Here is a 71,683-nt window from a genome sequence, read left to right as displayed (position 1 = left end):
TTGGTTACCTGCACAAGCCCATATGCAGGCTAGTACTGTCCTCAAAGCAAGCCCAGCCTGCATCCCACAATTCGGCCAAATCCTGTGTATCCAGATATGCACCCTCCCTCCCACCCGCACCCGCTCTACAGCCCAAGACTCAGTATGACCACTTACGTAGGAAACCAATCACATGCATAACATCCTATTCAGACGAACCAAAGAACATCTAACTCCATAGGCTTATGCAGGTTAAGGCTACGCTGTATAACCCCTAATACAATGCAACCCCAAGTGACAAAGGTAACAGTAACCAAAATCAGCAAAACAACAAAACTCCCAAAAGAACATTCATCAGCAACTAACCTGAGGGTTCAGCAGGTTGCTGGATGTAACAGAACCAACAATAGATCTATTAAGACCATAGATGTTCCGGTGCTCAAATGACACAGTTCCTCCAGGTTGTATGGATGCCTAAAAGAAAATAGCCATAAGATCTGAGGTTCATGACAGATAACAAACAAGATGTACTTTATCGAAATAGTGTAGCCTAGCAATTATATACAGTGGAGGAGTTGCACCTATGGCAACTACGGACTATGGCCCTAGGTGCAGCACAAAAACACCTATAGAAATATCATCTAACTTCAAGATAAGTTCAAAGAATTCTACAATCTAGTCTGAGACACATGAATCCAAGCCCTAGGTGTGGTAAAATCCTAGATCCACCCTCCTTATATAGAAAGGTTCCAGGAGGAACAGATGATTCCAAATAAATAGGTACATTACCAAAGTTGGTCGCCCTTCACGCCCAGGTACAATACTCCATTCTGTGCTTACTTCAGATGACTTGGGTTCCAGTTCCTTGAGCTTAATTTCAACTACTATGCCCCCTTCCTTTGTCTCATCAGGACGTGGATTAACTTCTATATTAGGAAAACAAAGCAAGTGAATTTATATTCTTCAGAGCCTGTTTCCCTGCTCCAATGTTAAAGATGTGGCCAGGTCGAAGCTGTAAAAGATTAGTAGTCACAGATTAACAACTGAAGTCACAAACATGCTAGGAGAAAATTCATGTCAGGACAATGACTATTTAGTAAAAATATATAGAGAGCAAGGTATTTGTGTGGCACGTCAAACATCATCATAGAGAGCACAAGACCAGAAGAATCACACTGTAATGGCATAACACTGAGTGCAAGTACGTTTGCATGCTACATAATATTTTAATTATTGATCCAAATATCCTAGTGCGCAACTCATCACTGAGGTTACATTGATGAAAATAAAATGTCACAGGCGTTACCATATGCTAATCAATGTAATATCTTTAGCGATTGGTTGTAACAGGTATACCTGTTGAGGCAGCTCTCGGTCTATGATCGGAAGCTGGGTATTTCCCTCAACAATATTTCCAAGCTTATCCTGGAACTGGTACTCCACCTTGGTGATATCACCCTCAACCACCTCACACACAACCTCATTGGTGTTAAGGTTTCCAAAGTTAACCACCTGTGCGCACACAAAACCCTCGTTGTAGGTACCATTTCTGGACATGGTCCCTGATCTTCTGCAGCATCCTGGCGCTCACCTTCTCCTGCTTCTTCATCATTCCCAGCACCTCTCCACTGCACATTTTCTGGCAAGATGCAGGGCTTGGCACCCCGTACACGCTGCTGGTAATCACGTTCCTGCTTGCGGAGGTAATCCATTTTCTCCCTCTCAGTCATGTCCTGGTCGAAGTCAACCTGCCCTGACTGTGACATAAGCCCCACATTGATGCACTTGAACTGCTTTGCGGCACTCCACACACTCTCCACAAAGGAGACTGTGAGCCCAATTGTGTTATCCGGCTTGGGCTTCACCTCCAGATCAACCCGCTCAAACATGCCACAGGAGACGAGTGTCTCGAGCTCCTTCAGCAGCTGCGACTTGGTGTACACGCCACCAGGCTGCAGTGTCACCATTTCGAAGAAGGAATCCTCCGGCCCTGTGTAGGCGCCACCGCCGCCGGCTGCCCGGTCAAAGAACTTGAGCTCAGACAGCTTGTACCTCTTCAGCCCGCTCAGCTTCGTGAGCGGCACCGTCATGTTGATGGGGAGCCCGTGCGCGTCCCAATCCCCCGAGGACTTGTCGTCCGCGTGCGCCGCGCCGACGGAGAACAGCCGGGACCAGAAGTCTCCACCCCCTCCGCCACCGGCACCACCACCCCCCGCGCCCCATCCACCCCCTCCACCACCGCCGCCGAAGAGACCCCCAGCGCCGCCTCCGAACCCCCCAAACGAGCCGAGGAGGAAAGCCGCGCCCGACTGAGGCGATGAAGAAGGCAGCGCCGGTCTTAGCGGCCTCAGAGAAGACGGTAAATATCGCGGGGAGCTCGATTCCTGGGCTCGGCGGGGACCGGGTCGCTGCCGGGCTGCGCGCCAGGCCGAGGCGGCGGCGCGTATGGCGGAGGAGGAGGAGCCTCCCCGTGGTAGGACGGGCGGCGGGTTCGTACCTGGCGGGCGAGATGGATAAGGCTTGCCCCGCGTGAGGGCTGCCCCCAGCCGCGCGGGACCGCGGCGGCGGGTACGGAAGAGGACCGCCTCCCGCCGTGGCCGCGGGGGCCCGCTGGCGGGGAACGCAGGGTGATGCCTTGGGAGGTTAGCGCCATTGCGACCGCGGATGCGGTGAAGGGTAGGTGTCGGCGAGGGGGAGAAAGGGCGGAGGACGAGGAGGGGCACACGGGGAAGGGAGGGCCGGAGGGGTGTCTTCCTCGCCTCCCTTGGGTAAGGGTTTGGGTCTCTCCTATCTTTTGCACCCCCACCGTTTTTCGAGTTTTCTGTTGAGGGTTTAGCTGCGGTGGGCCGTGGGCGCGGCGGCGTGGATACCTCACACGGCGGCCCGTGATAGCGTGTTGCGACTTGCGAAAGCGCTGCGGTTTGAACGCTCAAGACTCAGATGGGCCTTTTTTTTTCCTTTTCCCTTTTTCTTTCTTTTCTGATGCTGTTTTTGGTGCTTTTATTATTATTTTTTGAAGCAAAGCGCATTTCATTACTCATCTGTCACAGAGATCTCGCTGGACATCAGAGCCTCAAGCTCTTGAGGTACATTGTCCCAAACAGATTGAGAACCGCTGGGCAGATTACAACCAAGAACAAGCAAATTCGTGTGCAACACCGATTACAAGAACGAGGGCAAGCATGTAGACTACTCCCAACTGATTCAGAAGCTAGCAGGAGTTTGATCTCCATGATTACACCGCCCAGCGAGGAGAGCTGTATTCATCTCCCTCGAATCCATCTTCACCTGTACGTCATCAAGTCTGTCGGGTATCGATATTAGAGATATCCAAAACAAGGAAGTTAGCGCTCACACTGACTTCTTCGGATAGCTCGAGACGTATTAAAAGGTCTCGCCCGACCCTAAGGCCGTGGGCTCCATCTCGCCCGACCTCGAGGACGCGGGCTCTGTCTCGCCTGACCCTTTGGGTGTGGGATCCATCTCGTCCGACGCTAAAGACGTGGGTTCCGTCTTGCCCAAGGCCGCGGGCTCCGTCTCGCTCGACCTCGAGGCCGCAGGCTCCATCTTGCCCGACCTCAAGACCGCGGGCTCCGTCTCGCCTGACTTCAAGGACGCGGTTTTCATCTCGCCCAAGGCCACGGACTCCGTCTCGTCCGACCTCGAGGACATGGATTCCGTCTCGTCCGACGGGGACCCATACCACCGCCAATCAATTCTGGTCCAAGCGTATGGGCCTGGGTCAAAACTCTGACGCCAGGGAAGGGGCCGGCACGGCTCGATGTAACCCGTGGCCATGACGGGCCATACCTAGGAATTCACATCAAGAACAGTGTTGGACGTGCCGGTATTGTTCTGCCTAATATTCGTACGGACGCAGATAGGCGCGTCAGTTCACCACGACGTCTGCCGAGACGAAGTGGAACGCCATAACCGAAAGATGATGCCTGCACATGGCGCCAGTGATGAACAGGGCCGTGATATGGAGCCGTCCCTGCTAACATCTACAGGATCGACAGGACCCGTATAAATGAGAAGAAGGACCCGACAACCCTGGAAGCCTTCTTCTCTCTCTCCACTCCGTCGGCCTCGACGTTATCAGTGAGACGCTTGAGGAGCTGCAGCTGCACACACCGGAGGCCCATACCCCCAGGAGCGACCAGCTCCTCGGCTTCGATTACCGGAGGCCAGAGCGCCAGCTCAGCGCCTTCCTAGGACCCCAATCGTCTCGGGAGGACCTGCGCCGCCTCACCTTCTCATTCGCCAACGTCATGACGCAGCTTGTCGGAGGAGAGCCGCTCTCCCCGGATTACCTCATCCGAAGCGCCCCGACAACGCTCCTATTCGGTCTGCATAACGCCTTAGAGACCGTTGGCCACCTTATGGCGCAGCGCATGTGAAAGGACCTAGGATGCCGCCTAGAGGAGGTGAATAGGCGTTTCTGAAAATTAACACCTTTAAATATGGAAACAATTAGAAAAAGGAGTTTCCAAAATGGAAACTCCAAATTAAGAGTAATATCACACCTCACAAGTTAGCCACAAAATAAACAAGGTATAAAGAATATATCTAGAAGCTACAACCTTACAACACAAAGTTAGAACAGAGATCAAATAATATTCAGCCCTGAGCTCTAATATCGGACGTGTTCGGTATACAAGATTTCTGTAGATCAGCCCCAAACTTGCTCCTTTTGATTTCTATCTTCAAACCAAACTACAGGCACCTACAGAGATGATAATATACATAGAGAACCTGCACAAGAGCTAGAGCAACACAAATATCAAATGAAATACGAATTGAGACGCAATATTTGTTTTACCGAAGTTCGGACTCGTTCGAGTCCTACTCTCCGTTGAGGGGGCTACGGCGACCCAGCGAAGGTCAACCCTAGAGGATACCACGAAGGTCACTCTAGCCAGAGTCTTTTCCAACTCATTTTCCTCTTTCCACTAGTTGATTCTGAGGCGGCGAAATCGACCGTTACAAACTTTCTAAGGCACACCACAATCTCTCAGGTGCTCTCCGATGATGCCTAACCGTCTAGGACCGAAGAGTCTAAGAGTAACAAATGTGAATCATGAGATTGACAATATGCACAAGTGCTCAAGTGGTTGGATTGCTCTCTCTTTGAATTTCACTCAATCCATAATTTGATTTGGCAAATTTGATCAAACACTCACTAAGAGAGTTGGGAGAGTTGGCAAAGCTAAAAAACATGTTAGAGGATCAGTAGAATCAGCAACCTCCAAAGGTGGAGGCTTGGGGGTATTTATAGCCCTCTTGAAAAAACTAGTCGTTTTATAGCCGTTGCCATACCGGACACGTGCATACCGGACACGTCCGGTATGACTTACACTGCGCCGACGGTAACTAAGTTACAGTGACAATATGAGGCGTCGGAACTCCCGATGAATGTCGAAACTCTCAACTCACATCAGAACTCCCGACCCTCAGCATATTTTGAAAACTAGGTAACTGAGTTGAAGTTTGTGAGGTGTCGGAACTCCCAACCCTCAAGGCATTTTGAAAAATAGCCGTTGGCCTCTATTCGTCCATACCGTACACATCCCAGTATGAATACCGGACACGTCCGGTATGACCAGGATAGTGAACCTCTGAGTCAGTTAAGCATGAAACGTCGGAAGTCCCGACCTATGCCAGAACTCCCGACCGTCGAAACTTCCGACCCACATCGGAACTCATGATGAACCAACCCAAGAATAATAAGAATTTTATCCTAGCTAGGCACATACCGGACATGTCCGGTGTTAGACCAGCAAAAACAGATTAGGTCTTTTATCTCTCAGACACTCAAAACTCACATAGGTTGGCTTGAGTACTTATGAAATATTATCTATCAACATGATGCATCCTCTTAATAGTACGACATTCCTATTAACTTAAATTTAAAAGTATAACGAATTTAAACCTTTTGAGTTGATCTCTTTCAACCGAAGCCATGTATTCCAATCTTCATCAAGTGAGGGTGCCAACATGTTGATATTGATCTTTTCACTTGAGCATAGCCATCTTGAGCACATGGCTTGATTCTATTCATCAAATTTGAGTAATCCCAAATGTATCAAGTCACTTCCATCAAACACTTCAATAGTGATTTGATCCTTCATATTAACATGACCATCATAGCTTGATTAGTACCTCAACTAAATACAAGTACTTCCTTCTTCACCCTAGCTAGGTTCTTCGACCGCTAAGCCATCGCTTGCCCTTCACCCTTGCTTAGTACCTCGAAGCATTTCCTTGCTATCTTCACCATCTCAAGCCAAAGTCACATCTTGTGTTGAATCAACCATTCATTTGTATTGTTAACTTTTTTATTTCAATTTAGTAAGCTTCAAATATAAGACCATTCCATATGTAATCCCTCATGTCTTATTAATTAATTCTTACGAGCTTGCTTTCACACAGCACATGGAAATCTCACAATAAATAAGCCTTTACATGAATTCCATTTGCATTGTTGTCTTGTGCTTGAACTAGATTATTTATATGACAACATATCATTTTGGCTTTCATTAAGTACCTGTGAGATAACCTATTACATGTTCACACTTAGCAAACGAGTTAGACATTTAATCATGTTGTCATTCAATCATCCAAAACTCACTCAAGGGCTAGATGCACTTTCAATCTTCTTCTTTTTGGTGATTGATGATAACTTGATTAAAACTTATAAAAGAATATAAACATTTAAGATTTTTGGTTCAATGATTTATGAGAGGTTCCCCCTTAATATATGCTTATGATTAGAATTCACAAAATGACCTCAAATGTCAATTGCACATACTAAAACATTTAGGAGACTCTTCCTAAATCATTGCATCCGTGGGGTGTATGTGTGTGTGATAAGTAAAACCGTGATGCATATAATAAGATATATCACACAAGAATAAATATAAAGACATCACATCAAATATTTTCATTCTAGCATGCATAGTCCTTATGAAAATAAATATAACACATGTATGTCACACATAGCACTCATTATATATTTTCTCAAGTCCACAAGCCATTAATATAATATAAATAAAGATCATGTCTCAAGAGATACATAGATAAAGCATAAGTGAGTCTTATCTCTCACATGATACAATCTGGCTCAAAAGATTACATTAATGAAGCTCAGAAATTAAAAAGAGTCTCAAGAAACTATAGCATGCAGTACATATCTTCAGGTACAAAGATAAGCAAATGAAACTATCCTAAAACTTTAATTAGTCTCTCTCCCCCTTTGTCATCTATCACCACAAAGGTCCATCAATGACATACTAAGGATAAAGGGGTTGCAAGCTGTCTCTAAAAGCTATGATCACTCATCATCATCTTCATCTCTACCAGCATCCTCATCATCTGAGCATGTAGCTTCGGCTGGACGAGAACCACCCACACTAGATGGGTCATAGAAACTACCCATGAGGTCACTCCACCAGTCTGAAGCATACTCATCTACAGCACTGGGACATGGCTAAGAGTGAGTAGGCACCTGAGCTTATAGTGGTAAAGGGTCAGGGTGCTCTAGAGCCTGCTGCTGCTGTTGTCGCTGAAGGAACTTAGCACACTCTGTGTCATACTTGTCCTGCTACTGCTCCTCAGTCTCAGGCTCACTAGCTGCCTCATCTGATAGTGGAGACCTAGAAGGATCAAGCTCAAGTCTAGAAGCAATCTATTTCAAAGTCTGAGTATCCTTCCTCCTAGACTCCCTCTCCTTCTGCTGACAGGTCCGTATGTCCTTGCACATCCCAAAGATAGCACTAAACATCTTGCGAATAGAAGAAGGAGGACTACGACAACGTGAAGAAGAATGTGAAGGAGCATGTGGTAGAGGAGGAGCTCGTCCAGCTGCTGCACCACCTGTAGGTGAATCTACCTCTAGTGCTGCTGCTCCTCCTCCTAGTTCTGCTGGAGATACCCCAATCTCTGTCAAGTCATCTACAATCTCTAGGACTTTATGCTTCTTGTCATACTCAAATGTGTGTCTTGTGACCTTCTCAATCATAAACATGATGTAAGGTGTAAATCCATAGCCCTTGAGGGGCCTCTCTCCCACACTCCTAATCTCTAACCAAATAAAGTCAAACACACTGAATGGCTGAGCATCAGGTGCCATCCTATGGAGCAGGTTTCTAGAATAATCTACAATGTTGCCCTTGTCTCCACCCTTACCATCAATAGTCTTCCTGAACATCCTGTCTAAGTATCTATAAGTAGGGTAAAGACCTAGAACCTTCCTCACTACTCCTCTCTCACCTCCTAGTGGATACATGTAGGCGAGCTGCTCAGGAGGTAACACCTGCTCGGTGTGGATCATGTCTCTTTGGAGGTCCTCCTCTGAGAAGCCAAGAAAAGTTGCAAAGGCGTCATAGTCAACAATGTACCACTGGCCTTCAAGCATGCAATGCATACACCTTGGCTCCTCTTCCACAAATAGAGTGGCATAAAACTATGCAATGACTTCAGAGTTCCAATCATGCATAAACTCCATGAGCGTGTATACACCTATGTGTTGACAAGTGGCAATAGCATAGTCAATGGAGGACTTTTGTAGCTCTCTGACATGTTTCCAATCTATCCACTAAGACTTGACTACCATAGGATTCCTAGCAAGTATCACACTAGTATAATAATCCAGATGGAACATAGTGTGAAAGCGATGATTGTACTAAATCCTAGGTAAACCCCTAGGATCAATCCTCCTCTAATCTCTTGCTCTCATAGCCATACCCTTTCCTTTGTAGTTGACTCTGACAACATAGTTGGGTAAAATAGGAGCATGTACTTCAAGAAGGCCATAGTCCATGCCCTAACCCATGTGGTACACTAGAGGTGCCTGCTGCTCCTCCTTTATCTCCTCAGAGCTATCACCATCATCTGACTCTCTGTCTGAGTCTCTATCAGTGCTCTTCCTTTTCATGTGCTCAAGTCTGTAATCCTCAGTTTCATCACCAGAAGAGGGGCTGCTATCACCATCACCACCCTCTCTGTACTGTGGAGCACCCCTAGTGGCTCTAAAGGGTCTCCTGCTACTGCCCTGCTTCTGCTGACTAAATCTAGGATGCATTTCTTGTCTTGCCTTCTTGTGTTTCTCCAAAGCTAGATCATGCCTATGCTTAGACCTAGGCTCCTATCTCCCGCTCATAGCTGCTGTCCTGTATCCAAAGATTTGCAAAGAATTTTAGATATATGCCCAAAAGATAGCTTATTTTAGTTGAAACATAGAAATAAGAGTAATTATCCTATGCTTTGTAATCACCTCAACAAACTAGGTCAAAAAGATTCACAAAACACAATAGACAATTAAACTTAGTCCTAAGAATCAACCACTGAGAAGATTGAAACAAGGGAGCAAAATCTGCTCTGATGTCGAGCAAACAGCAACCCTAACCAGGGTCCTTCATTCAATCTTCAACCAATCCAATCCAAACTTTGGGCATTACTTCTAGATAGATAATGTAGCATCTCTATCGAAGGAATTCCAAAATCATGCCCTAACCGCTTAGATTGGATGAGGTCTAGGATTAGGGTACCTTGTGAGAGTGAATGAAGATACAATTGAAAATCTAAGTCCCGGAGTCTTCAGTCTTGATGCAAATCTTCTCCGATCCAATCTCCCTCTCTTCCTTTTCATGGTGGAATCACTTGATCGCAATATGGTGGAACAGAGGTGGCGGCGTCGGCTTAGAGGAGAGAAAAGAGAGATAGAGGATCAGGGCCAAAGGGGTACCGGCCATTTTTATAGCCCCGCTCATACCGAACACGTCCGGTAGGCATACCGGACACGTCCGGTATTTGTGGGCTGGCTGATCTTTTTCCAAATTTCATTTACTTAATTCCAATCCCCTTCTATATCATTTTTGATCTAAAAACATGTATGTCCTTGATCCAAAGAAGGTGTAAATACTTTTTTTATCCAAATGCCATGAGTAGCACTTCTCTTTTCCAAATATTTGGCATATAGATTTTGATCACTTTAGAGAGAGATTGTGAGACATAGTAGATTGTGGACTTAAGAAAGCCATGTCATGTGTAATTAGCCAATCAAACAATCAAGGAGAGCTATAATTATCACATGACAAGGCTAGGTCACAAAGACCAAGATTCAAATAGTTTTTCAAATTCACACCACCTACACATGCTAGTAATGAGTTTTGAAAAATATCTGTCCTATGTCACACAAATGCACATTCTAATATATAAAAGGCCTTAGATGCACTTACAATGCATGTATGTAAAAACATACCTTTGACTTGAGCCCACAAGAATACCACTAAGAAGATACATAGCATGATAATCTTTATGTTGACCTTAATTGCCAAATAATCATGCTAGATATAAAATCACTCTCTCTTCCAAAGGACTACAAAGAGTGCTAGATAAATTTATTAGTCCACAAGGTGCAAAATAGAAACTGAGCTCCCCCTAAATAAGTGCTTTAAGTAATTTAAATGACTTTTAACTAGCACTTTATTCTATTATGAATTTGGGAGTCAATTTTCTATTTTGAACCACAACCAAATAATTTCCATATTTAAATTTGAGTTTAAGAGATGCTCACAATCCACTTAGTTTTGATAAACCACAAGCTTCTGAGTATATTAAAGAAATATGAAAATATATGGATCAAAGACTTAGTTGTAATCCTATCAGTGTTCTAGTTCCTGCAATACCGGATATGTCTGGTAGGTATATCAGACACATCCAGAATACGCAGAATAGAAACACTTACTTTCTGTCCCTGTCCATACCAGACACGTCCGATAGATGCAGGACAGAAGCAAATAACCCGCTGCTTGTGATTCTTCATTTTAGCGATAGTATTAATTTTATGCCCTGCATCTCAACAAATAAATTGCTCCACTAGAGAGCCATTAAAGCATCATATGGCGAAATAAAATACTTTTCAATTAGCCACTTTTAATATTTCACAAATATGCCTATTTGTGAACTATTGAACACAAAACGAACAAGGTGGCTATCCTATAAGGTTTAGGTACTTGTTACCTATGGTGAGGATAAAATATATGATATATTCATTGAATTATCTTTAGGTCAACCATATAAGAGATTATGATAAGAATTGGTTAATAGATTGAGTGAATATTATCAAATTGCTTGCTCAACCACCCCGAAGCTTTCATCTCATCACCAAGTACCTACATTATTAACCTAAGCACACTTTAGTACCCAACTCTTGTTGGGTCCTTTTTAGTTAGTCAACAAGTGCTTAGGCACCCAAATGGCTTTAGCACTAGTTTATGGTGAACACATCACCTTGCTAGTGCTAACTTCATTTGTGGTCTTTCTAAGCTTATCATTATAAACAAATGTGTTCGGCTTAGGAGCATTACCATTTGGGCATTCATAGCTTAGATGCCCCTTTCTTCTGCAAGCATAGCATTTGCGGCATTTGTTTGCTCTATGCTTGTTTTGCTTGTATGGACATCTATCAACCTTGTGGCCCATCTCATTGCATCTATAACATCTTCTTATTGCAACTTGGGCTTCCTTTCTTGCCTCTTTGTACATTGGGTATTTCTTGGTAGGATGCCCCAATTTCTTGCTCATGAGACAAGCGCATTGTCCATCACTTTTTTTTGGTTGGCCAACTTGTTTGAGGCCTTTTGTTCGACCACTTCATACTTGTCGGACCAACTCTTATGTCGACACATTGCCCACTCATGTTCATATAATCCACAACCATAGCATAACCTTTTTCCATATTTCTTGCTCTTGGTTGTGTTGGCCTTACTTGAAATGTGATTCTTTTGTTGGGCTTTGGAGGAAGCAAGGTTTGAGCCCTTCTCAAGCTTCTTCACCATGTTATCACGGTTATCTTAAGAAGGTTGTGCTTTCTCCCTACCCTTCAACTGAATCATATCTTTCTTTAACCTTTTCATCTCTTCTTTGAGCTCTATGTTTTCTATAAGATTTAGCTTAATCGAAGATTGGCTTGCTTGAGGAGCACACTCATTAATACAAGAAATATTTAATTGAGATGGTGTACTAGTGAGTGAATGTGTGAGAGGCTGAGAAAATTTTACTGATGTGATCACAACCTCATGAGCTACCTCAAGCATGATGCTTGATTCTACTACTTTCTCATGAGAGCACTTTAGATGAATATAGTTTGCTTGTAGCACATTATACTTGCTTGATAGTTCATCTAGCCTTTCCTTGAGCTCAAAGTTTTCCTTCTCTAGTTGTGAAACACTAGAAGAGGAGTTAGTAATTAAAGCATGCTCAATTGATAATTTTTCATACCTTTCACTTAGAGCCTTTAGTTCTTCCATCTTGGAGATGAGAAACAATTCTTACTTTTGAAGTGATTACTCTTGCTTCTCAATCTCTTCTTCAAGCTCATCATTCTTTTCAACTATCTTCATGATGATAAACTTGTCTTTGCGGTTGAGATGATCAAGGTTGTAGTTGTCTTCAACTTCAACATCACTCTCATCTTGATCATCTACTTGTGCTTTCTCCTTTTCTTGATCTTTCTTGTTACTCTTTTTCTTGCTTTTCTTGGCCATGAGACACAAGTGATGAGTATCATGAGATACTGAGGTTGACTCATCACTTGGTCGCCATCGGGCTTGAGCATCATTGCAAACAACTGCTTGCTGTTCTGCTGTCTTGGCCATACCGAACACGTTCGGTAGGCATACCGGACACGTCTGGTATGTGCTGGTAGACAACAAGTCATGCGCTGCTTGCACTTCTTGCTCCCGCTCGGTGCTCTTGAGGTCTTGTGAGGCTTCTTCGCTGCATGAAGACACAATGGACGTACTTTCCATTGACTCGATCTCAAGTGCATCATCACATTTGGATTTTCCATATAAATCAAAAAGTCTAGGCAAAATGAGATGAGCACTCTCCAGAGGTGGTTGTCCATTGAAGATTGCTTCATCTTGAACCTCTACACTTAATGTACTCAAAATGACATTAATAGCTTTAGCATTGAGTTGCACACATATCTCTTCCCGTTTTGACAAATTTTTGTAGTTGCTCCAATCAACTATAGGAAGAGTTATACTTGCATCCACAATATGCTCAACAAGAGGACTAATATCCCTAAAAGCATTAAGTACATGAATTGACTAAGGTAGAAAGTTTGAACCATCATTTTGGAGAAGTATCAGCTCCAACTCGATAGGCGTCGATATCCTTTTCTCACGGCGGTGAAGCTTTAGGTGAGAACTCCGCTCTGATACCAATTGAAAGGACCTACGATGTCACCTAGAGGGGGGGTGAATAGGCATTTCTAAAAATTAACACCTTTAAATGCGGAAATAATTAGAAAATGGAAACTCCAAATTAAGAGTAATACCACCCCTCATAAGTTAGCCACAGAGTAAACAAGGTATAAAGAATATATCTAGAAGCTACAACCCTACAACACAAAGTTAGAACATAGATCAAATAATATTTAGCCCAGAGCTCTAATACCGGATGTGTCCGATATGAATACCGAACGTGTCCGGTATACACGATTTCTGCAGATTAGCCCCAAACTTGCTCCTTTCGATTTCTATCTTCAAACCAAACTGCAGGCACCTACAGAGATGACAATATACATAGAGAATCTACACAAGAGCTGGAGCAACACAAATATCAAATAAAATGTGAATTGAGACACGATATTTGTTTTACTGAAGTTCGGACTCGTTCGAGTCCTACTCTCTGTTGAGGGGGCTGTAGGCGACCTAGCGAAGGTCAGCCCTAGAGGGTACCACAAAGGTCACTCTAGTTGAAGTCTTTTCTAACTCATTTTCCTCTTTCCACTAGTTGATTCTGAGGCAGCGGAATCGACCATTACAAACTTTTCAAGGCACACCATAGTCTCTCAGGTGCTCTCCGGCGATGCCTAACCATCTAGGACCGAAGAGTCCAAGAGTAACAAATGTGAATTATGAGATTGACAATATCACAAGTGCTCAAGTGGTTGAATTACTCTCTTTTTGAATTTCACTCAACCCACAATTTGATTTGACAAATTTGATCAAACACTCACTAAGAGAGGGTTGGGAGAGTTGGCAAAGCTCAAAAATGTGCTACAGGATCAGCAGAATTAGTAGCCTCCAAAGGTGGAGGCTTGGGGGTATTTATAGCCCCCTTAGAAAAACTAGCCGTTTTATAGCTGTTGCCATACTAGACGCATCCGGTATGCATATCGAACAGTCTGATATGACTTACGTTGCGCCAATGGTAACTAAGTTATAGTGACAATGTAAGGCATCGGAACTCCCGATGAATGTCGGAACTCTCGACCCTCAGCATATTTTGAAAACTAGGTAACTGGGTTGAAGTTTGTGAGGTGTCAAAACTCCCGATGCATGTTGGAACTTCCGACTGTCAGAACTCCCAACTCACATCGGAACTCCCGACCCTCAAGGCATTTTGAAAACTAGTCGTTGGCCTCTGGTCGTCCATATCGGGCACATCTGGTATGAATACCGAACATGTTTGGTATGACTAGGATAGTGAACCTCTGAGTCAGTTAAGCGTGAAACATTAGAACTCCTGACCTATGTCGGAACTCCTGACCATCGAAACTTCCAACCCACATCGGAACTCTCGACGAACCAACACGCGAACAATAAGAATTTTATCCTGGCTAGGCACATACTGGACACGTCCGGTATCAATACCGAACATGTCCGGTATTGCCAGACCAGCAAAAATAGATTAGGTCTTTTGTCTCTCAAACACCCAAAACTCACATGGGTTGGCTTGAGCACTTATGAAACATTATCTATCAACATGATGCATCCCTCTTAATAGTACGTCATTCCCATTAACTTAAATTTAAAAGTATAACAAATTTAAACCTTTTGAGTTGATATCTTTCAACCAAAGCCATGTATTCTAATCTTCATCAAGTAAGGGTGCCAACATGTTGATATTGATCTTTTCACTTAAGCATAGCCATCTTGAGCACGTGACTTGATTCCATTCATCAAATTTGAGTAATCCCGAATGTATCAAGTCACTTCCATCAAACACTTTAATAGTGGTTTGATCCTTCACATTAACATGACCACCATAGCTTGATTAGTACCTCAACTAAATACAAGTACTTTCTTCTTCACCCTAGCTAGGTTCTTCGGCCACCAAGCCGTTGCTTGCCCTTCACCCTTGCTTAGTACCTCGAAGCCTTTCCTTGCTATCTTCACCATCTCAAGCCATCAAGTCACATCTTGTATTGAATCAACCATTCATTTGTATTGTTATCTTTTTCATTTCAATTTAGCAAGCTTCAAATATGTGATCATTCCATATGCAATCCCTCGTGTCTTATTAATTAATTCTTACGAGCTTGCTTTCACACAGTACATGGAAATCCCACAATAAATAAGCCTTTGCATGAATTTCATTTGCATTGTTGTCTTATGCTTGAACTAGATTGTTTATACAACAACACATTATTTTGTCTTTTATTAAGTACCTGTGAGATAACCTATTACCTGTCCATACTTAGCAAATAGGTTAGACCTTTAATCATCCAAAACCCACTCAAGGGCTAGATACACTTTCAGCATGCCCCCATCCCCTATGAACGATAAGTTCATGGGGATGACCGAATACATCATAGAATCTTTCCATGACCTTCTCATAGAAGAATCGAAGTCGCCCTCCGACTCTGACTCCAGCAAGGGGAGCTATCATCACTCACGAGAATGTTTTATAGAAGGTACCCATGAGGGATACATCGAAAGCATCCACGAGTGAGGGCTACCCCAACAGACAACATCGATGATGAGGTCGAGGGGGATGCAGGGGCCCACCTCGCCTGTGGGTAGAGCAACTAAGGATGTGGCACCAAGAGCTGGAAGTAGCATGACTCTAGCTCGAGCAGGAATGCATGGAGCTCGAGCGAGAGATCGAGCACCACGAAGACGGTGGGCCTGCGTGCGCCGTGGCCCTCGATGTGAACCGAAGGATCATCAAGGACGACGAAGCCCTCCCACACTTCACCCGGGCAAGCTAGAACATCGCATCCACGATGGCCTTGCTCCGAGGGCTTTCGAAGCCCCCCCGACACCCGAGGATCGTCGGCCCCATCAAAAGATTCGCACGCTACTCGAGCATGCGGCGGTGCAGTAGGCCGAGAGCTCGCTGTCCCGACGACATGAGCTTGACACTAGCCAGCACATGCCCATAGAGCGACCCAATAGGGATGTGTCAGTCCACTAGGCGCAGTGAGGTGGTAGGCCACGTGTCGTGGCCCCTTGTGCATGAGCATCTCACCCTCCACCGTTACGCACGCAACACCCTAGATGCCCACAGGCATGCCCATGGCGATGAGAGGGAGGAGGCTAGCCATGGCTATCACCCTCATCATGGCAGACGCTATGATAGGGGCAAGGACCAAAGCCCAAGCCCTGACTTGTCGAGACCTTAGTCCTTTGGCCTACACATCCTCAACGTCGTCTTCCCACCGTGGTACCGACCGCCAATGAACATCCCAAAATACCCCATGGAAACAAACTCCGGGCTATGGCTAGAGGATTATTTGCTTGCTTGCCAAGCTGGTAGAGTGGATAGTGACAATTTTATTATCCGCAACCTTCTATTTTCTTGGCCAATTCGACGCGAACGTGGTTGGAACACCTTTCGCCCAACTGAATCCAAAGTTGGGCGGACCTAAAAAAGATCTTCGTGGGAAACTTTTAGGGCACATACACGCGTCCTAGGAACCCTTGGAATCTCAAGAACCACCGATAGAAGTCCGAGGAAACTCTTCGTGGGTACATCCGACGCTTCTCCCATCAGTGCAATGAGCTGCCCAACGTCACCAATGCCGACATCATAGGAGATTTCCTGTCTAGGATCATCTGCGAGTCCTTGGTTCACAAGTTAGGATGTAAGGGCCTGTGAACCACCAAGGAGCTCCTCGACATCGCTACTAGCCATGCCTCGAGCGAGGAGGCGGTCAGGGTGATTTTTGACCACCCCAAGGGCAAGGCAAAGCGGGACAAGGATGCCGACGAAGGCACCTCCAACCATCCCAACAAGAAGAAGAACAAGCAGTGGCATGAGGGCTCGCTTGTGGCCACTACCGCCTGCCCTAGGCTCAAGGGCTAACCAGCCAGTGGCTCTATCCGACCCCAAAGTCATAGAGCTTGATGAGGATCTAGTGATAGTGCTCGACCCTCTAGCCGACCGAAGGACGTCTTACCTCGACTACCTCCTCCGTGAGGTGCTACCGACGAACAAATCAAAGGTTCGGTAGCTCACGCGTCACGCCAAGTCCTTTGTCGTTATTGAGGACGAGCTTTATAGGCGAAGCCACACCAGGATCCTACAACGCTACATCCCCATTGAACAAGGAAAACAGTTGCTGAGTGATATCCACGGTGGGGTCTACGGGCACCATGCGCACCTAGGACCCTGGTCAGAAACGTGTTCCGATAAGGCTTCTACTAGCGGACCACAGTAGCTGACGCTAAACTGATTGTGCGCATCTGTGAAGGGTGTCAATACTATGCTCGATAGACCGGACCAAGCAATCCAAACGATCCCCATTATGTGGCCATTTGTGGTTTGGGGGCTTGATCTGGTCGGACCTCTCAAGAGGGCGTCTAGGGGCTATACGCACTTGCTTGTCGCCGTAGACAAGTTTATAAAGTGGATAGAGGCTCGACCGATCTCCGTGATCAAGTCTGAGCAAGCCGTGTTGTTCTTCCTTGGCGCACCCCCGCACGAACAAGCAGGTCGAGCGCGCGAACGGCATGGTCCTACAAGGCCTCAAGCCTAGGATCTTTAACCGGTTGAACAAGTTTGGTATACAATGGGTCGTGGAGCTTCCCACGGTGCTCTGGAGCCTAAGGATGACCCCCAACCAGGCCACCGACTACATGCCATTCTTCATGGTCTATGGTTTGAGGCTATCCTCCCTCCCGACCTCGATTATGGAGCGTCGAGGGCCAGGGCATACAACAAACAGGGAGTTGAGGCGTCCCTTGAGGATGCCATGGACCAGCTAGATGAAGCACACGACGTTGCTCTCCTCTACTCGGCTAAGTACCAGCAAGAGTTGCACCGGTACCACAGCCGTCGAGTGCGGGGTCAGGCCTTCAACATCGGGGACCTGGTGCTCTGCCTCGCCTAGAGCAACAAGAACCGCCATAAAATCACTCTCCACCATGGGAGAGACCATACATCATCGCGAAGGTGCTCCGACCAGGCACCTATAAGCTCAAGACCATCGACAGCGAAGTCTTTGTCAATGCCTAGAACATCGAACATCTATGTCACTTTTACCCTTAATCTACGCATGCTTTCTCTTATCGGTTTCGCTATCGACTCCTCGATCTTTAGTGACACCCGACCCTAGCAACAACAAGGGGTCGGGCCTCACTTGGGGGGCTGATAAGAGCATATCTATCTGGTAGACATTCTCTATGCCCGACCCTTCTCACATTAAAATCTAGAAGCAAGGGTTGCAGAAACAAACGCTGAATAAAACTGATCGGACCACAAGAAACCTATGCCCCAGCGGCCACGACGTTTTTGCTCACCAGCGTGATCAGAGTTTTTTGCCCACACCCTGAGCTTTTTAGCCTTAACTATGAAAAGAGTCTGAATGCATTAAAGAGTATATCTATCCGGTAGACATTCTCTTTGCCTAACCCTTTCTCACGTTAAGATCTATAAGCAAGGGTTGCAGAAACAAACGCTGAGTAAAACTGGCCGAACCACAAGAAATCTATGCCTCAGCTACTACGACATTTTTGCTCACCAGCGTGATCATAGTTTTTTGCCTGCACCCTGAGCTTTTTAGCCTTAACTACGGAAAGAGGCAGAACACATTAAAGTGTATATCTATTTAGTAGACATTCTCTATGCTCAACCCTTTCTCACGTTAAGATCTAGAAGCAAGGGTTGCGAAAACAAACACTGAGTAAAACTGGTCGGACTGCAAAAAACCTACACTCTAGCAGCTACGGTGTTTTTGCTCACCGGCATGATTAGAGTTTTTTCACCCGCACCCCAAGCTTTATAGCCTTAACGACGAAAAGGGTCGAAATACATTAACCTTCTTATATAAAAAGGGGAGAAGAACTAAAAATTTGTTTGGCCATAACAAAATTTAAGAGCTTGTCCACTTATTACAAGTTCACGATTTGATTTATCTACCTAACTAATTTCTTGGGGGGATGATCTCATCCTCTATCTCGGTAGGTAAGCCCTATGCCAGAGGGGCCACCTCCTTCTCGATGTCGTCTAGCTCGGCATCGATATAGATAGGTGCAAGAACTGTCATAGGTAAGGAGAGATAGAGAGCTAAAAACGCTCCTATGGCCCATTCAGGCCTAGGGGTTCGAAGGTTGGCCCTTCGATGGGTTCACAGCCACTCTAGGATGCCCTTAGAGTGAGGGGTGGAAGGGGATGGCCCACTAGCGGCCAGTACCCGGGCGCATGAGCGCCGTGGGCATCCTGACCCACGTTCGAGTCTTGGTCGGTTCCTAGTCTATGGTTTTTCCTTAAAGAAAGGCAATGAGCCCTTGGGACCGATCGAACGGACCCGAGAACTATATGGATTGGCCGTTGAGAATCTAGAGTCGGTCACCAGCTGACCCATGTTGGACCCCCATGAATGGGAAGCCAGGGCCCCACTCGGACTAGCTCGTTAACAGCTCACCGAGCACCATGTTTTGTCCATCGAGAAAAAACATGGCATGGCTCAGTCCCTCCGTTTTATCAAAAAACGCTTGAGGGATGATGATCATAAAGACAAGCTGACCCCTCAACCGGACCCCTGCAATGCGCGGGGGCTCTAGGAAAGTTGGACTCGCAAGGAGACCGAACGCGCGGTCGCAGTACGACGGCGGACCGATCGGATCCTAGGGGACCGGAATAAAAAAAATCTTTCCGACCTCCTGAATCCTACGGTTACATGCCCCCAAGAAGGCCGATCGTGACAAAAGGAAATCACCATCCTACCAGGCCCTCAGAGTCCTCCCGTCCTAGAAAAGCCTCCAAATGAGTATTCTACTCCTCCGTAGGCTCGGGGCTACTATCGGGTATCAATATTAGGGATACCCAAAGTAAGAAAGTTAGCACCCACACTGACCTTCCCGGATGGCTCGAGACGTAATAAAAGGTCTCGCTGGACCCCAAGGCCACAGGCTCTGTCTCGCCCGACCTCGAGGCCATGGGCTCCGTCTCGCTCGACCCCAAGGACGCGGGCTCCATCTCGCCCAAGGCCACAGGCTCCGTCTCGCCTGACCTCGAGGCCGCAGGCTCTGTCTTGCCCAACCTCGAGGCCACAGGCTCCGTCTCTCGCGACCTCAAGGACATGGTTTCTGTCTCTTCCAAGGTCGTGGGCTCCGTCTCGCTCGACCTCGAGGACGCATGTTCCGTCTCATCCAACAGGGACCCATACCACCGCCAACCACTCCAGGTTCGAGCGTATGGGCCTGGGTCAAAACTCTGACGTCAAGGAAGAGACTGACATGCCTTGATGTAACCCATGGCCACGACGGGCCATACCTGGGGATTCACATCAAGAATAATGTCTGGCATGCCAGTGCTGTTCTCCCTAATCCTCGTACGGACGCTGACAGGCGCGTCAGTTCACCACAACGTCCGCCAGGACAGAGTGGAACGTCATGACCGACAGATGACGCCTGCGTATGGCGCCAGTGACGAACATGGCCGCGACATGGAGCCGTCCCTGTTGATATCTATAGGATCGGTGGGACCCGCATGAAGGAGAAGAAGGACCCGGCAACCTTGGAGGCCTTCTTCTCTCTCGTTCTTCTCATTTTCCTCCTCTGTAACCCGTGTTTTCCCTTCGCCTATAAAACGGGAAGTAGGGCGCCCCATGGAAAGGGGGGATCTTTGACATAAGAGCATGACATGAGCACACAGCTGAGCGGCAAGCGAGCTCTCAGCACCCGTTCACTCCTTCCACCAGAGACTTGGGATCCTCTCCCTCTGTCGCCTGTTTGTAACCTCTACTGCAAACCAAGTGCCGGTAACATGAGCAGCAGCGAACTAGACGTAGGGACGTTCCGCCCGAACCAGTATAAACCCTTGTGTCCTCCAACCACACCGTCCGAGCCAGATGCGCAAATATAAATTTACTCGTCGGTGGTCCGAAAACACCGACAAAATCTTATGCTGACATTCCCATACATGCTGCTGCCTTCAGGCTAGCTGCGCAACCAAGCAATTTCACATGGAAGGCCGACTGCAAACAGAGGCGGAACCAACAATTTTGATTAAGGGGAGCCGGACAAATATGATCGCATTTTTTAGTGTGATAAAATATACATAATTATATATTTCAACAACTTTTTTAAAACTTTTACACTATTTATAACCCGAATTATAATATTTTAATAAAAAACGAGTGAAAATTGATGTTTTTTGGTACTATAAATTCAAATATCTATATAGGTACTACATAAAATCTATTGTGTCTTTGGCTGCAAATGTTCCTCTCTCCCAGCCCCAGCCTTCAGCACCGTGCGGTGCTCATCTCTGATAACGAAGCCCCACACACCATCTCTGCTGGCTTCAAAGTAGACTGACGAGAATCCGACAGTTTACCGTTGCCCGGTTTCTGCCACTTCAGCACCTGACGAGAATCAGACAACGGTGGACTGACTGAACTTGTGTTTGGTTGATTACCAGAACCAGCTGCAAAACCCTGCTCTTTGCTGATTCCGTGACTTGGAAGAAATTTTCAGTGTGTGCATCCGGGGTGGGCATACGTGTGGTGCACAGCACAGTACAGAAACGGCTGGCTTCCGTACTATTGCTATTTACTGAAAGTCTGGAACACAATTCTTGTATTTTTGCATTAAAAAACGTTTCAGCTTCTTTATACACTTAGTACTATAACATGGACAACGAAATGGATCGAACGTGTATACGTTAAATCCTCTAAAAAGAACGGTGTACATACATATATACGAGTTGTCATGGAAAGCCGTGTGCAACGATGCGGGTAGTGCTGACATGGCTACCAGCTCTCCGCCGGCTCTAGGTAGTGCTGCAGCGACTGCACCCTCTTCTTGCTCCGCAGCTTTCGGAACGCGCCCAGCTCGATCTGCCGGATCCGCTCCCGGCTCACCCCCATGAGCTGCCCGATGTCGTGCAGGGTCCTGGGCCGCCCGCCCTCGATGCCGAACCGGTACCGCATCACCAGCTTCTCGCGCGGGCTCAGGCTTTCCAGCACCGTGTTCACGTCCTTCTTCATCAGCCACCGGTGCAGCACCTCCTCGGCCGTCTCGGCGCTCGTGTCCGGCATGATCTCCTGCCAGGTCGACGAAGCGAAGCGGAGGCCGTTAGATTCAGGCGCCATTATTATTGTCATGCTGTATGTTCCACCGTAGCGTTTACATGAGAAGGACGTCAATGACGAACAAACCTGGTATGTGACGTCCGTGCACCCGACCTTGCTCGTGAAGGACACACTGTATTTTGGGAGGCTCATGGCTGTCTCCACCCGCCGGATTGGCATGCCAGTGTCCACCGCAATCTCTTCGTTGCTGGGTAGCCGTTTCAACTCACGACGGAGTCGCCGGCAGCATTCCTTCACTCGGGAATTTGCTTCAGCCATATGTGCCTACATAACAGAGAAACAAATGTTTTAGGTACAAAAAATTACAACATCGAAATTGAGCTCACGTAACGCCAGGTAAAAGAATGCAGCATTAGAATGTTGGTACCATCATCGTCATCACCACCGCTGCCTTCACCGATACGTAGACAGCAATATCAAGAAATTCAAATGGTGAAAGTACAGGGAGGAAGGATAACATACCGGCAGGCGAATTATCTGGGTTTGTTCTAAAACAGACTTGCGTATTGCTTGTTTGATCCACCAATGAGAGTAAGTGGAGAATCTAAAACCCTTCGAAGCATCAAACTTTTCTGCGCCTCTTATCAGGCCTTGCATCCCTTCCTGCCAAGAAGACAACGAAATGAGAATGTGTAATATAATTAAAGCAATAATCTTATTTCTCTAGGAGCACACATGTACAACACCTGAATTAGATCAGAAAACTCCATTCCAGGGCCTTCATGTTCTTTTGCGATTGAGATTACAAGTCGCACGTTAGATTTCACCATCCTGTTCTTGCAGTAAACCCCGTAATTCAGGCGTCTCCGCAGAGTGTTCTCATCAGTTCCAGCTGCTGCCGCCCACTGGGAAAATGTTGGTTCACCGCCATTATATTGCACAACCTCCTTTTGGATGGCTTCCAGTTTCAGGAGGTCCTGCATACATTCATTGTGACATGCATGATAAGTTTAACGTGATGGTACGTAGCAATAGGATAACGGTAGCTAGCAGAAACACCTGACGAAAATGGTGAGTTGGTTGATGAATGGTGATGGTTGATGCCGCCAAGGGGAAGAGCACACTAAATTATGGCTATATAAATTTGCAATTTTGCATCAAACACAAGAATAAATTTCACAAGCTATCATGCGTGTAATGTGCAGTTTTTTTATGATCTAAGTTGAACAGAGCTGTGCTGCAACATTGTGCATTTCACTATCTTCGCTACTTAGCACAGGGCGTACAGATAATATTGCAACCTTTCAATAATCTAAGAGTGAAATGCATCATGAGTCCGCAAACTTTTCCCACATTCTCATCTGGTCCATAAACTCAAAGTGATCATCTGGTCCTTTTAACTTTTTAAGTGGTTCGTTTGAAGTTAGAATTCAAGTCCATGATGGGAACTAAAGTAAACTTGAAATGCATCTTTTTTTTAAAAAAAAAAGAAAGTGACAGGAACTCTGCCTGGCTATATAAAGTTGAAGGAGCATCATTCTGAGAATTCATAGACCCGGATGAGAATGTGAGAAAAGTTTAGGGAGACGCGATGCATTTTACTCAATAATCTACTACTGATATGTCTCCGCATAGCACCACAAATCACAAATAAGTTTTAATTGCGAGTCATCATACCTGAATGCCTTCTGAGAACTCGACTTCCTGTTCAGCCGTCAGAAGCCTGGGGCCGGTCATCTTATAGAAGCACCCGAGAGGAGTCTGGCAACCCTTCAGCCGCTTCTTCCTCGTGGAGGACGCTCCAACAGCATTCCTGCTGCTGCTGAAACACTTAGCCGCCTTCATCGCTGCCCTCACTCTCCGAGCCCTTCTCTCGGACCGCCGCGCCGACTTCACCGCTACTGCTATGCTATGCCCGTCATCATCGTCATCCTCAGATTCGTCGCTAAAGATGCTGCTGAACTCATCGCCCTCCAACAATTCGAGCCCGGCGCGCCTCGCCTCCAACCCCACCTCGGTGCGGAGGACCTCTCTTGACAGGAAGCTGTCCCCCGTGTCATCGCGCCGCGTTAAGTCCGCCGGGTGATCCTTTTGCGCCATTCGGGCGACTTCGGCCGCCGCTCGAGCCAGAGCGACGGCTTCCGCGGCCGCAGCCTCCACCATGGCCTCCTTGTTGAGAAGCGCCTCACCGAAACATCCCTGAGACGAACAATTTAGAAATTTGCCAGTCCAGCCCGTATTGAAATTTGCAGTTACAGGCTTACAGCTGAGTCAGACGGACGAGATGGAGAAAGACATTACCGGAAGGGTTCGGTGAGGAGAAGGCAGCGGCTCGACGGATAAGCACTCGAGGCGCTCTGCATCGACGACTGCTGTGGAGGAGAAAGAGCAGTTTATCCGACTGGGGCGGGAGCCTGCGCCGCCGGAGGGCTCCTTGAACACCGCCGCACGGGTGGAAGGGGGCCACTTGAACTGCGGAGGAGCGAGGAACGCCATCGACGGCAGTTCGCAGGCGGTTCTCAACAAATGCGCGTCGCAGAGGTCGCGGCCAAATGACGCATTACTACTTTCCTAGCTCAGGAATTAGCTCTCTGCTCTGCGGCATCGCGTTGAAAGTGAACGCGTGGACGAGCAGGACCGCGGTGAGGCTGCGGGAAAGGAGAGAAGCGGGAGGGGGCGGCGGGAGGAGGAAAGCGGATAAGAGAGGGTGGGGACGGAATCCTGCGGAAAAGGAAGCGGCCACCTCCACGGCCAGCCGCCCGCCGGCCATGTTGTGGGCCGGGCCGAAAAGACGAAGCTGTGATCGGTCCGGTAATATACGATGATAAAGGGCCACCGTTTTTTTTTCCCCCGAGAACGTGCAATTGCGCGTTTTTCAGGCCACTGTTTGTTAGGGATTCAGTCCTAGCTTTATTATGAAGACGCCAGGCATCCAGTTGCACAAAGAAACGTGTATCACCCTGTTCGCTCGTTGGTTTCAACCAGCCCAAACCAGCCAGCCAACAGTATTTTCCTCTCACAACAAACCAGCACCAGCCAGCCCAAACCAGCCCAAAAACCAACCAGCGAACATGCCGTATATAGATTCAAAAAAAACGTGTATATATGTTTGTGTTACACATCACGAGCTTGAGATATGGAACCATTCCGTGCTTGATTGATCACGATGCACTTCCGAAGCAAGAGGAGGGAACAGCTAGCGTATATACGCGAAAAGCAACGGAGACAACAAAGACGGGGGACATGTATCGAGACGACGTTGACGACGCCTTGGCCCACTAAGAGACGCTTTCTCCAAGTTCTATGGAGTTGGTTTGTGTCTGTGTCTAGTGTATCTATTTTTGCAAGGAAAAAGACGTGTAAAAGCATCGGTGAAGAATTGTTAAAAAAACATAAGCACTTGTTATTAACATAATCAACCTTGCCCTGCAATTCCAGATTTTTTTACTGTGCCGTCTTCTGCTGTACTGTCAGTTCAATGAACTACGTAACGTTTATTTATCACTCATCAGTCGTACGATCCCAACTATTTGTAATGTGGCCAAGTTTTGACGTGCCAAAACTTCTACCGACCCCCAAGTGACGTGACAGGGGACACATTTTTTTAAAAGAGAACGAGAGGATCAAATCGAGTCCACGATCACATATCCCAAGGCGGTCGCCGATCCCAATCCGATCAGAGCCTCAGAAGTCAGAAACTGACCGCAGGCATCTCGCTGGGAGACGGTTGCAGGAAGCGAGCGAGCGTTACACCAAAACAAGGGAACTGCCGCACCGATCCCTCCCCACCGTCCACGCCGCCCCCGTCTCCTCCAAACCCGGCCACCCACTCGCCACCGCTCCGCCCTTTATAGTCATATGGCCATCCCACGAGCTCCGCATGCACGCATGTAGGAGTACCCTACGGCAGTTCCCTGCAGAAGCCAGCCGGGCAGAGGAGAGATCAGCGACAGCGAGAAGGGGATCGCGGAAAGCGAATAAATAATCCACCTGCTCATCATCGGTCGATGGAGATGAAGATGTCCGCCTCAGGCTCCGGATGCAAGAAACGGCCGCCGAGCCTTCTCCAGAAGCATGCGCCGGCGTCGCTGCAGCTGGAGCAGGCCGCCGCCGATGCGGGGACGGGGGCTGGGGCGGGCCCCGCGGTGTGGGGCGACGGGAGGGCGCCGATCCCGCTCCTGTCGCCGCTCGTCGTGTCGCCCACGGTGCCGGTCTGGGAGGCGGACCAGGCGGGGGCCACCGCCACGAAGGAGGGAGGAGGGGACCAGCTGGCCGAGGGCAGGAGCGGTGCCGAGCAGCAGCAGCAGCAGCGCGGCGCCGCCCGGCACGGCGGCAGCGGGGAGCGCCAGGCGCACGACGTCAACCCCAGGCCGCCGGCGCCCGCTGTCGGCGCGGGGTGGCGGCACCCGGCGCTGTCGGCGCCAGTGGCGGAGCCGGCGTCCCTTGTGCCCTTCTTCCAGTCGCAGTGCGCGCTGGAGGTGCGCAACGCGCAGCAATGAGGGATTGAGGGGAAACGCTTGCCTCAACCAAGCAACCAGGCCCCTAGTGCGCGCGCTCGAGCTCGTGCCCACGACAGGCGCCTCCGCTGCGATGTGAGAAGACGCCGACGCTTTCGTCCTCGCAGGCTGTTCTCGTCGTCATATCTCTTTTGCACAACTAGCATTGATTTTGCACTTCACTAGATTATCGTGATATCTCTGTAATGTGGTCGCAGTTCTTTGTGAATACTTAAACCTGATCTGGTTTTAGCGATGGCTCGATGTTTGAGAACTATATATATATCCTTTTGAAACAGCTTCTTCTCTAGCTTTGTCATTGACCATTGTTGCTAACTTGCTAAGATCTGGTAAAGCATTGGCATTTAGCGCAATGGCCTACGTGTCGATATTCATGCCATTGCTCAGTTTTTGACGTGTCGATATTCATGCCATTGCTCAATTTTTGACGGTCGGATTATACGTGATTGAAAGTAGAGTTTTGCCCCCAACTTCGATATGATGGCTTATAGAACGACGGCTACGGGAGGCAGAGGACCGTCGACGGGATAGGTTGTAGTGGCACGATGTGTTGGGGAAGATGAGTCAAGGCTTCATTTCGATATCAACATTGGAGTGTATGGAATTAAATCCTCAATACCAAATCAGTTATGATATTAAAATGGGCCACGATTTAAATTTTGCTGTACGAACCAGCCCAACTCGATTCCTGTATGCATGTATAAAACTATAGATAATTGACATTGGTATCGATTTCCGGTTCCAAGTTTTTAGCTACATTCAGAGCTAGCTAAGGGGGCGTTTGGTTCTATGGACTAAATTTTAGTTCATGTCACATCGGACGTTCGGATGCTATTTAGGAGAACTAAATATGAGTTAATTATAAAACTAATTACATAGATGGAGACTAATTTACGAGACGAATTTATTAAGCCTAATTAATCCGCCATTAGCATATATTTACTGTAGCACCACATTGTCAAATCATGGACTAATTAGGCTTAAAAAATTCGTCTCGCAAATTAGCCACAATCTGTGTAATTAGTTATTTTTTCATCTATATTTAATACTTCATGCATGTGTCCAAACATTCGATGGGACAAGGACTAAAATTTTCCTGTAGGAACCAAACACCCCCTAACATCGACTCCAATTCTAAGGTTGAATATCTACGTCCAAATGGGCTGTAAAAAATTGTACAACCTAGATATCAGAAAACGTGGATAGGAAAAAAATCACATGTTATGGATATGGTTATTAAGATTAGACCGGACATCAAATGGGCAAGGACGTCGGTTCATTGCCCAGCTATTTGGAACTCCAGCTGCTGGTTCAATTTTTTTTTGTACTACCTTCGTCTCTAAAACAATGCAATCTATGAGTGTCACGTTTTAATACCTTAAGTTTGACCAATATAGATAAAAAGTATCCATATTTATGATACCAAATAAATACCATCGGATTAATTATGAAATGTATTTTTATAATAAATTAATTTAAAGACATGATTGTGAATATTATTCACTGGAAACTTGGTCAAACGTGAACCATTTTTCGTGGCACGCAACCCGGAGTTACATTCTTTTCAAGACGGATGTAGTACTATTGAATTGAACCATATATAAATACATATCACCTTTTTGCGACTTATAAATACATATAAGCAGTGTATTTATGTTAACATATGTAGCTAAACACAAATCTATATATCTATATCTATATACCTAATATTAAAGAGCCAAAATTTCTCCCCTTTTTTGTATGGCCCTCCTAACTAACTACGTGAATGTGAAAAGATATGTGACCACGGCATTGGCCACATTTTAATAGGAGACCATGACTGTCGGGGACCTAATACCGGAGTACCCCGGTGAGGTGGAACTGATAAACCATCGAACATTGACACTCCCAGTCAGACGAGAACGTTACTGCGTCTCTTGTCCGGACCGACGGGAGACTGGTTCCGTCTCGCCCGACCCCCGAGGGTCAGACTCCGCCTCGCCCGGCCCCCAAGGGTCAGACTCCGCCTCGTCCGGCCCCCAAGGGTCAGACTCCGCCTCGCCCGACCCCCGAGGGCTAGACTCTGCCTCGCCCGGCCCTCGAGGGCTAAACTCCGCCTCGCCCAGCCCTCGAGGGTCCGATTCCGCCTCGTCCGACCCCCGAGGGCTGGGCTCCGCCTCGCCCGACGGCCGAGGGCAGACTCCGCCTCGCTCGGCCCTCGAGGGTCAGACTCTGCCTCGTCCGACCCCCGAGGGCTGGGCTCCGCCTCGCCCGATGGCCGAGGGCAGACTCCACTTCGCCCTACAAGTACGCCCTGCTCCATCATAAGGATGAGCACAGGGTACGACTTGACACTCGGGTCAAACGCAGCACCAAGGACCATGCCCTGCGCCGTGGTAGGAAAAGTATTGCCAGGATATGATGGGATAAGCGCTTTAGACCATTCCGGCATTGCAGAGTTCGAATAGTATTGTAGGCGTCGCCTTCAGCCCTCAGACACAGAACCCGACATAGACATGCGACAACCACTACGGTCCACGGAGAGACTCGCGCCTTCTACAAGTGACGAATGTACTGTCACCACGCCGTGGTCCCAAAGGAGCGGCGCCTGCTCCATGACCCCTTGGGCCCACCGGATTGGAGCACCCGCTTCGGCCTCCGGACGTCCTCTCCGATCGGAAAGCCTTGCCCAAGGCTCTACTTCTGACTTCGACCCCCGCGTCCCTTCGACCAGGGCTCATAGGAACTAGACGGCGTGTGGAGAAAGGCAGGGCAAGGCTCATAAGTCAAAACCACTATACCAGAGTCCATACCCTGCGCGGAGTAGTACTCTGTAGCCATCCTGACATTCTACAAAGGCATCGATAGTGTTGTAGGCGCATACCATTATCTGATATCCGCCGATATGGGCAACAAGGCTCAATAAACATGGACAACAAGGCTCGATAGCATATGCACCCTTCCCCTCTCACTTGTAAAGGCGTCTCCTTCATCTATAAAAGGGGATGTGCTTCCTCCAGCAAAGAGGACCTACTCTTGACAGAGAAGAAGAACACACACCCGACACGGTAGACACAACTGAGCAGCGACCAAGCTCTAGGCAACCTTTTCGATCATTCCATCAGAGACTTAGGACTCGTCCCTCTCTCGACTGTTTTGTACCCCCTACTACGAACCATTTTCGGTACTAATAACACGAACAACAGCAGCAAACTGGACGTAGGGACATTCTGCCCAAACCAGTATAATCCTCATGTCCTTTAGTGCACCATCCGGGCCTAACGCGCATCAATTATAAATTTACTTGTCGGTGTTTGTTCGAAACACCGACAGTTGGCGCGCCAGGTAGGGGCCTTTGCGCATTCCAAATCAGGCCTCGGATGGCTAACCACGCAATCAGCTGGGTCCTGGGCGCACACGTGCGTTTCGGTGACCTAGACTTCATTATCACACTGGGAGGAGAGTTGATGCTGGCCCATGCGGCCGTCCAATCTCCCCCATCCGCTAATCTCAGCTACCGGAGGCTTGAGGGCCAGCCGGGCATCTTCCTTGGACCCTAACTGTCTAGAGAGGCCCCGCGCTGTATCACCCTCTCTCCGAAACGCTCCACATGGCGCGCCTCAACGGTGTTTCCGTTCAGTCTCCGCAACACCGCAGCAACCGTAAGCCACCTTATGGCCCAGCGCGTGATCCCGTTTCCTATGAACAGCGAGTTTATGGGAATGATCGAAAACATTACTGAATCCCTCCACGGCCTCCTCACGGAGGGCCCAGGGTCGAACTCTGGTTCTAACTCCGGTCGGGGGAGCCATCATCCCTCTCGGGAATGCTTCATGGCAGAAACCTCTGAGGGACATGTCAAAAGTGCCTCTAAGGAGGAGGTCACCCCGGCGGGCAACTTCGGCGACAGAGCCGAAGGAGGGGCAGCAGCCCCACCTCACGTAGGGGTGGAGCAGCTAGAAGCTCAAAAATAGGAAATAGATGAAACCGGACAATAGCTTGTCCAGGAATATAAGAGGATCGACGAGGAGATCAGGCGCCATGGAGATGGAGGACACGCACGCACCATGGCCCACAACATGAACCAAAGGATCATCACCGACGATGAAACCCTTCCCCACCTTGCTTGTGCAAGCCAGAACATCGCCGCCACGATGGCCCTGCTTCATGGCCTTCCAGAGGCCACGACGCTCGAGGATCACCGGGTCCACCGTGAGATTCGCATGCTACTTGAGCGTGCGGCAGCACAGCAGGCAGAGAGCTCGATGTCTCAGCGACACGAGCCCAACACCAGCCAGCGAACCCCCTTGGCGCGCCCCGCTAGGGATGCATCGGTCCACCAGGCGCCACAAGGCGACGGGCAGCACATCGCAATCCCGGTGCATCAATGTCTCGACCACAACCGCGATGCACACAGCACCCTCGACACCCGTAGATGCGCCCACGATGACCCGAGGGAAGGGGCCCATCGTGGCTATCATCCTCGACATGATGGACGCTATGACAGCGGCGAGGATCGGAGCCCGAGCCTTGGCCTGCCGAGCCCTCAGGCCTTCGGCCATCACATCCTCAATGTCGTGTTTCCATCGAGGTATCAACCACCTACCAACATCCCTAAGTACTCCGAGGAGACAAACCTCGGACTTTGGCTTGAAGACTATCGGCTTGCCTATCAAGCCGGTGGTGCGGATATTGATGATTTCATTATCCACAACCTTCCACTGTTCCTTACCGATTCGGCACGAGCGTGGTTGGAACACCTTCCGTCCGATGCCATCCAAGGTTGGGCGGACTTAAGGGAGATCTTTGTGGGGAACTTCCAGGGCACGTACAAACATCCTGGAAACCCCTAGGACCTCAAAAACTATCGCCAGAAGGCCGGCAAAATCCTCTGTGGGTACATCCGATGCTTCTCCCGATAGTGCAACGAGCTCCCTAACATTGCCAACGCCGATGTGATAGGAGCCTTCCTATCCGGAATGACCTACAAGTCTTTGGTCCACAAGCTGGGACGCATGGGGTCTGCGGACCACCAAGGAGCTTCTAGACATCGCCACCAGCCATGCCTCAGAAGAAGAGGCGGTCAGAGCAATCTTTGACTGTTCCAACAGCAAGGCAAGGCGGGGTGAGGGTGCCGATGAAGGCACCTCCAACCGTTTCACCAAAAGGAAAAACAAGAAGCAACGACGCGAGGACCCACTCATGGCTGCTGCTGACCACAAGGGTTGTCGGAAGCCCACGGAGGGCACTCCAAACCACTTCGAGAAAATGCTCGAGGGGCCATGCCCGAACCACGCCTTCCCCATAAAGCATCTGCTCAAAGACTGCAGCCTCATGCGCAAGTTCTTGGCCGGGAGAACCAATAAGGGGGAGCAGGGGAAGGAACCTGCCCCCGCTGCCGACAACACCGAGGAGAAGGACGATGGCTTTCCAACGCTGGATGGCTGCCTCATGATCTTCGGAGGCTCAACGGCCTACGACTCCAAACATCGCCAGAAGGTCGCACGCCGCCAAGTCTACATGGCCTAGCCGACCACACCACTCTTCCTCCGGTGGTCAGAGGCCGCCATAACCTTTGATTGGACCGATCATCCGAACGTCATCCCGCATCCGGGAAGGTATTCGCTTGTCGTCGACCCGATCATCGGCCCAAAACGCCTCACCAAAGTTCTGATGGATGGAGGTAGTGGCCTCAACATCATGTACGCGAAGACACTCGACGTGATGGGCGTCGACTGAACGCACCTCCACCTAGTCTGAGCGCCCTTCCACGGCGTCATCCCCAGAAAGTAGGCCACACCACTTGGACAAATCGATCTACCCATTACCTTTTGGGATCAGTCCAACTATAGGACTAAGACCCTCACTTTCAATGTGGTAGGGTTACTTAGAACTTTCCATGCCATTTTGGGACAACCATGCTACGCAAAGTCCATGGCCGTCCCCAACTACACATACCTCAAGCTGAAGATGCCAGGCCCACATGGGGTCATCACCGTCGGCACCTCCTTCCAGTGGGCTTATGAGTGCGAAGTCGAGTGCTGCGGCCATGCCACAGCAATCATCACCTCCAGAGAACTCGTTGCCCTTAGGGAAGAAGTCGTCGAAGAAGCGCCCGATGCAAAGAGGTCGTCCGGATCGTTCGAGTCGACCGAAGGCTCTAAAGAGGTCCTCATAGACCCCAGTAGCTCCGAGGGTAAAACGGTACGCATAGGTACCACGCTCTCCTCCAAATAGGAAAGCACGCTCGTCGACTTCCTTTGTGACAACAAAGACATCTTTACGTGGAAACCCTCGGATATGCCAGATATCCTGTGGGAGGTCGCCGAGCATAACCTGAAGATCCACCCAGGCTCCAAGCCGGTGAAGCAATGTCTGCGCCACTTCTGACGAGGAAAAGCACAGGGCCATCGGTGAAGAGATAGCAAAACTACTTGTCGCCGGATTCATCAGGGAAGTTCACCACCCAGAGTGGTTAGCAAATCCTGTTCTTGTATGAAAAAAGAGCGAGAAATGTAGGATGTGTGTCGACTACACTGGTCTCAACAAGGTGTGCCCAAAAGACCCGTTTCCTTTACCACGCATCGACCAAATAGTCGATTCCACCTCAGGGTGCAAAACCCTCTACTTCCTTGACGCGTACTTCAACTATCACCAAATCGCGAGGAAAGAGTCCAACCAACTCGCGACGTCTTTTATCACCCCCTTTGGACCGTACTACTATGTCTCAATGCCATTCGGTCTAAAGAACGCTGGGGCCACTTACCAGTGATGTATGCTCAATTACTTTGGGGACCTCATTGGGCGGACCATTGAGGTCTACGTCGACGACATTGTAGTTAAGTCCAAGTACGCTGACCACCTTGTTGCTGATCTCGAGCAAACCTTTGTGAAACTCTAGGCAAATGGCATCAAACTCAATCCCAAGAAATGTGTTTTTGGGGTCCCAAAGGGCATGCTGCTCAGCTTCATCGTCTCCGAACGTGGCATCGAAGCCAACCCGGAGAAAATCTCAGCCATCACAAGGATGGGTCTATACAAATTTGGGAGTAATTTGAATTTGAAAACAAATAGCAACTCTGTAATTACTGTGAACAGTGTTCACCGTCTAAGCTACACCACAGGCGACCTTCGGCTTGCTTCCAGGCACGTTGTGGCCGTCTATGGTGTCACGCTGGCATGGGAAAAGGCTCCGTCGTGGCTTCATCTGGCTTCCTTGGTCGCTCTTTAAAGACCGAGACACCATCGTCGTCGTTTTTCTTCCTCCTCTATTTTCTCCCGCCGCCACCGCCATACTCCGTTGAGCTTCACCATCATGGTAGAGCCTTCCCATCTTCGGCAAAGCTTGCCACAGCTTCGCCTACTCCTTGCGTGCCTAGCCATCCAACTGTGATCGCCTGATTTCGCCAAGAACCCGCGGTGCGAACCTTTCTTCCTCACAGCCGGTCACCTCACCATCGCAAGCGCATCTCCATGGCTAGCGTCCTCCGGTGAGCCGTTGCCCTTGATCAGTGTACCTATGGCTTCATCTTGATGCTGTGGTGCTTAATCCCTTATTGCTTGGTTGTTTGTCCTGCTGCAGTTGCCGGAGCGCCGTCACCGACGATCTTTGCTCCGCCGTGATCACCATGGACGTCGTCATGCGTCACCGTTACTTCTCCGGTCTCGCTCTTTGCTCCAACGTGTTCGGGGTGAGCTACTAGTGCTTCTTGAACCCTTTGTTTTAGCTCTACCGGCCTTGTTTTGCCTGCGTAGCGCCGCCGAGCCGCCATGTTCGCCATGACCAGTGTTGAGCTCGGGTTGTGCCGTAATCAGTGCGAATTGGGTCACCAATCGATGCGCCTAGTCGTAGTAAACGTGTTGGTAGCTTTGTCGTCGCTGTTGGTCTCACCGTCAGCGAGGAAGCGTCGGTCAGCGCCATCGCCGTCGTGGTCAAAGCTAGAGGTTGAAGATGACAAGTGGGGTCGGGTTGTCAGTGACTTAGCGTTCAAAATGAATTTTCTGTTTTTCACATTTGAATGAATAGTAATAGATTTTGTTATTTTTATGTAGAATTATTTAGAGTTCTAAAAATTATGAAAATTTTTGTGTGACCTCTCTACGATGTGTATTATTTAGGAAAAATATGAAATATTGTTTTTCAGTACTTTTTAAATGTGATGAAAATGGTTCAATTTATTAATAAATAGATTTCCATGATTTTTCTAGGCTTATTTAATTGTCCAAAAATTATGAAATTTGTTTTACCACTTACTTATCATGTGATGAACCTTTACTAAAATTTTGAGCTTAATTAGAATAAGTTGATTTATTTCATAATTCTTAATTAATTAATTAATTCATAAAAGCAAATAGTAACCTTTAATGATTTAGGTTTTGTTTGAAATTTTGGATTGAGTGATGACCTTGGGTCATTAGTTAATAATGATCCTTGGCAATTGATGTATGTGTTACGAAAAAGATTTAGTTAGTTTGACTTATAACTGTACCGCGAAGGAAAGTTGTATTCCAGTTGTTAACTTTTGCATCCATCATTAAGCATCATATTTTGTATTCCGCATCATGTTAAATATGGTATTGTTACTACGTGTAGTGAATGAAGGTGAACACGTGGTAGTTAATCAAGTTGCGGAGGAGGTTAATCCATCTGTTGAGGTCGGATCGAATACTTGTGAAACATCGCAGGAACTAGACTTTTCTGTCAACAAAGGCAAGCCCCGGATGCATACAACCCTACCTTGTGTTTTACAAATTAATTTTGTTTTTGCTTTTCTATACTGCATTAAGTGATTAGGAGTTAAGTAAAAGCCTAATTGGTGCATTGCCAACATTGTTTTTCCGTAACTACCTTGTTACCAGTTTATGTCGTAAATGTCTAGTTATGCTTAGCCATGCTTAGACAGATCAAAGTCGGGTGATTACTTGTCACCTGTAGGTTTTAAATAGATCTTTGGTTACTTATGTTATCATGTGATATGAGCATGTGGAGTAATAAATCTAGACCAGGCGGATTCGGTATGTGAGAGCCACAAGACATGGAGGTCTTGTGAGCGGATTCTTTCCGCCTGTGTCGATTAAGGTCCGTCCGTTGTTGAACTGTGTGTAGTGAGACTTTGTAGTACTAACCATATACTCCGATAAGCCTTAACTTGGTGATTCTATTACGAGAATGGCTACTCACGCACTAGGAGTGGAGAGATGGCGGGAATAGCGTGTACCCACGTGGTAATGGGCTAGATTGGTGGAGTACTGTATTCTCAGGTGGCGTGGACCCATTCTTGTTTTAGAGGATCTGAGAGCAGGTTGGTATATGTAGGTCGGGGACCTGCATATGTCGTGTGGTCTGGAATTCCCAGCTAGGTTTATAATCGGTTAGAATCGTCGTTGCTCCTCAGTTATGGAGACTCACTTCTCTGTTCATTATCGTAGTTTAATAACTGAAATTTGAGAAGGCGTTGGATATGAAGTTTCATGATCTCAATACGGATCATGTCATCTTTGTATATGATTCTATGAAGTTTTAAATGTCAAAATAAAGAATTTTGTTAAAGAGCTTTTACGCAAAAGAACTTTGATTATTGCTAAAGCCATACCTTGAATCCCTGAGCCTGCATTCCTAAGTTTATCAGTTCTTATTTTTGTTAAGTCTTGTTGAGTACTTTTGTACTCAGGGTTCGTTGACCCTTGTTGCAAGTGAGTCTCATGAGCAGATCTGTTTTGGATCATGCTGCATGACTATTGTTCGATCTGACGATGAGAAGTAAATATGTGGCCTTTGGGTAGGGCAGTTCTATTGTGTGTTTTGTATTATGTTATAATGCCACTCCACTACTACATTTTGTATTAATTATCGAACTTAGTCTGTAAGGTTTGAAACCACTAGTTTGTAAACTAAGTTATTATAAGACTTCCGTTGTTTTTACTCTGATGTATATATTTGAATAAATGTTGTAATACTGCAATGACTCTATAATGTGATCTTGCTCGGAAATTGTGGATGATTTGGGGTTTCCCGAGGACACCTGATAGACTTCTTAAGTTACCAGAAACATATGCATAGTTATCAAAGGTCGTTGGACGATGACAAGTACATGTGGGTCCTATAATTTAGGAGGTTCTACCACACCTGAGCTTGTTCCAACTCTTTATTCCTTAAGCGTTGCACCCTTCTCTTCTGGCTTCTGGCAAACCTCCTGGACACTATTGGCCTTCCTGCCAAACATATTTTCTCTTATTGCCTTTTTCTTCATAATCAGCCTAGTCCTAGTCAACAACTCTTTTTCCCAGCCCATTATGAACACTTCCATTTTTAAGCATCGATCCATGTTATTATGATAATATGCATCTTGAGTATGGATAAACCGGAGGTTGGCTAGAGATTGCCTAAACTCTCAATATTGATTGTTGCATTCTGGACAGTCATGTCTGTTAGGCAACTTCAAACCTTCATTCCAGCAATGTTTGAAAAAAGGACAATTCCAATATGATTTGGCTTGCTTCCTTTCGTACCTCTCTTTTTCCAGTTGATGCTGGTATTCTTGATCTTTTAACCAATACTGATAATCCTTTTCCTTCTGCTGCTGCCACTTATTCAACAGGATCTGAGATGTAACTCATGGCTTTATTGCCTTATCTTTTGATGTTTTCCCCTGCTCATATCAGCTCTTTTGCTTAGCGCGATATCTTCTAATTTGTCTATACTCGTCAGCCGATATTTGCATCTTGGGATCGACTATTCTAGCTTCTCTTGATTTGGTTGATGTTAGGACCTTAGTCTTTCCTTTGAGTAGTCAGCATCAACCATATTTTGATCACTTAGGAAAGGATTATAATCAACTTTTATTTTCTGAGGCATATTAAATTTGAGCCTTCCTTCCTGAATAGCCCTCTGTATATACTGTCGGAAGATTTTATATTCATTAGTGGAATGAGAAGTGGCGTTATGGAACTTGCAGAACTTCTTATTCTTCAATTGATCAGGGGGCAACATAACATGACCATCGGGCAACTTGATCTATCCCTTTTCAAGCAAGAAATTGAAGAGCTTGTCTGATTTTATGACGCCGAAGTCATAGCTCTCCTCGACTCCTCTTCCCCAAGGATTTGGCACCATTACTGTTTTCTTGCCCCAATTCCATTCAACCACGGTAACCTCTTCTTCTTCATCTTCATAGCCATCATTGACTGAGTATGGATTGTAAGCTTCGGCCACTATGGTACTCTTCTAAAATCAAGTATCTCTACACATACTCTAGAATTGGCTATTGAGCGCTGCCACCCGTTGAGCCAATTGGCCTAAGTTGTCAAATTCTTATCACAGCAGCTTTTCTTTCCACATTGGTAGCATTCCTTGAACAGCTAAAGCAGCTAGCTGATCATCAACCAATTTAATGAGAAGCACAAGTTCCTAGTCTCATAGGACCTATGAAGAAACTCAATGCCCGAATCATTAGTCTTCTGCCTTATAGTTGTCAAATTGGTTATCTTTTTTTCCCCAATCCTAGTATAAAAATATATATGAAACTTCTTCTCTAGGTCAGCCCAATTAGCAACGAAATTGACTAGTAGTGATGAAAACCAAGTGAAGGCTGGCCCTAACAGGGCCAAGGAGAAGAAACAAACTCGATAGGCATCCTCAACTGATGCTTCGCCCAATTATGTAAGATACTGACTGACATGTTCTATCGTGTTTGTACTATCTTGGCCAGTGAACTTAGCGAACTCAAGGAGCTTGTAATTTGTGGAAAGAGCGACCAAATCATACCATTTTGGATATGGGCGTTTGTACGAAAAGGTCAACCCGCTTCAAACCAAACTAATTCTTCATCATCTCGGTCACCCTCAGCAGCAACTCATCAGCATTTGAATTTGAATTTCTCTACACTTGCGGACCCATCTGTAGATTGAAATCCTGTGTGCCTTAGTACTCTAGATTTGGAATCATGTGAAGGGTGTTATAATCTATGTCATAGTGATACCCTTATGGAATCTCTATCTACTGGGTCCTTTGCTGGCTTGCTACTTGAAGTCTCTGATTATAGACATAAGGATCTATATATCTACGGATCATTTGAATTGAGGGTGCTATTTTTTGAGCTAACAACGGTATGTGGCCTGATGTGCCAAAATTGACCACCTAGTTTGGACCTTGCCCCGTCGGCTATTGCACATGCTATACTGATAGTCTAGAATTATATTGTATTTGATTCGTAGTAGTACCTTAAGCTTGTTCAGATGAACCCTAAACTGCCTAGACATCACCATTACTAGCTGGTGCTGCTTCTTGATAGCTGGTACTGACTTGATTAGTCCCTTAGGTCGACGGATCTATAATGTTGTAATAAGCTGGCCCAACTTGACCAACTGGAAACCCATGAATCGCTTCTTTCATGGTGTTGTAGAATGTGTCCAAGAAAGCTTCATTATGGCTTGATATGGCATCACAAACAGATTTGTCTACAACTTCCGTTTAGAAACGTCTGTCTTTAGCCTTAGATGTATCTGTCTGTCCGTGTAATAGAACTCTTGCTAGTGGAAATTTCTGAATAATTATGTTGTCACATGTTTTGGTGTAGGACAACAAACATTTGCTTTAAAATTCTTCTATAGTTTTACCAATGATATTTTTATCTCCATCAGGTAGATCTTCATAATATATCATAAGGATGTCATTGTTGTTGTGAACCACCATGACGATTGTGGGGTCCCACCGGGCATGCAAGAAACATGTGTCGGCGCGAAATTTTGTCTCATGCCGAGGACACACAAGCAAGCCAGAAGCGTCCGTTCGATGGAGCTAGAGATCCACCTAGCTTCAATGCAAGGATAGTCGATCCTACGCACTCCTCCTGAGACATGCCAGTCAGTTTGACCCTATAATTGACAAGGAGAGAAAGCTAATCAGTAATTTAAGGTGAAATATGCCGGTGTTGCAAGACAGCCCCGAATATGCGGCTCTGAGAGTCGATATGGAAGGAAATCGACTAAATAGTCGATTCTAGCATACTCATAAAGATAAATTATTAAAGATCATGGAATTATGGAAGGTAAATCAGTTATCGCTCAGGATAGATCTCGTTATTTAGATAAACATTAGTCAATGGCAAGAGGATGTCAACAATAATTAATTTATGCTAAGCCAATGACTATAAGTAACCGAATCTCTTTTGTATAAATGAAACAGCTCATCATCATTTAACCATTTAATAAAGATAAATCTAATAAACATATTAGATCTCATCTATTGCTATAACCAGTGGGGCATGAGGCAGAATTATGTAGGCCATAGAAATAACAATAGATTCGATAACCCTAACTTATTACTAATATCAGTGGGGCATGAGGCAAAACCATGCAGGCTGTAATACAATAATAAGATCATGGAGCTAACACATCTTTCAACCTATCTTTACTTCAACGGTCTCATAACGTGAACTATTCATGAAAACACCTGATATCGGCTAAAACAGCCGATTTAGGCATAGCACACAGTTAAAGTCATACCCTATCAGGAATAGATCTACTGAATAACGATCCTCACTCTATGGTGCTAACAGTGGGGTGTGAGGCAGAATCACATAGGCCACCAACAGATCTACTCAAGACAAAACATGCCTTAACCATACACTATGCACGATCAAGATTGGCATAAAAATGGCCGATAAAACATAACTCATCGTTTAAGATACGGATTAGATCAAATTCAGATTAACAAACGATGGGTTAAGAAAGATATAAGGCCGATCTAGATCAATCCCAATCGAACAAAATGATATTGCTGTAAATAAATAAATAATGGAAGCAATAAGCAATATCGGTAACTTAATGAATCTATCCGAAGGAACGCCACCCTTAGATAGAGTCGATAACTTGACTTTAATCTATTTCGAGCAGTGAAGGTCGATCGAATCAATGCAGCCATACGAACAGAAGTATAAGCAATGACAGTACTTACAGACAAGCAATGGAGGTCGACCGGATTGATGCAGCCGTACTTGCTGAAGAACTCACCGAGATCTACTCTACTCCTACTCTTAAGGGGTGGCCAGAGCCAAAAAAAGTAAGTAACTTATATTTGATTGATTGTGTGTGCTTTATAATAGCTCGGGGTCCAATATTTATACCCGGAGCCTAAACATGAATCCTACTCGAACATGACTCGTTACAATCTTTGGCATAGAATAAAACATTCCTAATTTAAGATAACTTGGACTTTAATCTTTCCCTTTGTGTAGAGTCCAATATGCCTTGTCCCAGCGTCGATCGTAGCCTTTGTCGTTATTTGCTAGCGCTATCTAAAGAAAACCGATTCTAGTGTTGCATTTGAATCAACAGATACCGACCTGCACCCAATTGATTCCTTGATGATATGATCTTAGGAGCCTTCGAGCCCCTGTGATTCTTCTCAAATTCTGGTGTAAACATGGCCCAACTCTTATGTGGACACATGGTCCACTTATGTCCATATAATCCACAACCATAGCATAACCTTTTTTCATATTTCTTGCTCTTAGTTGTGTTGGCCTTGCTTGAGATGTGATTCTTTTGTTGGGCTTTGGAGGAAGCAAGGTTTGACCCCTTCTCAAGCTTCTTCACCATGTTATTACGGTTATCTTGAGAAGGTTGTGCTTTCTCCCTACCCTTCAACCGAATCATATCTTTCTTTAACCTTTTCACCTCTTCTTTGAGCTATATGTTTTCTATAAGATTTAGCTCAATCGAAGATTGGCTTGCTTGAGGAGCACACTCAATAATACAAGAAATATTTAATTGAGATAGTATACTAGTGAGTGAATATGTGAGAGGTTGAGAAAATTTTACCGATGTGATCACAACCTCATGAGCTACCTCAAGCATGATGCTTGATTCTACTACTTCCTCATGACAACACTTTAGATGAACATAGTTTGCTTGTAGCACATTATACTTGCTTGATAGTTCATCTAGCCTTTCCTTGAGCTCAAAGTTTTTCTCTCTAGTTGTGAAACACTAGAAGAGGAGTTAGTAACTAAAGCATGCTCAATTAGCAATTTTTCATACCTTTCACTTAGAGCCTTTAGTTCTTCCATCTTGGAGATGAGAAACAATTCTTACTTTTGAAGTGATTACTCTTGCTTCTCAATGTCTTCTTCAAGCTCATCATTCTTTTCAACTATCTTCATAATGATGAACTTGTCTTTGCGGTTGAGATGATCAAGGTTATAGTTGTCTTCAACTTCAACATCACTCTCATCTTGATCATCTACTTGTGCTTTCTTTTTTTCTTGATCTTTCTTGTTACTCTTCTTCTTACTTTTCTTGGCTATGAGACACAAGTGATGAGTATCATGAGATACTGAGGTTGACTCATCACTTGGTCGCCACCGGACTTGAGTATCATTGCAAACAGCTACTCGCACTTCTGCCTCCGGCTCGGCGCTCTTGAGATCTTGTGAGGTTTCTTCGCTGCATGAAGACACAATGGACATACTTTCTATTAACTTGATCTCAAGTGCATCATCATATTTGGATTTTTCATATAAATCAAAAAGTATAGTCCAAATGAGATGAGCACTTTTCGAAGGTGGTTGTCCATTGAAGATTGCCTCATCTTGAACCTCTACACTCAATATACTCAACATGACATTAATAGCTTGAGCATTGAGTTGCACACATATCTCTTTCTCTTTTGACAATTTTTTATAGTTGCTTCAATCAACTATAGGAAGAGATATGCTTGCATCTACAATATGCTCAACAAGAGAACTAATATCCCTAAAAGCATTGAGTACATAAATTGACCAAGATAGAAAGTTTGAACCATCATTTTGGAGAAGCACCAACTCCAACTCAATAGGCGTCGACATCCTTTTCTCATGGCGATGAAGCTTTAGATGAGAACCTTGCTCTGATACCAATTGAAAGGACCTAGGATGCCACCTAGAGGGGGGGTGGATAAGTGTTTCTGAAAATTAACACCATTAAATGTGGAAACAAATAGAAAAAGGATTTTTTAAAATGGAAACTTCAAATTAAAGAGTAGTATCACCCCTCACAAGTTAGCCACAGAGTAAACAAGGTATACAAAATATATCTAGAAGTTACAACCCTGCAACACAGTTAGAACAGAGAATAAATATTTTTAGCACAGATAGAAAATACCTAACGTGTCCGGTATACATAATTTCTGCAGAGCAGCCCCAAACTTGCTCCTTTTAATTTCTATCTTCAAGCCAAATTATAGGTATCTACTAGAGATAACAATATACACAGAGAACCTACATAAGAGCTGGAGCAACACAAATATCAAATAAAATATAAATTGAGACATGATATTTATTTTACCGAAGTTCGAACTCATTCGAGTCCTACTCTCCGTTGAGGGGGCAGTGGGCGACACAGCGAAGGTCAGCCCTAGAGGGTACCACAAAGGTCACTCTATTTGGAGTCTTTTCCAACTCCTTTTTCTCCTTCCACTAGTTGATTCTGAGGCGACGAAATCGACCGTTACAAACTTTCCGAGACACCACAATCTCTCGGGTGCTCTCCGGTGACGCCTAACCGTCTAGGACCGAAGATCCAAAAGTAACAAATACAAATCATGAAATAGACAATATGCACAAGCGCTCAAGTGGTGGCTTTCTCTCTTTTTCAAATTTTCTCTTAACCCACAAATGGATTTTGTGATTTGGATCACACACTCACTAAGAGAGGGTTTGGGAGAGTTGGCAAGGCTCAAAAACATGTATGTGTATCAGCAGAATCAGCAGCCTCCAAAGGTGGAGGCTTAGGATATTTATAGCCCCTTAGAAAAACTAGCCATTTTATAGTCATTGCCATACCAAACACGTCCAGTATGCATACCAAATATGACTTACACTGCGCCAATGGTAACAGAGTTACAGTGACGTTATGAGGCATCGGAACTCCCGATGAATGCCGAAACTCCCGACCCTTAGGACATTTGAAAACTATGGTAACTGAGTTAAAGTATGTGAGGTGTTGAAACTCCTGACTCATGCCAGAACTTCCAACCATCGGAACTCCCGACTCATGTCAAAACTTCTGACCCTCATGGCATTTGAAAACTAGTCGTTAGCCTCTGGTCGTCCATACCAGACACGTCCGGTATGACCACCACAGTGAACTCTCCAAGTTAGTTAAGCGCGAGATGTTGGAACTCCCGACCATTGAAACTCTGGACCCACATCGAAACTCCCGATGAACCAACCCGAGATCAACAATATTACCATTGCTGGGCAAATACCAGACACGTCCGGTATCAATACCGTCCGGTTTTGCTAGACCAGCAAAAATAGGTTAGCTCTTTTGTCTCTCAAACACTCAAAACTCATATAGGTTGGCTTGAGCACTTATGAAACATTATCTATCAACATGGTGCATCCCTCTTAATAGTACGATATTCTTATTAACTTAAATTTAAAAGTATAACAAATTTAAACCTTTTGAGTTCATCTCATTCAACTGAAGCCATGTATTCCAATCTTCATCAAGTGAGGGTGCCAACATGTTGATATTGATCCTTTTTATTTGAGCACGTGACTTGATTCCATTCACTAAATATGAATAACTCCAAATGCATCAAGTCACCTCTAACACTTTGTCCAACATAGATTTGATCATCCACATCAATATGACCATCATAGCTTGATTAGTACCTCAACTAAATGCAAGTACTTTCTTCTTCAGCCTAACTAGGTTCTTTGGCCGCTAAGCCGTCGCTTGCCCTTCACCCTTGCTTAGTACCTTGAAGCCTTTCCTTGCTATCTTCACCATCTCAAGCCATCAAGTCACATCTTGTGTTGAATCATCCATTCATTTGTATTGTTATCTTTTTTATTTCAATTTAGCAAGCTTCAAATATGAAACCATTCTATATGCAATTCCTCATGTCTCATCAACTAATTTTTATTGGGCTTGCTTTCATATAGTATATGGAAATCCCACAATAAATAAGCCTTTGTATGAATTCTATTTGCATTGTTGTCTTATGCTTGAACTAGATTGTTTATACAATAACATATCATTTTGGCTTTCATTAAGTACCTGTGAGATAACCTATTACCTATCCACACTTAGCAAATGGGTTAGACCTTTAATCACGTTGTCATTCAATCATCCAAAATCCACTAAAGGGCTAGATGCACTTTCAGTATCCGATCGGACGTCCGGGTGCCAACAATTCCAAATCCGAAATAGAGAATGTTTATATTTAGATATCCAATTAAAAAAGATTGTTAGAGTGTTTTTACCAAAATCTCTATTTCTACAAATTAAAAAGGATATAAAGATCTATTAGAGCTGCTATAAAGGCTGACTGCTGTTGCACGTTGTGTAGCGGTAAAGAATAATCATGATTTTTTCCAATTTAACCCAACTAGTTGGGCGACCCGTGGAATTGCATGGGTTGTATGAATAACTCTTGTGCAACTTGAAATTGTCAAGTCTTTATATGACTAGCAAATATGCACGTGCGACACGCAAGTGTGTATGAAAATCTATTCAAGTGCAATGAGAATACTAATTGAATTCTTGATATGTCAATTGTTATATATATCATCAACAATTTTTTAAATATAAAAATATCATAGTTAATTACATAGTCCGATAAAATCTCAATCTATTATCTACAATTGGAAATCATGTCGTCTAACAAAACCTGTTAATTTGTACACGAAGAAAAAAGACATATCTTAGAGCATCTCCGATGGTTAAAAAACAGTTGGTAAATCAATGAGTTTTCCAAGTGGCTAAAGAAATATTGAGAGCATATTTGTTGAGTTTCTTCAATAGTTTCCAAAATCTTGCTCCTAACATATAGAAGACAATTTTGCATCAGGGATCCTAGACTATTTTCTAAATCACCCAAACTATTTTAATCTTTCTTTCTCTCTTGTATATTTACATTGAGAACCCCTATCCTACTTTTTATTCTTTCCCACACATCCTTGGCCCATCGACAGACATGCCTACATTTTGGCACAATCAGGTCTATTTTCCCAAGTGAGGAAAGATTGAGAGGTGAGGTTGGGAGTGGTTGGAGAGTAGTTTTTTTAATCTTGCCAAAAAAATTAAGATTAGCAGTGGGTTTTAGAAACTCTTGGAAATGCTCTTACTATGGATAGCTTGGACCAGCAAAGAAAATAGGACTGGGATAGTAAATGGAACCCAAATTTTGTTCGGAGGATAGTAAATCTTTTTCCCATCAATAGAGGTTTAAGGAAACATCGATATTCTTTTAAAAAAATTATATCCAGATAATTAAATTAACTCTTTTCTTCTGGTCTCCACAGGCTCACGGGGACAAATCCCAACTGCAAGATACAATACCTTCCTCACACTAGGTCGGTGGATAATTGCTTGGCGAAGATCACTAGAGTTTGTGATGAGCAATAAGGCGGCCTCAGTCAAACTATTTCTCATGGAACCTAGTAAACAACACTTATTATTGTTTGTTGATGAAACACTTTTTGTATTGGCATGCTTTGCTATGGTGTGAGCCTCCTGTGACAAGTTTCTATGTCAGTTGCCTTCTCCTGAACCCATGTCCTCGCTTTGCCTCATAATCACAAATAAGCCTCCAACTTGTAAATGATTGTAACATCAGAAATTGAGAAGCCAATGAATTGGTATTTACATCTTCTTAGGTTTGTTTGGTTTGAGTATGTTTGGTTTGAGTATGTTTGGTTTGATGCTAAAGTTGGTCAAAACAATTTGGCTGCTCAAAAAACTTGACTGATGTTTGATTCTAACTCAATATGTGACCGACCCATAAAAATTTGGCTCCCGCTACCAAGTGCCAACACAGGATCTGATGTGGGCAAGCTGTGACCCCGATTTAGCTCGGATAGCCAATCCGAGATGACATGGCATGCACTCGTTATTTTGCACATGGTTTGAATTTTTTTAATTACCAAACTTAAGAAATGTTTTAATATTTACTAAACCATATATTTATTTTATATACTTTTTCACCAGGTTATTCTTTGTCGAAGAAAATGTAATGACAAGTGGAAACTACATGTCATAGTCACAACTCAAGAAAAATTAGACTTGACTACCATCAAAACACCAATTTTCCATATATTCCCGTCATTTTTACATGATGATCACAAACCAAACAATATAACTTTGTAACGTAATTTTGGCAATATACCCATGTCAGGCCATGATAAAAAACACGCCCTTGTCCTAAACGGATCACAAGTTTACGACACAACGCGAAAAAAGTCTACATAACCCCCACAACTATTAAGGGTTGACTACTTCACCCCCCAAACTATAAAACCGGATTTTCTACCCCTGAACTTTTCAAAACCGGTCAAATAACCCCCCCTAAGCAGTTTTGGACGGTGGTTTTGTCTTTTTCTTTTTTATTTATTTCCACTAAATCTTTGAAAAATCATAGTAAATCACATAAAATCATAAAATGAAAAATTCAATTTTGTTGGACTCCGCATGAGTAGATCTACATAATGAACATATAATACGGTATGCTTTAATACAAAGTTTTTGCTGTAGCTTTAGATCTATGCTTTTTTATAATTAATTAGAATAATTCATAGTTGCAGCTTCTATGGTCCAATTATGATGATATTTTTATGGTGGGCTAATTATTGTATGCTTGAGTTGTAGTAAAAATTTTATACTAACTGGATCATGTATATCTTATGATTAGGTTTATTTAGGTTTATGCTTGTTAAATCTATGTTTTATCTATAACTAAGTTATACATGATCAAATGAGTATTAAATTTTTACTATAGTTCAAGCATACAATAACTAGCCCACTATAAAAATTTCACCACAATTGGACTATAGAAGTTGTAGCTATGAATTATTCCAATTAATTATAAAAAAGCATAGATCTAAAGCTATAGCAAAAACTGTGCACTAAAGCATACCATATTATATGTTCACTGTGTAGATCTACTCACGTAAAGTCCAACAAAATTGGATTTTCTATTTTATGTTTTTTTATTTACTATGATTTTTCAAAGATTCAGCGAAAATAAATAAATAAAAAAGACAAAACCACCGTCACTGTGGTAAAATCACCGTTCAAAATTAACTGTGGGGTTATTTAATCGATTTTGGTAAATTCAGGGGTAGAAAATCGGGGGTTACCTAGACTTTTTTTTCACACAAGGCTCACAGACTGCCCAAACAGCAAACGGGCTAGGAACTAGAAAAGCCCACAACATCGGGCCTTGGCCCACGAAGAGGGAGCCTGCCTAATAGGCCTCACGTCGTCACGTCGTCACGTGCCCGCCCCTCTTCAGCCCCACTCCTCGTCTCGTAGTCGCCTACCCTTCCCAAGTCCCAACTCCCAAGCCGCATTAGCGGACGCCATCTAACCCTAGCCACTGCGGTCCCGTCTCTTCCCTCGGCGGCGGCGGCTGCCGCATCGGCGTCAGCGAAGATGTCGGGCGGCTTCTTCAGGGTAAGTCACAGAGCTCGTTTCCCCGATCTACCTAGCGCGCGCTTCGTCTGGTCGCCGTTGTTCTCGTCGGATCTGTTACTGAGAGAGGCCGTGCCGTGTTTTTTTTTTCGCAGGGGACGTCCGCTGACCAGGACACGCGCTTCTCCAACAAGCAAGCCAAGCTGCTCAAGACGCAGAAATTCGCACCCGAGCTTGACCATCTGGTTAGTTCATTCTTTCACTCATACCCTTCGTTTCTCAATTATGCTGTATTGAGCGCAGAATACTTAAGGGATATATATAGCTGTTGTCTGCAAGGGCTTCCTCTGATTTGGTGATTTTGTGCTTGGGGTTGGTGATAGGTGGATACGTCAAAGGTCAAGATGGACGTGATGAAGCCCTGGATTGCCAAGCGGGTCACTGAGCTCCTTGGGTTCGAGGACGAGGTTCTCATCAACTTCATCTATGGCCTCCTCGAGGAGAAGGTATTTATTCAAGTCCAGCAATGTTGCTTGTTAATACTGTCCTTATTGAATTCTGCATGCATATTGCCCGGCATGTATCAAATTTGATTGAATTTGGTCTTTGAAATTGAAAAGCAGTAAGAAACCTGCACGTAGGGCACGCCGAGATAGGGCTGATTTAGTCTAATCAGCTTGACTACTGTAGCTCAGAAACTACAGAGCAGCCATTTTGTGGTCTAGCTCAGGAATTGGAACTGAAATACGGCTTGGTATTATGTTTTAGTTCAGGAGTTAAATCAAACCTGAGAATCTTACCAATCATGTGAAGATAATACTGTCGAATTTCTGGTCTCACTAAGTTCCAACTATGACTTAGTTGTCTTGTAGCCACACAATGTCCCATGTTGTGTCTTGGAACAGTTGCTTGTGCCTGATGACAAATCTATCTTTCTGTTGGGAGGTTGTATTTCTGACTGATCTGGGGGTCCAATATTGCTCAGCTGTAGAATTGGATTTTTGTTAATGTTATCTGAAGTCAAGTACAGATAGCTGGATTGTTTCTTCAAATTTTTAAAATTAATTTTCCTGTATCAAAGATGGTAGCTGATGGCAATGAGGTGTGCTTATGCCTTTGTTTTTTTAATGGCAGGAAGCGGATGGAAAGAAGATTCAGATCCAGCTGACAGGGTTCATGGAGAAGAACACAGTGAAGTTCATGAAGGAGCTCTGGAGCCTCCTCCTCAGTGCACAGCAGAATGCCAGTGGGGTGCCTCAACAGTTTCTGGATGAAAAGGAGGCTGAGATACAGCAGAAAAAGGTTTGTTTCAATAAAAATATACTAGTTTACCATCACCATATGGCTGGTCCAACATTGAATATGCTATTCTCGACTAATTCAGATAATTATGATGGGAGTTATGGCTTTTCGGTCCTTGTGTACTGCGTGACCAATAATGATAGTTCATTCATATGACAGGTTTTATATTTTTATGGACCATTTTTGTGTCAAAACTCCGTGGAGGAGTAGAACATTTTTTCTCCATTCCTTACATATGATTGTAAAGACAATCAGTTAGCTCGTATTTAGTGTTTTACTGTTTTTTTTTTAAAAATTTGTTGTTTGGTGAAACCAGAACATTTTTCATACATCGTCGAGAAATGTTAGTTATATTCCATTTTAAGAAATGTGAAAGCCTTCTACTTAACGCAGGCAGAGGATGATAGGATTGCACAGGAGATCCAAAAGAAGCGAGAGAAAGAGGGAAGGGACTCAGAACTGGAAAAGAACAAAATTACGGTGAGATATCCCTTTCTGCCAGTTTTTTATCATTGATTTTAGGTTATCAGTTATGTTGTGACACCTTGTGTTTCTGATGACATTCAGATAGCTTCTCCGATTATTTGGGTTCATATCGTTATTTACTTCAACTACTGTAGGATGGGGATGCTGGTAACTCAAGATCCTATGGTGATCCAGTTGGCTCTGCTTTAAATAGTACAAATTTCAATGCCGATGAAGAAAAAGACAATGATTTCAAGCGCAGCTTAAGACCAAAGAACAGGTCCGTTATCAGTTTCCCATAGAACCTTGTAGGCTTTCACTATGACTTTGATGCATGCTTTACATTGAATGCTATTGCTATGTGCCCATATTAAGGTAAACCAGATCCTTTTCTATCTGTATATTAACCTTTGTGTTATGAATATCTATCTTCCTTGAAATGCCCATCTGTGTATTTTGTCTGTTATTTTGTTCAGCTTATATCTGATTTATATGTAACAAAGTCACCGCCAATAAATTTTTAGTCCACTTCTTTTAGTAAACCTTTTTAGGAATGCATCAACAAATATTTTTAGAACAGTAAAATAGCAAATTGGTATTAAATAAACATACTCAATTAGAATGCCTGGATCTGGAATCTTTCTAATCTGTCATGATATTCTGGATAAAAAATGGGAAGTATCTCAACGATGTCTTCTTCTTGAGTAGCCTGATTACTAGGTGGTAGTCATCCTAGTTCTCCTTTTCTCTGTGGACCAGAAGTCCATACTAGATGACCAATCTTTATGACCTTTGGAAATTCTTCATCTTGAATCAGTGAGTAATTGTGGGCGTTGGGCCCTGATTTCGCAAATCGTAAGGATGCCACAAAAATGCTACTTGTAGTTAAGGATATTCACATGCCAAATGCAGGATTCGTGCAATCGGTTTACCAGTGTTAAGTATGAACTGGATTTCTATGACCTTATCATGGCGTTTGATTTGATTGATGTGTTACTTATAAGGTGGATATTTCTTATATCAGTATTATAAAAAGATGCTATATAATGATGTTTGTCCCTTTATTAAGTTCACGCCTTTTGTATTTAAAAAAATGAAAGTTGAGATATGTCAACTTCAGTTCTACCAAAGTGTTCAACCTAATTATTCTGTGGAGAGTAAGCAATTTTGTATGCAATAAACAGAGGCAAGCTACTCATGGGAACCTTATAGATTCTTCTTTTCCAGGGGAAGTCGCAGATCGAGGAGCATATCTTTGTCGCCACGTGGTAGGCAAAGATCTATTTCTCCCAGAAATAATTCTCGTTCTCCTCCTAGGCGTTCCCGCTCTATTGATAGACACCGTAGATCATCACGGCGTTCAACTTCACCTAGACGTTCTGTTTCTCCCCGAAGGCATTCTCCAAGAAGCACACCTTCAATTTCTAGAAGGAGATCACCTTACTCAAGGAGAGGGTCACCTTCCTTGTCAAGATATCCATCCCCATCTTCACGCCGGAGGTCTCCTCTTCGCAGAAAATCACCATCATCTGGGCCACGAAGGTCACTTTCTCCTCGCCATTGTCGTTCACCAGCTCGTGCACCAAGGAGATCACCATCTCCTACAAGTCGAAGGTCTCCTGTTCGACGCAGATTCTCACCAGGTAGACGTCCATCTCCATCCCCAGTAAGGCGCAGGCCAAGGTCCCCATCTCCAGGAAAGCGCAGGCCAAGGTCCCCATCTCCAGGAAGGCGCAGGCCAAGGTCCCCATCTCCAGCAAGGCGCAGGCCACGGTCCCCATCCCCAGGATGGCGCAGGCCACGGTCCCCATCCCCAGGAAGGCGCAGGCCACGGTCCCCATCCCCAGGAAGGCGCAGGCCACGGTCCCTGTCCCCAGGAAGGCGCAGGCCACGGTCCCCATCTCCAGGAAGCCGCAAACCATGGCCTCGATCTCCAATAAGACGTCGGTCCCCATCTCCAAAACGCCGGAGGAGATCACCAAGTTCACCGAAGACTCGTTCTGCAAATCGCCGTTCGTCTCCACAGGGAAGGAGGTAAGCTGTAGCCAGATTTCTTTTCCACCTCTCTGGAATCAGCCACCAATTGTGATATACCAAATCTTGCAGGAGTATCAGTCCGAACACTATCAGGAGTCCTAATCGTTCTCGCAGGAATTTAAGTAGAGATATCGAGAAAGAAACAAATGGCATCCCTTCCATGAAAGACAGAGATGTGCACCCAAGGTAATATGCATGGTTTTATTTAGAGACAAGCTTCCCTTACGGCCAATATTACCTATGGAACAAAAAATAATATTGTAGATATGTTCTTTACCTGTATCCAGAAAACTATCAACTTACAACCTCTTTTTTTTTTATCATAGGGGACAAGAGCAAAAATCAGATGATGATAATGATAGGGATGGTGCAAGGATTGGTGGTCATCATTCCCCAGATTCTGAGCATAGATTGTCAAAATCCTTGAGGTCTCCTAACTATGAAGAAAGGAACTCCACACGTGATAGGTGTGTATTTCTACATTGTGTTGTACATGCTTTTGTCCATATTCTTTTCCCCACAGATTAGAGAACATATTTTGATGCAGAGAGGTTCATATTCTATTTGGCAGCTCTTTCAAGAACTCAGGCAAACCTATACCTAGTCAGGGCAGCACAGATACAAGTGGAGATGAAGAAGGCAGTCGTGCTAGGTTGGTGCCATATTTTCCTGTATTGCACTTGCAAACTTTTATAGCATTTCTGAATATACTGTTTCTCTTTTCTTGTTTGTTTCTTGTTTCAGAGAGAATGCCCGGAAAGCAAATTCAGCTCGTAGGAAAACAAAGGATTTCTCGGCAGGTCTGCAACTTAAGAATATCGGTGCTGGTGACTCAAGCCCTAGAGAAAAATCTCCATTCAGTTTACGACAGAGGTTGGATTCATTTTCTTAAACGCTTTTAGTTCTTGAGACAAAATTGGATGGTTGCTAGATTCGAATGCGCTCCTTGCCCACTGGATAACACTACTTCCCTGCTACTGTACAGTACAGCACCTTTATTCGTTTTTTTCCATTGAAAATTGAATTGAATACTTGTAGATAAATTTCAGATGAGGGTGTATGCTTTGATATAGTTATTTTCAACCATTTCGAGTAGAAGGGCATTTGTCTGAAAAGTTTTATACTGACCAAGTAAACACCTATTATTTTGGTAGCGGTGGCAATTTTTATGGCTATATAATTCACTTAGTAACTATGATGATGTCAGTCATAATTTATGTGTAATCTAGTTGAACACATTTGCATCTCTATCAGAAAGCATCATCTTGCTGCAGCACAATGTGCATCCTCTCAGCAATTTTATGATATTGTTTTCTGTTCTCCAGTGGCAAGGGTGTCCAGAAGAAACACCCTGATCAACTGTCAGAATCATCAGAAGACGAGTTTGTTGGTAGAAGAACAAAGCGTCAAACTGATTCTCCTGAAGAACCTCGTGGGAAACAGCGTTCCCCTACTAAAATTGAAAATGATGAGTCAAAGGATGGTAGAAACAGTGAGCTTGTCATGAGAGGTTTGCGTGATGAGTCTGATGATGCTATTGATGCAAAGAAATATTTATCTAAAGTCAATGAGGACTCCCACTCGGAAGATGGAAGTCCTTTGAAAAAAACTAAGAAAATAACGTATGGTAATAGCCACATTGATTCCGGTAGTTCAGGGTCTGAAGAACCTGACAAACATAGATCCCACTCTGAGAAGCGAAGGCACAAGAAAGCTCATAAGCATAGGAAACAGTATGATGGTAGTTCTGAGTCTGATTCTGAGCCAGATGGCAAAGAGGCAAAGAGGAGAAGGAAGGAAGAGAAGAGGCTAAGAAAAGAGGAAAGACGTCGAAGACGTGAAGAGCGACACCGCAGAAGGGCGGAACGCCATGCCAGCAAACAAAAATTAAAGAACACTGATACTGCTACTGTGCCTTCAGACTCTGAGAAGGATCGGGATTCTGATTCAGATGTTGCTGTTAGGAAAAGAGGTTCTCATGCTGGCAGAGAAGAGTCTGATCAAAAGAAACTAGAAATTGAACTTCGCGAGAAGGCCCTTGAATCTCTTAGAGCAAAGAAAGCCATCAACAACTAGCCTGAGAAATTCCTTGCGACACATTTGAATTTTTATTTTCAAGAGTTTATCTCAATGTTATGGAAGTGTGCTTATATGATACCTATTTAATGTTCTGTGTGTTTACGTGGCAGTTGATCTGAGGATTCCTGAGCTGTTTCCTTGATGCTGCTGCATTCAGGCTTAGCAGCCAGTTATCTGGTAATGTTTGCTTCTACAGATTTGTACGAACCATAACCCTGAAAAGGATATGTTTATGTTATGTGTGCATTTGCTTCCCTTTTTTTCATTAGTGTGAACTTATATTCTGATAAGTTTCTTTACTAGTGTATGATGTTGTGTTGTCGTGCACGCTGTTAAAATATAATCTTGCACAATTATCTTTACACTACTCATTTATTGGAAAAGTAACAACAATTAAGGCCTAGTACTGAATTTGAATGTGGAAGGGCAGGCCTGGTGCAAGCGGTAGACTCTTACCGCCTGTGACCGGAAGGTCCCGTGTTCGAGTCGCGGTCTCCTCGCATTGCACAGGCGAGGGTAAGGCTTGCCACTGACACCCTTCCCCAGACCCCGCACAGAGCGGGAGCTCTCTGCACTGGGTACGCCCCTTTACTTAATTTGAATGTGGGCATAGTTGCCATGCGCTTGCTGTGCAATGGTACCTGCTTATTTAATTTTTCCACTTCTGTGGACACTTTGCTGCTGTGTATACTGTGTCACTTTGTTGATTTGAATTTGGGTTATTGGCAGATTAGCACCATGTGCACAAGCTTTTTATGTTCTTCAGGATGATATGATCAACGCCTCAACAAAAACAAGTTGGTAACATATTGATTGGAAAATCTGCTAAAGCATTCCTTCTTACCAGTTGTTTGGTCGGTGCTGCTTAGTTTCAGGTTTGTGCAACAGTCAATATATCTGATTACGAGGTTCTTACCAGCAAAATATTCCAAGCAGTTAATAATTTGCAATGCCTAGGGTGCTAGACTGCTAGTCATCATTATTTTTCAGTAACTTATTTCTAATGTTGACTGAAGAAAAAGATACCCTGTGCCACATTCTTTCACATATATTGAATCAGCAAACCAGCTGGTGATTTGAGTTACAATTAGTATTTGCAGAAATCATCTTCCACCTAAGATGAAATGTTACAGTTGTAGCATAAGAGAATTTTAATGGGCTCTAGGTTTAGTCCACAAACTTAGGCTATACTTGCTGTTTCAATGATACTCTAACCAGTGTTGAGAAGGAAAAAAAAAACAGTGGGAATTCCATGTTCTCCTTGGGTCAGTGTCCTGTGTTGACTTAGGTTATGCATGCAATTTTTATTGATTTTGGTAATTCTGTGTTCTTATTTGTTCTAGTAATTGTATACCCAATTGAGAGAATTTGAAATATCCCAAAGTGAAAATAAATATGACCTCATAGGAGCAGCCGCTAGGCCTGCTGAAAAATTTCTAATTTAGTGTGAAATGACAAATTGTAAGTAGCCACACATGTTTGACGACAATGCCGCTAGCCGCTAGCACGGTGGTGGTTTCATAGCGTGTCATGAGAACCGGGCAAAGGGATAGTTGAGCAACTCAAGCGAATTGCTCTACCTGACTAATAAAGATAGAAGGGAGAAGGTTGTGAAGGTGGCCTCGGTATCCACACATCTGGTTGGAGGACCGACCTGTATTTTTACAAGTGTAGGCTAGTCCTGGAGAGCCTGTTAAGGGTGCTAGCTCTAGCTCATACCCCGGGGTGATCATCACCACCTGCACCTCACATCTCAGCACAGTGGAGCTGGTCATGGAGAGCCTGTTAAGGGCGCTAACTCTAGCTCATAACCCAGGGTGATCATCACCACCTGCACCTCACATCTCAGCATTGGAACGTGTAACCTGCATGCTGTCCAAGTCCTCGCCTTACCACCTTGGAATGTTTCATCTCCAGTGTTCCTCAGTAATGTTATCGTACCATCTACATAGTTTTTACGGCGGCGTGGCGAGGCGCGGCGACCCACCACTTTCACACCTTTACAGCGTCTATGACGTGCGGCGTGGCGACGCCATACACACATCGGCGTGGCGAATACATACATTATAGTCTAGGATATTAGGAAATTATATTGACAAATGGTAATGCAAATGTAGCTTAAAAGGTATAGTCTACAATATTAGCAAATCAAAATAGCAATGTAAATGTAGCACAAAAGACAGAGAACTCTCTCATCTCTCAAACTTCCAAATCTCTCATCTCTCAAAAGTCGTCCAATGCAAACTCATCGAGATCGTTAGAAGCATCCACGTTCTCTCCACCATCTTGAGTCTTGACCAATCAAATCAAGACCTTCACTACTTCACTACTTCAGCATAACAGGTCTGTTCTCTGTTCTTGAGCAAAGTGCATAACAGAGTAGAGACTAGAGAGCTTCACTACTTCACTACTTCACCAAATCACCACTTCACTACTCGCTTGTGCAGCAAACTAGAGGCTAGAGAGCTTCAACAGTCAGCACGCTACTTCACCAGACCAGAACAGTGGAACACTAGCCAATGCTTAACGAGACCACTTCACCGATGAGGCGATGACCGATCAGCAGCTCAGCACTTCAACTCACAAGAACAGAGTAGAGACGAGAGAGAGAGAGAGTACCTGGCGGGCGCTGAAGCTTGAGGGCCGGCGGCTCGGGAGATCCAGGCGGGGGTGGCCGGCTCGGGCTCGGGCGAGGCCGACGGAGGGCGAAGCGGACGGATTTCCAGGCGGGGGCGGGCGGAGGGCGACCGTCCCGGCGGCCGACGGCGGCGGCGGCTCGGAGGGCTGCTTGCGGTTGCGTCTCGGGCTCGGTCTCGGAGGGCTCCAATCGGTGACTCGGTCTATTCAGGTACCCTCACGGCCTCACCCTCACCCTCACCGTCTATTGCGCCCACCACAACGCACAAAGGCGCCACAGGACGCCAAATCGGCGCCACGGCGCTATGGTGGATGCCATACACGCCGGAGCCGTGGCGTTGCCGTGGCGAGAGCCAGAAAAACACCACGGCGATATGGCGACGATATGGCGTCGGTATAGCGACGCCTTAACAACTATGACCGTCTATTTCTGGCACCTTCCCACAGTACTCGAAAGCCTTTTGTACACCTAGCATTAGTGCCGAAAGTCTACCAGCTCAGTGGGAGTTTTCAATTCTGGATCAACAAGGCCAAGTAGCCATTGCCCGTCTCAAAAGATTATACGAGTGCTTCATTTTGCTTTAAACCTACATTCCCTACAGAAGCACTCTGACTACAGAGCAATCAATAAAACGGGTATGCGACAGAATGAATATAGGTTGTTTTTGAAGGTTTCTAAGCAAAGGATTTCGAGGAACTACATCTGAAGCTTGTGGTGTTGACCTGATGTCGAGCCCTTATCTATTCAGAAGATGTCTAGTGAAATTTTGAATGTCACTGCATATTCTATTTCGATGGATAATGCAAAACTGAGTTGAATAAATAAGGTCGATTGATGACATAAATTGGATGCTAATGCACTTCTTTTCTATATAACTGGTAGAGCTTTGGAGCTCGTCCAATTCTTAAGGGGTAGATAAATCATGCTTTCACTTGCTCATTGTGTCTGGGTCACTTCATCCTTGATGTTGGCTCGTAAGTGTGACGTGCGCTTGTTCCCTTCGCTAAGATGTTTGGGATGTAGCATGCTACTGACATGCTTTACACTGCGTCTTGCATAGACTTGCATATCTAAGTAATTTTGAGGTGCTGTGACCTTATCTTGGGTTGTGTGGACAAAATATTTAGTTGCTTTGGTTGGTTGTGGACAATCTGCTTCTGATTGCTATTTTTGTTACCAAAATTCAGTTTATGGGGCAAAAGAATTATTTGATGAGACACTAAATTTCTGGCGTGCTGTCATGTTAACTCACTGGAGGGTAATTGGAACTTAGTTCCCACTAGTCGCCAGTGGGCCAACAGTAGCAACCAGTGGAATCTGAGTTCGAATGACAAAGTTGTATGCCTGCTGCACATGGCTTCGCATGAGATTGCTCCTTTAGAAAATGATTCTTTACATTGAGTTTAAGTTAATAGTGCAATCCTATGCAGAATCCAACTTTTTTTTATATAAGTTCAGTGTTCCAATTTATCTGTATGACCAGTTTCTATGTATTTACATTATACATCACTTTATGGATGCCAAATGTTTCCCTTCAACGGTTCAACCTATTTATTTACCCATTTACCAAAGGTGTATTCGTGCATGGTCGTCCTTCTCAAATTCTTGTTTGGTCCTTGTCAAAGTTACATGTGTTTTTCATTGACTCGCAATGTTAACAATATATGCCCTGTTCGCTTGGCTGATAAGTCTTGGTTGAAAGTACTGTTGGTTGATTTGTTGTGAGAGAAAAATATTGTTCGTTGGCTGAAAAAGTACGGCTTATAAGCCAAACGAACACGGCGATAATATGCGGGATTTAATAGTTTATATTAAGTCTCACATTTCAGCATATTTTAGTATATACCTTTGGACATTCCTCTTCTAGTGCGCAAGACTGTTGTGACTGGTGCTGTTTGTATGACTATGTCAAAGCTTGTATGGCTTTTGTGATCTCAACGTAACACTAGACTGTTTGCCTATGCATAACTAGCATGGTCGGAGTCGTTTAGTTTGCAATACTGTTATTTTGGCGCGCTTACCAGGTCATTAAATTATAGCTATCGAGTTTACTGCATATGCGTCAACGCATATATGATTATTCTTTTTATCTATTTAAAAACGTGGAGGCTACTAAACACAGGAGATGAGGCTGGTGAGCTAAATATGACTTCAGTTTTTCCTGAAGGGAAAGGGTGAGGAGTGTCACGTGGATAGGCTCAGTGGTTGAGATTTCGTTGATAGTGAAGCGTGACGATCTGTACGCGAAGCGATCGTCAGTATGATCGCAGAGGCTTTGCTTTCTCTGTTCCCATGGGCCATGGCTTCGCCATTGTATATGGATATCCCTTTATACATCACTAAAACCGCTCTTCGTCATTTCAAATCTACAGTTGCGCACGTCATCCACTTGCCGTTCCGATTCCAACGGATTATCAATACCGGTGTTTTGCTCTTTGCTTTCCATTCGCTGGCACCCGGTCCTGTGCTACGCGGCAGCCTTGTCCCCCTCCCCCTCAGCCCTCGCCCCGCTCGCGCGCGCTAGCCCCGTTCGGCGTCAGAGCCACACAAGCGCGGCCACGTTCTTCTGCACTCTGCAGTATGCCAAGTTGTTTGGACGGCGTCTTCTAGCACGTTCTTCTAGCACGCGATCACCGGCTACTGGGGCGGCGTCCGTCCCAGCGAGCCCGGGACGGAGCACTACCGCTCCAGCATGCAGTTCCCCAAGGTCTCGCCGGGCGTCATGGAGAACGAGCCCGGCATGAAGACCGACGTGCTCACCGTGCAGGGGCTCGGCCTCGTGCATCCGCGCACCGTGTACCGTTTCTACGACGAGCTCCACACATACCTCGCCGCCGCCGGAGCCGACGGCGTCAAGGTGGACGTGCAGTGCATCCTGGAGACGCTCGGCGCGGGCCACGGCGGCCGCGTGCAGCTCACCAGGCAGTACCACCAGGCGCTCGACGCCTCCATCGCAAAGAACTTCCCGGAGAACGGCATCATCGCCAGCATGAGCCACAACATCGACGCCCTCTACTGGTACGCGATGGGCGATGGGCGATGGGATGGCCCCCTGTTGACGTGTACGCGTCCGTCCAAGTGTCGCACGCGCGCGCTACATGGGTTCTCGGCGCCGTGGCATGGGTGGCCACTGCATGGGTGCTCTCGCACGATACACGAGACAGACAACGGTGGCCGGTCACGCGAGGAGGACGCCGGCCAGCCTCACTCTCTCCTGACAGCGCGCTGCACCGAGCTCCCGTGCGCCGGAACAGCGCGGCCCACCTGCTCCGGAGCCTTTCGCCGACCCTGGTCCCCACGCCGCCGCCGCCGCCCCACCCGCCACCGGGCCTCCCAAGGCTGGCCGCCACGAATGCCAGTGCATCCGTCGCTGTGTACCGCGCCCGCCCGTCGTCGCCCTTCAGGAGCAGCATCGCGGCCAGCACGCGTCCATGCAGTTCCACACGCTGAGCACGGCCCATGATGGCGGCGGCGCGGCCAGGAACGCCTCCACGCCCTCCCACGACGGTCCCGTTCGCGACGACGACCTCGACGGCAGGGCCAGGAACGTGCCCAACGACAGGTCGTTGGACAGGACGGCGTCGATGTCGGCGGGGAAGAACTCGACGTTGGCGAAGTGCCAGCGGTACAGCAGCTCGGACAGGTGGTAGGCTAGGTCGACTGGTCGAGCGAGCCCAGCAGCTCACCACCTCACCTTGCTGCATCTGGCCGGCCAGCCGCTGGGCCTGTGGTGCTTGCTTACTGTGCTTAGCCGCAGCCGGCCCGCAGCCCCCAGCCAGGCACGACCACAACGTGGGTCTATAGACAGAGCAGACAGAGAGAGAGAGCAGCACGTACGTGGTCGTGTATACGTACCAGCATGAGGGAGTCCGGCGAGTGGCGAATGCGGCAGAGCGGGTCGCCGAGAAGGTCCGTGAAGAGGCACATCTTGCCGCCGCCGCTCATACACCTGACCTCGCACGCGCGCTCCACCTCCTCCACGCCGGCGCGGTCGCGCGCGTCGTCGTCGTCGTACGCCCGCACCACCACGACGGCTGGCGCCTCGACCATCTCCCGGGAAGACTAGAGGCCGGCCGGAGCTCGACGGGCAAGCTAGTTCCCGGCGGTTCGGTCGCTAGCTGCCAAACGGCATGCGTGCGTGCTGGACTGCTGGTGGCCTGGCTCGTACGTGTCCCCGTCACGCCGGTCGCGCCCCATGGCTCGATCGCCACGCCATGCAGGCTGGGCTGCTTGCTCGGCCGTTCCGCTCCCGCCGTGCATGCATGCAGCGACACTGTGGACTGCCACGTCAGATTAAAAAGATAAATGAAGGGGTATGGACTAGAGATGCATCACTTCAAAAGTTTATGAACCTGAAAAGCCACTTTCGTAGTTAATGGACCTAAGTGAAACATGGGTAAAAGTTAATGGACCAACAATACATTTAACTCTTTACATTATACATCACTTTATGGATGCCAAATGTTTCCCTTCAACGGTTCAACCTATTTATTTACCCATTTACCAAAGGTGTATTCGTGCATGGTCGTTCTTCTCAAATTCTTGTTTGGTCCTTGTCAAAGTTGTCTTTGTTCTTGTTTGGTCCTTGTCAAAGTTACATGTGTTTTTCATTGACTTGCAATGTTAACAATATATGTCCTGTTCGTTTGGCTGATAATGGCTGATTTGCTGTGAGAGAAAAATATTGTTCGTTGGCTGAAAAAGTACGGCTTATAAGCCAAACGAACACGGCGATAATATGCGGGATTTAGTAGTTTATATTAAGTCTCACATTTCAGCATATCTTAGTATATACCTTTGGACATTCCTCTTTTAGTGCGCAAGACTGTTGTGACTGGTGCTGTTTGTATGACTATGTCAAAGCTTGTATGGCTTTTGTGATCTCGACGTAACACTAGACTGTTTGCCTATGCATAACTAGCATGGTCGGAGTCGTTTAGTTTGCAATACTGTTATTTTGGCGCGCTTACCAGGTCATTAAATTATAGCTATCGAGTTTACTGCATATGCGTCAACGCATATATGATTATTCTTTTTATCTATTTAAAAACGTGGAGGCTACTAAACACAGGAGATGAGGCTGGTGAGCTAAATATGACTTCAGTTTTTCCTGAAGGGAAAGGGTGAGGAGTGTCACGTGGATAGGCTCGGTGGTTGAGATTTCGTTGATAGTGAAGCGTGACGATCTGTACGCGAAGCGATCGTCAGTATGATCGCAGAGGCTTTGCTTTCTCTGTGCCCATGGGCCATGGCTTCGCCATTGTATATGGATATCCCTTTATACATCACTAAAACCGCTCTTCGTCATTTCAAATCTACGGTTGCGCACGTCATCCACTTGCCGTTCCGATTCCAACAGATTATCAATACCGGTGTTTTGCTCTTTGCTTTCCATTCGCTGGCACCCGGTCCTGTGCTACGCGGCAGCCTTGCCCCCCTCCCCCTCAGCCCTCGCCCCGCTCGCGCGCGCTAGCCCCGTTCGGCGTCAGAGCCACACAAGCGCGGCCACGTTCTTCTGCACTCTGCAGTATGGCAAGTTGTATGGACTTTTTTTTTTGGATCATCATGCCCTGTTTCGGAAGCGATAGCCGGTTGGACGGAGCAGCGGCACGGTGCAGATGCATGCACCGGGACAATTGAAGTCGCACTCGTGTCGTATGGGATGGAACCGGGCTAATCGCTCTCACAGTGCTTGGGACGTTGTTCACCATCATCATCCCGTAGTAGCTGTTGAACAAACAGACCCTGAACGTCACGAGCAACTCGCCCGCCGACCGGCAGACGCCTGGGCGCTTGGCTCGGTCATTTCATTCCTGCCTCTGCCTGCATTGACACGGACCCGAACCGTTCCTCCGACTCGGTAGTCGGATCAGTAATAACCGCGTGCGCGTCGCATGTGTCGCATTTTTCTTCATTCTGACGAGATTATTTGCGTGCGCGCCTTCTCCCCTGGCCCCTGCCAAAGACCAAAGAGAAACAGTCCGGCGTGGGGTGGGGGGAGGGGGAGGTTGGGCTGTGCCTGTGCGCGGCCATACCAGGCCGACCCCGCGTCGCGTCGCGTCCCCTCCCCGTGCCAGCACGTGGCGCCGTCCCCCCGCGTGGCGCTAGCCAAAGCCAACGGTCGGCTCGGAACGGCACAAGGCGGCCCCGCGCCTCGGTCACTGATGATCATGACGCCCGTGCAGCAGTCGCGCGCCTTCTCCGCCGTGTCCGTGGGTCGCAGATTCGCAACGGCAGCGGCAGGGGCGTACCGCGTACGCTAGTCGTGGATGCATGGAGACTGGAGGCGCGCGTCGCGCAGGCGCAGCGGTGGTGGGTCTGGAGGGAGGTGAAGTTGGCGAGGTCAAATCGGTCGGTAGAAATGTCAAGCCTAATCCGGGGGCGATCGAGCCGAGCCGGGGAGGGAGAGGGTTTAGTGTTGTGTTTTACTTCCTCAACGGGCTAGGCAAAGCGGGACGCGCGCACAGTCGTGGAGGGCCCCGGCGGCGCGACCGCCGTGCGGAACAACGTCAGGTCCGATGTGAACGCCTCCTTGTCAACAAGACGGGACAGGCATCGCCAACTTGCATCACACTTCGGAAATCAAATCAGACACATCGATCGCCCATCCATTGTAGCATGACAGAGTCACACCCACCCCTACCACCCTTTGGAGCACCAGAGAGCTGAGGTGAGGTGAGTGAGGGAGCAAGAGTTGGGTAAACGGGATATGCCTTCATCACCCCTCCACGAAATCACACGCAGCACTAGAAAGGCGAATAAGCTTCGAAACGAAGGTTCGTTCCGACCGTGTGTCTGTCTAGTTTAGTGTGTGAGACGCCGTGAGAGCGTGTGTGAGGAGACGGTGGATGGACATATATGGCATTGTTCTACGAGCATCCAAAGATTGGCGAAGAACAGGAGCGATCCGATCCCTTTCGTCTCGTGTGGGTTTCCAACGTGTAGGCAGGCAGAGACACGCGCACCCCACTCACACACCCGTCACTTCATTTCGTTTCGTTTCACCTCGCCCGGGCCCGGCTAGTGTCCGGTGGGGACCAGGGGCCAGGGCACAGTGCCGCCGTGTCGCCGTCTCCCTGTCTCCATGCCCTGGCCCTTAGCTTTAACCAAGTCCATCGGCGCTGACACAGGTAAGGTAAAGGTAATCCAGCTAGCTGCTAGCCTGCTACTACTGCTCCGTAATGAGATTAGAGCATTTCTTCCTGTCCGGGCCGGGTGAGCTGATTTGGGAAAAGGGGGAAGGAACGAATGGGGCAAGCAGTAGACCAGCAGTGGGAGAACAAGCGAAGCTCTTGACGGGACGGGGCTTTTCTTGGGGGCAGACAAGAATACAACGTTTGATTCGGAGCGGCTGGAATTTTGCTGACCCGCGAATTTCGGTCGTGTTTTCAGACTGTGCTGGGAGTATCACAAAAATGGTAAATTGAGTTGTACTACAGCACCGTTGATAGTTGTACTCGTGTGGTCTTTAAATCTAGGTAGGTAAGTTTAGAGATGTCATATCGAGTGTCACACGAGATATCGCATGAGGTGTTTGATATTAATAAAAAAATAAATTACATAATTCATCAGTAATCCGTGAGACGAATTTATTAAGCCTAATTAATTCATCGTTAGCACATGTTTATGGTAACACCACATTGTCAAATCATGAACTAATTAGGCTTAAAAAATTCATCTCGCAAATTAGTCGTAATCTGTGCAATTATTTATTTATTTAGTCTATATATTAATCATCAATATATGTGTCCAAATATCCGATATGATATAGAGTAAACTTTAGAAAAAAGAACTAAACAAGGCTAAATTATTTCTTAACACTAGGCCAATTCTTTTGCATACTGCGCCTGCCAGTAGTTGCTCTAGAAGGTTCTACTCGTACCCATATTCAATCAAAACAAACACGGGTTGGATGACTCTGTGCGTGTCTTACGTAAAGAAATTGGAGTGCCCATACATAAGCCATGTTCGCTTAATTTATAAGCCCTATTTGGTTTACCCTATATTCAGTTTGTTCGGCTTCTTTTTCAGCCAGAACGATATTTTTCTCTCACAATAATTTAGCCGGAACAGTATTTTCCAGCCAGTTTCAGCCAAGTTTCAGACCAGTGAACAGGGCCTAAGTCGTATTTTTTCAGCCAACGAACATTATTTTTCTCTCACAACAAATCAGCCAATAATACTTTCAGCCTTGGCTTATCAATCAAGCGAACAGGCACATGGGTGATGGTTTTCTGACACTTATTTCGTTTGTATGCTCCCTTCTTTTTCCACCCCTCCATTCCACCACATTTGATGAAGAATCCCTGCCCTAACCTTCGACGCATCTACCCAACACATGCAACTCGATCGACTCGTCCTATGAATTTTCTCCACCATTGGTTGGACAATCACATATATAGATGGCTTTAACACATGTCAAAAAATATCAAGCACTTATGTACTTGCTCACGGTGCATGGCGGCGAAGAACACCAGGGTGTGAAATATAGCCATAGAGGTAACAAGGCAAATACTCCGTCCAATCATTAATACATAACGTTAGGACACAGCTAAATTAGCGCAAATTTGTAGAGTACTAGTTTACTTGTGCTAATGTCATGTATATTAATGACCGGAGAAGGGTATATATGAAATGGATGTATCATCAGCACCGAGAAGTTAGATTGATCTAAGAAGCAATATACTATAAAAATGGAGCATCAAGATAAGCAAATCTCCTCACAGTAAAGTTCAAATACATGAATTCGTCATTGAAATGATTGTGATCATACTTAAGAAAAAAAGAACTGTAATGAAATATGAGAAACCAACAAAAAACATATAATGGGGTCATCTGTTCATGACAATATATATGACACTTAATTTCTTGTAGGATATATGGATCCGTTTGGATCAGCTGAACTTTTTATAAGATGCAATAGTTGGAGCTAAATAGCTTTTTATAAGCCGAGTAGTTGAATAGTTTAATTTGAGCTATAAGGTAGGCTATAAGCTAACTGGACTATTTGGATCAACAGATTTTTTTAGTAGTTAGCAACTTATTTTAGTAAAATCAAGCATAGCAGAACAAAAGAACAAAGCTTTTCTTTTGATGAAAAGAATGAAGATTGACTTATGGAACTGATTCGCTTACCTCGTTAATGCAATGCTAACTGCATATAGATTGACATGTAAGTAAACATTGACCGATTCCGATATACGCAAATAGGAATTGTACATTGATTCCACAGGCTCCAAATAGAAGAGAGCTACTAGAAGAAATGGGAAAAGATCACACATGCATGCCATGGCACATTAATTAACAGCGCGGGTAGTCGAGCTAATGTAACTAGCTAATACCTAGGGAAGAACGAAGAAGTGGAAATCTAACTGAGCAAGGTAGAGAGATATACGGCAGCAGCCGGTGCAGGTGCAGGTGCATCTAGCGCTAGCTAGAACGACGTCGGCGGTGGCCGCGTTACAGCCGCGTGCCCCCACTGGCCGAACATGTCGTGCGGCGGCGTCTGCGGGACGGCGTACATGGACGGCGGCACGACGGGACCCCCGCCGCTGCTCTGCTGCTGCTCCAGCTGCTGCGCGGCGGCGGCGCCCTCGGACGACCCGGACAGCACGGCTCCCTCCTCGGCGTCCTGCTCCAGCGGCAGCCTCTCGTAGGTGGCGTTGCCGAACGTGGCGGCGATCACCATGACGGGGCCCGACGCGATGAGCTCCCCCATGACGCTCCCGCCCACCACCTGCCCCTGCCCTCCCGCCAGGTACACGGCGAGCCCCGTGGCCCCCGGCGGCGCCGGCGCCGGGAGGAACGCCCCGGACATGGACAGTATCTCGAACCGGCCGCGCAGCGCGACGGCTGCCGCGCCGGCCCCCGCGGGCTGCCGCAGCGTGACTTTGGTGACCGCGCCGGTGCCGCTGAGCACGGAGACGCCGCGCTGGCGGCGGCGGGAGAAGCCCGCGATGGCGTCGACGATGTCGGCGCCGCTGGCGATCTCCAGCACGTGGGAGCGCATCGCGTTGGGGCTCTCCCGCGTCACCACCACGGGCGGCTTCGGCTTGTTCTTGGACCCCGGGGGCCTCCCCCGCGGCCGGCGAGGACCTGCGCCTCCCGCCGCGGCACCGGCAGGCGGGGGCGACGCGTCGTCCTCGTCGTTGTTGTTGCTGCTGTCGGGGCCCGCGTCGACGTGGGAGTGGGCGTAGCCGTGGTGGTCCTGCAGCGAGTGGCCGTCGAGGCTCCCCATCTCCTCGGCCGCCGCACTGCCGCTGGCCGGCCACCGGTTTGCCAGCCCTACTATTTTCGTAGCCGTAATGAACACGACGCGGCGAGATAATCAGGAGGCAGGCAGTCTCTCAGCTACCTAGCCAGCAAATGGTCGGGACGCGACGAAACTATAGCCGGCTTTGCTCTCCGCGGCTATTTATGCCTCTCTCTATAGAATGCACTTCTTCTCCTCGGGATTTTTCTATTCCTTCCCCTCGGGGTGTTAAATCAGAAATTACATAGAGGTGTCAGTAATAATAAAATAAATTATATAAATTCTCGGTATTACACCAAACGAATTTATTAAGCCTAATTAATTTATCATTAACACACATTTACTGTAGCACCAATTTGTCACATCATGAATTAATTAGGCTTTAAAATTTCATCTCGCAAGGTAGTCGCAATCTATGTCATTAGCTATTTTTTTTAGCCTATATTTAATACTCTATGTGTTAAATATACGATAGAACAAGGACTAAATTTAGGAAAACTAAACAAGGCCAAGGCCATATATACACAGTACGGTCAGTGGATGCCCAGTGGCTAAGCTGCTACTGTTTATCGCACTGTAGTGCCACATGTGTACGTTCGTGCGCTAAGGGGCGTTTGGTTGCGCACATGAGCCTCAACCAGGTCACATCAAGATCCCACTTTAGTTCATTATAAAAAGTCCTGATGCGGTTGCATCATTTACATCTAAAAATCCTACAAAGGATTTTTCTATGGAAATATTATCTGAAGATGAATCCACATATCTTATAATTAAAGACATTTGTTTTTGGTGGCTTGCATCGGAGGTACAATCAAGTATGGAAATATTTTGCTCTCTCTATTTTCCTTACAATTTCAGACTTAATAGTAGAAGCAAGCAAGTTGATCAACTCATTCTGAATCTTTGGATCAAGATAATGAAGTAGAGTTTCTTCACTTGTAATACGACGAACATGCTCTTAGATAACTAGGTCAAATTCAGCCAACATCTCTATCAAACCTAAGAAATTTCCATTGCTATCTTCATATGGTTTGCTGTTAGTACCACGAAATGCTAGGCTGTGCTTGGCAAGAAATTTAACAATGCAAACAATTCTGAATAATACTTTTCTCCGGTGGTCTTTTTCTTTCTCAAGTTGTCGCTGAGCAATTTTGTCAATAGCTTAATCACTTTGCAACCTACTGCGTAACTCATACCAAGTGGTCATATTCAAAACATGATCTGCACTTGTCTCATGCTCTTTAAGCCTACCACCGAGATGTATCCAATCATTATACCCCCTCAGTTTGCCAATTGACCCTTTCTATGCCCTTTTGTAAATAATTTACAACTGAAGTAAAATACTTTATCGAGTTTCTTAGAATAGACAAGCCAATCTCTATCACAATGCTCTCCATTTGATAGAATTCTAGTATAGAATAGTGTAGAAAATCTTCTAGAATATCTATTATTGGGACCTTTCTGAATTGATAAGTCTCTTCTAGAGCCTTTTTGAGCTAAAATATCTAGAGAGAATTTCTTATTTGACATTAGACAAATGATCCGTTCCTTTCTTGGCCCTCAAAAAAATTTCGTTCCCTATTTAACACCGAGTTCAACTTTGATTCCTTATACGACACTCCGTTGGATTTTCTATCCGTGAACCGTTAACTGCCATATGAAAAGACGATTTTGTCCATGTGGGCCCCACCACCCTTCTCTGTTGGATTTTTCATTCCTTAACGTTGCTTGTATATGCAGCGCGAGCCAGGCTACAAGTAGAAGGGAACCAAACGCCCCCTAATTAAGCAGCCAGAGAGAGAGAAGAGTGTCGGTGAACGTTCGGGGAAGGTGGGGCTACGTACGTACTACGCCCATGGCTGGCGCGCGGCGGCATGGCTATTCTGAATTTCTGATCGCCGCCGCAGATGGCCGGGGTTTGAAAACTGGTCATGCAAATAGACGGGACATCACACACCACCCTAGCCGGGAGCGCGACATATGACCGTCAGACCGTCGCGTGCGCCCTCCTGTGAAGAGTGCCAAATGCACCGCGTGGTGCTAAACCACGTGCGTCTTTGGGATGCGACGACCGTTTCCATCAGGCGGCGCTGTACCTGTACCCAGGGCGTCTACATAGTGCATGTTTAGTTTCTAAAATTTTACAAAATTTTTCAAGATTTCTCGTCACATCTAATCTTTGGACGCATGCATGAAGCATTAAATATAAATAAAAAATAAAACTAATTACACAGTTTAGACGAAATTCACGAGACGAATCTTTTAAATATAATTAGACTATAATTTGACACTAATTATCAAATAACAACGAAAATGCTACGGTACCATTTAAAAAAAATCGCCAACTAAACGAGCCCATAGTTGCCGACTTGCCGTTTCTTCAGGATCCCAACGGACGGACGGTAGGTGCGTGTGGGGTGTAGCGTACTTGAGCACTTGATTTCGTATTGAGCTTATTCACCTCCTATAGCCTCGTTTATCCCACATTCCCACCCGGTTTCAGAAATTCTCAAGAGAAAAAACCTGGCTTCAGGAGCCTTGTCAGTCCAATCTCCAAATTGTTGAGCATTTCATGGGGTTATGGAATGTAAGAAATAAAATTTCCATCAAGAAGAAATTCCCTGTAAACTCAACTAATAATGCGATTTCCAAAATTCTATACTTCGCAAGAAGTCAAACATTTTTTAACTTTGACCAAATATATATATATATATATATATATATATATATATATATATATATATATATATATATATATATATATATATATATATATATATATATATATAGAACTACTATCCTGTAGCTGGCTACAGAATAACTTATTCTGTAGCCACTTTGAGTTACGATAATTACTATGTTATTTTACGAGATTATAGTAACTCCTTACTAAGTGGTTTAATATAACGTTATGGTAAATATCCCCATGTGTTATAGTAACCCAACTATCGTAAATATGTATTTATATTATGGTAAATTAGTATATAAAATTATAGTAAATGGAGGTGGCTACAGAATAACTTATTTTGTAGCCGGCTACTAAATAGCCTCTCCCTATATATATATATATATAGAGAGAACTACTATCCTGTAGCTGGCTACAGAATAACTTATTCTATAGCCACTTTGAGTTACGATAATTACTATGTTAATTTACGAGATTATAGTAACTCCTTACTAAGTGATTTAATATAACGTTATGGTAAATATCCCCATGGGTTATAGTAACCCAACTATCGTAAATATGTATTGACATTATGGTAAATTAGTATATAAAATTATAGTAAATGTAGGTGGCTACAGAATAACTTATTTTGTAGCCGGCTACTGAATAGCCTCTCCCTATATATATATATATATATATATATATATATATATATATATATATATATATATATATATATATATATATATATATATATATATATATATATATATAATACATAATACATAATTAGTATCATTAGATAGATCGTTGAATATACTTTCATAATAAACTTATTTGGAGATATAAATATTGTACGATTTTCTACAAACCTAGTCAAAGTTGAGAAAGTTCAGCCTGCACGCATCATATAACGACTTCTATTTTGGGACGGAGGGAGTACAATTTTAAGTGATGGCGCCGGCACTACTCAAGGAAGGGAATCGGCAGGAGCTAGATGATGAGAAGATGGAGGCGATGAAGATTTGGGCAAGATATTTTGCTAAATACAGATGAAGACTGCACTAAAAACTTTATATAGTCTAGTCTACAATGTAATGTCTCCTGTTTAGGTTGCTTGGTCAAAACTCCATGCTGGGCTCGAGCCATGTGGGAGTTTGCTCTGTTCTGTTCTTTCCTGTGATATGTTGTAGGGGAGTCGGTTTCCTCTTTTCTATGGAGCTTAAACTTGTAAGGTGGTTACCCCAACATGTTATGTTAGCTAACTATGATTTCAATATAAGCAGGGAATAATACTTTTTCGAAACAAAAACATTGAAAATGTTATCCCTCATATATCGTTCGACATAAGAGGCAAGGAGATTACTCGCCATCCAGGCCGTCTTGGCCCCTCCATCGCAAGCACCCGCACCCAGCCTTCCTGCTTGATGACCATGCATTTGTTGATCTTTTTGGGTGTGAGGAGGGCAGAACTAGCACTGCAGAGGGCGATGAATCTGTAGTCCTTGGACGGTCCTGTGGACTCCTCAGTGATGAAGACGGCCTCCTCAAGATCCCCATAGGCGGCGAAGATGGCACAAAGTATGTCATAGGTGGCCTCCCACTAGAAGCCCCATATGTAAGAGCTTGCGAATGACTGAGTTGTTGTTGATGACTATGTGCATGGCGTCGAGCGTGGCAGCGGCCACGATGTCCATAAGCTAGTCTGGGAGAGTGAGTCAAGGAGGCAGGAGACGTAATCGCAGATGAGGCCTAGGGCAGTAGCCCCACCGGAGCAGGAGAGGCGGTGATAGTGTCGTTCTTGTTGGGCTTGCCCTTCTTGGAGAAGAAATCCATCGGGACAAGTGTAAAGAAGGGGAGGACTTGGGTTTATGATGTAGCGCGGCTAAGGTCAGAGCGAGATGGGAGGACGGGGAGCGAGAGGGATTGGCGATGTTATACTGACCTTGAAGAAACATGATTTCTTTAATTGTGGCTGATGCCCTTCTCTAGTCGGCAACCGGTTGCACCTGAACCCTGTCATGTGTCCTAGCTGGAGCAAGCCACGGTGGACAGGATCACATAGTGGACCTGAGCAGCACACGATGAGATAAGG

The 71,683-nt window shown here is 45.7% G+C and overlaps 4 protein-coding genes and 1 pseudogene across 8 annotated transcripts; 2 read left to right on the top strand and 3 right to left on the bottom strand.

Annotated features, from left to right (window-relative positions):
* Nucleotides 1–2,647, bottom strand: part of LOC136501584 (protein TOC75, chloroplastic-like) — a 5,119-nt pseudogene extending 2,472 nt beyond the window's left edge.
* Nucleotides 2,648–21,787: 19,140 nt separating this feature from the next.
* On the bottom strand, nucleotides 21,788–24,944 carry LOC136501565 (RNA polymerase sigma factor sigB-like). The gene is made up of 6 exons (XM_066497086.1): nucleotides 24,557–24,944; nucleotides 23,933–24,454; nucleotides 23,002–23,232; nucleotides 22,778–22,918; nucleotides 22,382–22,579; nucleotides 21,788–22,267 (listed from the first exon to the last, which is right to left on the bottom strand). Exons 1-6 carry the CDS (start codon nucleotides 24,749–24,751, stop codon nucleotides 21,974–21,976), a joined length of 1,581 nt encoding a protein of 526 aa, XP_066353183.1. The 5' UTR covers nucleotides 24,752–24,944; the 3' UTR covers nucleotides 21,788–21,973.
* An 894-nt stretch (nucleotides 24,945–25,838) lies between these two features.
* On the top strand, nucleotides 25,839–27,043 carry LOC136501554 (uncharacterized). The gene has a single exon (XM_066497078.1). It carries the CDS (start codon nucleotides 26,263–26,265, stop codon nucleotides 26,752–26,754), a length of 492 nt encoding a protein of 163 aa, XP_066353175.1. The 5' UTR covers nucleotides 25,839–26,262; the 3' UTR covers nucleotides 26,755–27,043.
* Nucleotides 27,044–48,026: 20,983 nt separating this feature from the next.
* Nucleotides 48,027–58,207, top strand: LOC136547575 (uncharacterized). 5 transcript variants are annotated; one of them, XM_066539565.1, is made up of 15 exons: nucleotides 48,027–48,192; nucleotides 48,306–48,395; nucleotides 48,534–48,656; nucleotides 49,285–49,452; nucleotides 49,846–49,932; nucleotides 50,073–50,197; nucleotides 51,145–51,185; nucleotides 51,313–51,459; nucleotides 51,585–51,951; nucleotides 52,024–52,140; nucleotides 52,281–52,421; nucleotides 52,502–52,606; nucleotides 52,699–52,827; nucleotides 53,280–54,210; nucleotides 54,763–56,443. In XM_066539565.1, exons 1-14 carry the CDS (start codon nucleotides 48,172–48,174, stop codon nucleotides 54,028–54,030), a joined length of 2,412 nt encoding a protein of 803 aa, XP_066395662.1. In that variant the 5' UTR covers nucleotides 48,027–48,171; the 3' UTR covers nucleotides 54,031–54,210; nucleotides 54,763–56,443. The 5 variants fall into 5 exon arrangements, with proteins under 5 accessions (XP_066395662.1, XP_066395638.1, XP_066395629.1 ...); XM_066539541.1 differs by adding an exon at nucleotides 57,859–58,207 and having other exon boundaries at nucleotides 51,145–51,951; nucleotides 54,763–54,908; XM_066539532.1 differs by having other exon boundaries at nucleotides 51,145–51,951; nucleotides 54,763–56,434.
* Nucleotides 58,208–65,799: 7,592 nt separating this feature from the next.
* LOC136501545 (AT-hook motif nuclear-localized protein 22-like) lies at nucleotides 65,800–67,039 on the bottom strand. Its single transcript, XM_066497066.1, has one exon. It carries the CDS (start codon nucleotides 66,906–66,908, stop codon nucleotides 66,105–66,107), a length of 804 nt encoding a protein of 267 aa, XP_066353163.1. The 5' UTR covers nucleotides 66,909–67,039; the 3' UTR covers nucleotides 65,800–66,104.
* Between the last annotated feature and the right edge of the window lie 4,644 nt (nucleotides 67,040–71,683).

Source organism: Miscanthus floridulus, chromosome 1 (assembly GCF_019320115.1).
Source record: "Miscanthus floridulus cultivar M001 chromosome 1, ASM1932011v1, whole genome shotgun sequence".
NCBI lineage: Eukaryota > Viridiplantae > Streptophyta > Magnoliopsida > Poales > Poaceae > Miscanthus > Miscanthus floridulus.
The sequence above is the reverse complement of the archived record's forward strand: the minus strand, read 5'-3'. Positions and strand labels throughout refer to the sequence as shown.

Coding starts and splice junctions, on each gene's coding strand:
- LOC136501565 (XM_066497086.1), bottom strand. CDS start 24,751: ATGGCGTTCCTCGCTCCTCCGCAGTTCAAGTGGCCCCCTTCCACCCGT. Junction 22,919..23,001: donor AGTTTTCTGATCTAATTCAG/GTGTTGTACATG, acceptor TCTTCTTGGCAG/GAAGGGATGCAAGGCCTGAT. Junction 22,580..22,777: donor CCCAGATAATTCGCCTGCCG/GTATGTTATCCT, acceptor TCTGTTATGTAG/GCACATATGGCTGAAGCAAA.
- LOC136501554 (XM_066497078.1), top strand. CDS start 26,263: ATGGAGATGAAGATGTCCGCCTCAGGCTCCGGATGCAAGAAACGGCCG.
- LOC136547575 (XM_066539541.1), top strand. CDS start 48,172: ATGTCGGGCGGCTTCTTCAGG. Junction 49,933..50,072: donor TGGAAAAGAACAAAATTACG/GTGAGATATCCC, acceptor CAACTACTGTAG/GATGGGGATGCTGGTAACTC. Junction 52,607..52,698: donor GAAGAAGGCAGTCGTGCTAG/GTTGGTGCCATA, acceptor TTCTTGTTTCAG/AGAGAATGCCCGGAAAGCAA.
- LOC136501545 (XM_066497066.1), bottom strand. CDS start 66,908: ATGGGGAGCCTCGACGGCCACTCGCTGCAGGACCACCACGGCTACGCC.